Raw genomic sequence first — 72,089 nt, 5'->3', positions numbered from 1 at the left:
TGACAGGAGATCGTGTTTCCCACTAATGACAGCAGAACACCTTCCTTCCTGACCTGAGAATGTGTAACCAATCAGGAGCCCTCCTTGACTTGTATTCCAGAGACCACCTCCCCCTCATCACTCCCCCAGACCCCTGTCTTCTTGCTGTATGTTCCAGGACCATCTGATGTTAACCCTGGAGCCTGAAGCCATCGTGTCACTATACCCTCCCTAAGTCACCTTTGACCTTTCATTCAACAGCTTTGACCCCTGTCTCCACCATCCTCTCCCTCCATCCAATCTCAACGCATCAATTCCTCCTCTCCCATTGCTCCACAAAACTCCATACGAAGGAGAGCAGTCCCTCCTCAGTCCACATCTGCCGGGTATTCTGCCTCATCTGATGTATTCTAACGTTATCCAGTTGTGAATCCGTAGGCAAATTTTGTAGAGTTAATTCCAATGGTACCAGTTACTCTGGTGAAATAGTGTGGTGCAGAACATTACAAATAGGTTTCCACAACTTGCCATCAGGAATCACAATCTGTCTTCAATCTAACCAATCCGAATACCTCCATTTCATGCTGCTGTTGGGAAGCGAATGTTTATTGTCCTGCAATAATATGTAAACTAGAACACCTCATTTCCCACAGCTGGTAGCAACATCACATTGTAGCTAATTGGTGTAATGGTGACATTGTGCTCTATTGTAAAATAGCTGATAGTGCTCTCCTTTCCATTGAAATCAATAGTTCTCCAGCGGCAATACAACTATATTCAATCTGAATGGCACTACTTCAAAAATAATGTGAGAAATTGGAGAGGGGAGAAAAGAATTAAAAGCCCAATTGCAGGTAAAATAGGGCTTGTAAATAATGCATTTGCACAAAAATAAACACATCTAGATATCAGTATTCAAAATAATCTCAGGCAAAAATTGCACACAAAACATTACGTATCTGAGGGACTTTGGTAATATTAATCTTGAAAGCTGCAAGGCCATTACAAAACTACAGTGCATGCCAGTTATTCCTGAACTGTTAAGCAATTGAATACAACAACTTTGTCCTGTGACACAATAGCAATGAAATCTCAAGTACTTTCAAGGAAGCAACACATTTTCATTATAAGTTAACATTTTCTTGCTTTTAAGCCCACAGAATAGCACAGGGTCCTAGCTTCACATGACAGTAGAACACAGACTTTTCCTTATGTCTGCATAATTCCCTTGCTTCTCCTTTCCTAAATGAGTTAATTCTTCCCTGGGATGTGATTCCACAGTTGACATTGACTCGCCAGTGCATTAGAGACCAGGATGTTACGTGCAGCCTGGTGATAAAACAGCAGTTGAAAGGGGCAGATAACTTTAGGCATATGCCATCTACTCTGGTTACCAGTGGTTAGCACTGCTGCCTCATAGTGCCAGGGACCTGGGTTATTCCAGCCTTGGGTGACTGTCTGTATGGAATTTGCGCATTCTCCCTGTATCTGCGTGGCTTTCCTCCAGGTGCTTTAATTTCCTCCCACAGTCCAATGATGTGCAGGTTAGAAGGATTGGTCATGGTAAACTGCCCCATAGAGTTCAGGGTTGTGCAGGTTAGGTGAGTTAGCCATGGGAAATGCAGGAATATGTGGATAGGGTTGGGGAGGGTTGGTGGGATGCAATACTCTTCGAAGGATCAGTGCGGATGTGATGGGCCAAATGGCCTCTATTTGCCCTGTAGAAATTTTATGATTTTCTGAAAGTTGCCCCCCGTCCATGTCCACTTCAATTTTAGCAGCCGCAAGCACAATAATGGGTAGCTCACTCACTCGTGGGCAAATTGAGGATGTTATGTGGTCAATTAATGGCCATGTAAGGACCTCTTCCAACAAGCACTAGGACTTTGCTCTGGACTCAGGAATCCTGCAGCAAATATCCAGTCCACCAAGTGGATGCTTCCTTTTCAGGTAGTTCCTGTCTAGCAGAGGAGCCCTCCAAAGCAATTATCACCCCCCCCCCATCCCAGGTTACGCCTTTCACCCTAACTCTGATGATCACAGTCCCCCACCCCATTCACTGGGGCCCGGTTTTAGCCTTGTTGAGACCCTCTTCTCACCTTTAAGTCTGGGTTCCATCAGTATCCCCACTTCAGGACAGCCTGCAATCCCAGCAGTGGTCTCTGCTCCTGATGGCACTTCTGGGATAAGAGCTTCCAAGCCTCTGAATAACCAATAGTTAAGAGGAAGGATTCCTCTTGGAAGTTGCTGGGGTGGGGGGGACGATGCGGTGTGTGGAAGGCCTCTCTTGCACCATTTCATGGTCCCCTCACCTTAAGTAACTTCAGGCAAGCTTACCAGGCTCCCCACTGATATCTACTTTTGTGGGGCAGGAACCAAACCCTCAGAGCACTGTACAGCCCAGAAATAATGGCATAGGTCATTGGTGAATTGTGCTGGTGAGTGTCACAAGTTACTAATCACTTACAGACTGAACCTAATACTGTCCTCACGCATTTGCAAGTTCATCCAGAGAAGCTGGTAATGACCATGAGCAGAAGAGCTGACTCTCCTCCAGAACCCAAGGATGCTGAGGCCAACTGTAGCTCTTAAACAGGCTGAAGTGGGTATTGCAGATGCTGGAGATTAGAATTAAGATTAGAATGGTGCTGGAAGAGCACAACAGGTCAGGCAGCATCTGCGGAGCAGAAAATTGATTCCTGATTAAAGGCTTTTGCCCTAAACATCAATTTTCCTGCTCCTCAGATGCTGCCTGATCTGCTGTGCTCTTCCAGTACCACTCTAATCTTGACTGTAACTCTTAAACAGTTGACCTTGCTGAGATGAGCCAGTTAGTCTGCTGCAGAGCTCATTTTACTGACATGGACATCTCACCCAACAAATATCCCAATCACATTTGTCTTTAGAAGTTACAACATGCACCGCTGCATCTAATGTTAATGAGAAAAGAACTGGAACCCTCTGCAAATCTGTTAGAAATGCTAAAATGCATCCCACATTATTTATACATCATTTTCTCAGAAATGGGACAATTTGAACAGAACAAATGAGGTCAGCGTGGATTATTTTAAAATAAAATAAGCATTTTCAGCCAAATAATTGTGGGACGGAGCAGCTTTAATCAGGCTTAATCCTATGCGAAAAGAGAAAGCAGATCAAATTTTCCTTGGATATTGTTACTGAACATCTAATAATGGAGTGTTGCCAACCATTGTGATTTCATTAACAATTTATTTATTTAGTGTTATTGTTTAATGTGAACAATTCACAGGGATAGAGAGGAGAGAAAATTATATCTTTCTGTTTCGTTCTTCTATTCCAGTGAATCTTTTGCATGAAAACAATAGTGCAGAATTGATATATTGTGAACAAAATTGTGAGTGTTGGCAACCTAGTAATAACAACTCTCCTTAAACAGAAGCTTTATGCAAAATAGGGATCAGTTGATGTTAACACTGACAGAACTGAAAGACTGCCTTATCGTAGATGATCTAGAGAGTGTATAAAAATAGGTGAGCCTTTTGCAAATGTGAAATATCTCTCCTCACAGAAAGAAAAAATGTCATTTAGGTGACACTGGAGAGGGTGCAGAGAAGATTTACAAGGATGATATCAGAAGTGTGTGGGTATATGCATCAGGAAAACATTGACAGCCTGTCTGACTTCTCTCTTGAAAAAGTATGTTGAGGCGTGACCTAGTACAGGGCTTTAAAATTATGTAAGGATTTGATGGAATGAATAAAGAGAGATAATTATGTTTCCTCTTCTGGAGAAGAGCATAAGTACAGGCCATCATATTAGTCACCAAAAAATGCAAGAGGGAATTCTTAAGAAACTTCCATATCGAGAGTGGTGACAATGTGGCACTCACGAACATAGGGACTTGAAGCCGCAGTATTGATGTATTAAAGGTGAGGTTTGACAGGTATGTGGGAGGTAGAAGGGAGTAGATGGTTATGTTGGTAGATTTAGATAAAACTTTAAGAACAGTTTTGAGTGCAGTACAAACACTGGCATTATTTAGGCTGAATGACTTGTTTCTATGCCCCACGTACTATGTTTTCTATCATATTAGTGATAACACCCTATGGATTTGGCTCACAGTAGACTGGTTAGGAGAAGGCCACATCATACTGTCTTCAGGCTTAGAATTTGACCATGTAATAATACTGAATATTGCTATACATGATAATCGTAGTTTTATGCCAGGCTCTATTCTTACCATTACATTTCAGTGTTTATATTACCAGCAATGCATCAGAGACAATCGTATACACTGATCAGAACCCATTGACATTTGTGGAAAGATTTAAAGACAGAAATGTCGGACTGTTTAAATGGAGCTTGTTGTTGCAGCCAAACCATAACTTTGCAATTTTTTTCAGAAAGTGTACAGTGAAAATTACCCAGAGTAAATTAGCTAGGTTGACTACTAGATTCTAAAACAGACAAAACTTTATTCACAAAATTACACAATGAAACACAAAGAACAGAGTAAAGAACCCCAGAATTGAATCTATCCAAACTAATCTTAATTATGCTGTTCCAAATATACAGAACAGTCCCAATAAGCAAACCTCTTTAAAACACAGTACAAATGGGCACATATTTACAGTTTGAAGTAGAAGGGCAGAGAGAGAGCTTGTTTCCACACAGCTCACTGTTGAACTCCCAACCAGTTCTGAACTGAACTAAACTGCTCAGCAAGAGAGCTGACCACTCCCCTTTCATTATACAGGTCACTTCTAAAACATGATCACTTTGGCCTGAAGTCTCATCTGTTTACATATAAACATAAAGGCCTCCCAATACCCTTTAATCTCTGTACAAAACCAGACTAATTGGAACAGAGAGTCCTCTGAAAGAAACCAAGGACTTAGTAACCCTGAGAAAAGGAACAGCTTTTAGAAAAAAGAAACCAGCTTTGTGACACCACCCCCCCCTTAACAAATAATAAGCTATCAACACTAAAAGATGGCTTCATTTTTAAACACATATATATACTATACCAACTATAAACATACAAGCATGCACAATCACATGCGAATTCAGGCTACGGCACACTCACCACTGAATGCCCCGTATCTCATTCGAGTCGCGATAACGCATGGACAGTCATGGTTTTCTGACCTGCCACTGCCACGTGCCCAATTGTCAAACTGAATGGCTGCAACAACAAGCTCTACTTAAACAGTCTGACATTTTTGTCCTTAAATCTTTCCACAAATGTCAATGGCTTCTGATCAGTATATACGATTGTCTCTGATGCATTGCTGGTAATATAAACACTGAAATGTTGTAATGCCCATACCAAGCTTAAAGTCTCTTTCTCCACTGTTGAATATTTCTGGTTATGAATGTTCAACTTCCTGGAAAAATACGCATTGGGTCTTTCCATTCCCTCGTCATCCTCCTGCAGGAGCACAGCACCAGCACCCACATCCCTGGCATCAATAGCCACTTTGAAAGGCTTTGTGTAATCCAGTGTGGCTAATACTGGGACAGTAGCTAACACAGTTTTTAGGCTGTCAAATAACGTTTGACAGTTCGCTGTCCACTGAAACCTCTTGCCCTTTTTTAACAATTTGGTGGGTGAAGCAGCCACATCTCTAAAGTTCAGCACAAACTTTTGGTAAACTCCACTCCATCCCAGAAACTGTCGTACTGCTTTTTTCATTGACGGTGTGGAAAATTCCCCAATTACTTTCGTTTTTGCATCTCATGTGGCCATTTGTCCTTGCCCAATGACATGGCCCAGGAAGGTGACCTGGGCTTTGGCAAATTCACTTTTAGCTAGGTTTACCACCAAGCCTGCTTTCTGAAGTCAATCGAACAAGTCTGATAAATGCTGTAAATGTTCCTTCCATGAGTAAATAATAATCACCAGGTCATCAATATACACCACACAGTTGGGTAATCCGTTAATGACCTCATTAGTAAGTCTCTAAAAAGGGACTGGAGCATTTTTCATACCAAATGGCATGACTTTGAACTAATATAGCCCATTTGGTGTTACAAAAGCCAAAATTGCCTTTGCTCTCTCTGACAGAGGTACTTGCCTGTAGCCTCTGATCAAGTCCAACTTAGAAATGTAAGTTGCTTGGCCCACCTTTTCAACACAGTCCTCCAACCATGGAATTGGATATGCATCAATCTTTGTAATAGTGTTGACTTTGCAAAAGTCCACATAAAACCGTTGGGTACCATCTGGCTTTGGCACCATGACTATGAGTGAGCTCCAGTCACTGTAACTCACTTCGATTATGCGATCTTGGAGCATGCGCTCTAACTCCTTCCGAACAAGTGCCAACTTTAGAGGGTTATGCCAATAAGGATGTTGCTTAATCAGAACAGCATCTCCTATATCTGCATCATGCACAATTAGGTTAGTACTTCCCAGTTTATTTCCACATATCTCTCCATGTGATAGTAATAACTCTTTCAGGTCATGTCAACTTTTTTGTGGAGGGTAACTCAATAATTTATCCCAGTTTTTGACAACTTCTTCACTGTCCAATTTGATTTGAGGAATGTCCAATTCAGAATCCTCTGAACTTGGTTCTTCCTTCTGTGCTGTAATCATTAATACCTTCTCCTCTTGCTTTCCTTCCCTATCAAAATACTTTTTGAGCATATTCACATGACACACTCTGTGAGATTTCTTCCTGCCTGGAGTCCTTATCAAGTAGTTCACCTCACTCAATTTCTTCTCAATTTGATAAGGTCCACTAAACCTTGCTTTTAAAGGCATCCCCAATTGCAAAATTGTGAATTTGTGATTTCTTACCCGCTTCCTGTTTCATTGTATGCTGTGATACTTTTAAACGCTGTCTAGCCAACTCTCCATCTCTATTTCCACACTGTCGGGATTCTTATCTAATCTAATCTAATCTAAACTATTTAATTATTCTCTAAAATTTGACACATAATTCAAATGGATGGTCTCTGAATTCTGACTTATTAATTTCTCCTTAATCAATTTTAACGGTCTCCTTACTTCATGCCCAAAAATTAATTCAAATGAAGGAATGGACTGAATTTGATCGATTCATTCGGTGCATTTCTGATCGCAAAAAGTACAAACAGAACACCCTGATCCTAATCATCTGGATAATCTTGACCATAAGCCTGCAACATGGTCTTAAGTGTTTGATGCCATCTCTCTCATGCTCCCTGGGATTCCAAATAGTACGCAGTAGATTTGAATTGCTTTATTCCCAAATTATCCCTAATCTCCTTGAATAGTTTATCCTTGATCTGACTGGATCTCTATTGGCAGTCCATATCTAGCAAAAACTTTAAGTAATTCTTCTTTAGCTGTGATGTTGAAAATGGGATTGCCTCTGAAAATCTAGTCGACACATCCATTATTGTTAATAAATACTTATTCCCACTTTTTGTTTGAGGTAGAGGACCTACACAATCAATCAAGAAGCTTGTGAATAGTTCCTTTAATGCTGGAATAGGTATTGAAGGTGCAGGTTTTACTACTGTCTGTGGCTTTCCGATTAGCTGACATGTATGACACATCTGGCAAAATTCAACTACATCCTTGTGTAGTCTAGGCCAGTAAAAATGTCTTTGTATTTTAGCCTGTGTTTTCCTCACCCCAAAATGACTTCCAAGTGATAGCTCATGTGCCACTTGCAGCATCTCCTTTCTATACCCCACTGGCAAAACAATTTGATGATTCCCTGACCATTTCTCATCTGCTTAAATGTGTGATGGTCTCTATTTCCTCATTAAGACATCATTTCTTAAGTAATAACACACAGGAATGCATTCACTTTCCTTCTCTGTAAATGCCTTTTGATACAACTGTTTTAAGTTCTCATCTTTCTGCTGTAATTCAATCAGCTTAGTAGAGCTAAATAAAATTGCATGTTTACCTATTTGCTCCTTCTCTGATCCACTTATCTGATCAAAACGTCTTGGATAACACTATGTCAGCTTCCTTATCTGTGCCTTTTGATCCCTCCTGCTTTAACTTGTGCCTCTGTGATTTTGTGATCACACAATCAGGGAAAACTCCTGGAAAAATCATTCTTCATTTGTTCAATTGCCTGCGTCTCCACTGGCTTTTCGATTAGAGTCGGCAACATGCCTACTGGTGAATCAGCTATATAATTTGCAAGGACAAATTGTGTTCCTGGGGCTGAGCGTTTGTCCAGTACTCCTTCCACAAATTCCCCCCTCTTCTCTGGACTCTCTAGCCTCATTTTACATAATTAAGCACTTTTTGTCTCACCATGAATTCCTGTTACCTTTTCTGGCAATAGTCCCGCAGGAGTACATGTCTCCTCATTCTTCAGCATTACAGACTGAGAGGATCCTGTTCCCTTAATATTGAAACTTCTTTACCTACTACTCCTGGCCTATGTGAATAAACATTACCCTTGCATATATATTTTTTAAGCAGTTTTGGCACTTCTTCCATAATCAACTTCTGATCATTTTGTACACTCTGAGGCAGCTGTCTGACTTCCCTTGTGCTTTTTGTTACTAGTCCAACAAAACTTCCAGGCTTGTCTGGTTTACCTACATTTGGCTTTCTCCTAGCCCACCAACACTGTGATTTCACATGGCCCGCTTTATTATAGTGAAAACACCGGTGCTTTTTAACTTCTTTGACCCCCCCCAATGGTTTCTTTTTTTTCCCTATGGTAAATCATCCTTATGGTCTTCACTGAGATTACCTTTCCCTTTCCACGTGAGGATTTCGCTTTGCCCCAATTTCTATCCCTCATGGACTGAAATTGATTCTGGAAGCCAAATTACGTTTTATGGACCAACTCATATCCATAAGCCACTTCAGCTGCTAACCTTGCTGTTTTAACTCTCTGCTCTTCCACATGAGTTCGCTAAGGTTTCCTTCAGCCTTTATGGACAGTCTTTTCAGCTGACTTTCCTTTTAAAGTGTCAGTTTTTGAAGTTCAAAACCGCTCTCTTTTTTCCTCTGCTCTCTCTTTTACCCTCTTTTCTGTTGCTCTCTCTTTTTCTCTCTGTTCTGCTGCTCTCTTTTTCCCTCTCTTCTGCTTTTAATCGTAACTCAAACTGTTACATTTCTGCTGTCCTTTCCTTATCTCTCACCTCCAGCTCAAGCTGCTTCATTTGCAATTGAATTCTTGCCACCTTTATAGATTCTGCTGGTTTCTCCAGCAAGTTTAAACGCTGAACTACTGCTCCAATTATCTCTCCTTTCCTCACAGAAGCAGACAGTTCCAACTCCAGCTTCTCTGCTAATTCCTGCAGCTTGGTCTTATTTACTTTTTGCAAAACTTCCAAAGTGACTACATCCACTTCCAGAAAACCTTTGGCGACTGAAAGAGCCATTACTATCCCAAGCTTTGTCTACCCAACCAAACCAACACCCAAAACAAAGACACTAGCACCTACCACTCATTGTTTAAAATCCCACAAACAGCCCCCAAGTCTGTTATGGACTAGGCCAGACCATAACTTTGCAATTTGTTTCGGTAATTAGATTAGATTACTTAGTGTGGAAACAGGCCCTTCATTCCTGAAGAAGAGCTTATGCCCGAAACGTCGATTCTCCTGTTCCTTGGATGTTGCCTGACCTGCTGCGCTTTACACAGACACGGGGAGAATGTACAAACTCCACACAGACAGTTGCCTGAGGCGGGAAATGAACCCAGGTCTCAGGCGCTGTGAGGCAGCAGTGCTAACCACTGTGCCACCGTGCCATTACGTGGAGTAAGTTAGCTAGGTTGACTACTAGATTTTAAAACAGACAAAAATATATTCACAAAATTACACAATGAAACACAAAGAACAGAACAAAGAACCCCTACAAAACTCAGTCTATCCAAACTAGACTTAAGTATGCTGTTTTGAGTATACACAACCGTCCCAATAAACAAACCCCCTTAAAAACTAGTACAAATGGAACACATGCTTACAGGTTGAAGTTAGAAGGGCAGAAAGAAAGAAAGTTTGTTTCCACACAATTCACTGTTGAACTCGAACCAGTTCTGAACTGAAATAAACTGCTCAGCTAGAGAACTGACTACTCACCTTTCATTATACAGGTCACTTCTAAAACGTGACCACTTCGGCCTGAAGTCTTATCCATTTACATATAAACAAAAAGGCCTATCAATATCCTTTAAGCTCTGTACCAAACCAGACTAATCGGAACCAAGACCAATCTATTACCCCTCTGAAAAAAAAACAAGGACCTCGTATCCTTGAGAAAAGGAACAGCTTTTAGAAAAAAGAAATCAGTTTTGTGATACATCGGAAAGGACTAATCTACCTCTGTTCATGTCAATACGTTCTTAACACTCTCTAAAGTTGTAGTCTACTGTAGTACAATCTATTCTTCTCGAGAGTTCTAACTCTGCCCACACTGTACTATTTATGTTCAGTATTATGCAGATCCATTATATCATTATACATTTGCTGGGTCCTGAAACACTTACCAAACACCTCTCCTGAACTTTTCTCCCTTTATCATTAACATTGACCAACAGGTCTTTACATTTTCAAAAGAGTTATGTCCATTTTCATTTGCTATATACTTTAGTTCCCTGTTTATACTGCCCCTGCTATGTCTTTGACTTGCTTCATTTATTTTGATTGGTATATCAGCAAAGTCTTTGTCCAGGTATAGAAACACTTGAGGTAAAGTTGGTAATTCCTGCCAGCTTCTGTGAGGCCAGACATTCAATCAATTTGCTGAAGGAACATGCCGTAATGTGCAGCAGATAACAAGATATATGGGGATTTCATAGTAGTTCTATTTCTACTCCACATATTGTGTACTCCATTATTAACATCTGATATAGTTGTGGGTTCTCCAAAGAAGAAATGAAGTAGACCATCCATGCTTTATCGTTCTTCATGTAAAGGAGCTTGTTCAAAATTCTATTCCAAGACACGAATACACATTGAGTTGGGACGGGTTTGAGTTGTTGCTTAGTATGTTCTTCAGAGTTCAGCAAGTCTTTGAGAAATGATCTGTTTTGCTCCAGTGAGTATGTTATTTATCAGACAGCAGGATAGTTTTGTCATCATTCATGTGGAATATAGAAACCACACCTATGACAAGATTGCTTAGATTTCAGGTGAATGTTGTCACATGTACATTCTTCATATAAGAGGTCTGTCTCCTCTAATCAGGTCATTTATTTTGTTTTATATGGCTAACATGTCTAATATAATGTTCTGGATGAAATGAAACTTTTACTGTACATTGCCTCTTGAACAGTTTTCTAGACTCTCGATTGAGGTTGTTTTTGAACTGCTCCTTTAGGACTGCTCTTTCTGGAGTTAGATGCTGTTTTGATTGAAGAGACCAATGAAGAACCTGTCACAAGTGAGCTATTATCGTAAGTTTCCATATCTGCATGTTTCACATAGTACAGAACATTAATGAAGCTATCTGCTGGGAGTTGATATCTGATCTTTGAGCATGATTTCTCTAGTATTGCATATGTTCTTGAAGTGAAAGATTGAATCTAAAGCTGGCATAAGATTGCCAAACATTTTTTTTTAAGAAATTCATTCACAGGATGTGGGCATTGTTAGCCAAGCCAGCAATAATTGCCTCTCCCTAACTGTTAAGGGACAACCACAAGGATGTGGGTCTGGTGTCACATAGAGGCCAAACAAGGTAAGGATGGCAGATTTCCTTCCCTGAAGGATATTAGTGAACCATAGGTGTTTTTCTCAGCAATTGACAATGATTACATGATCATCATTAGACTCTTAATTCCAGAATTTTTTATTATCGAATTCAAATTTGTGCCTCATTGATTTGTTGCTCTGATGTATTTCCCTTGTGGTATGCTAGACTGTTCTGCATTTGATTTGGTGTTCAGTCCAGAAACTGTTCAAGCTGTTAGGAATTGTGTTTTTCATCTCTGCAGATTCAGTGATTCATCAAATGGACACAAAAGATGGACTTTGCGAACTTTGCTGACTTTGATTCTTTAAATTGCAATAAAGATTCCTATTTCCATTGTTTTTCATTTACAATCGACATTCTTTGAGAATTATTTTAACTTGCTATTGTTAACTTTGGTTGTTGCATGAATAGTTTAGAAATTTGTTAACTCAATGTGAAAAACTTAAACTTTTGTGGTGAAAAGATTGGTGCTGATGAATTCTATTGCTTTGATTGATTGTTGATAAGTACTTGAAGTTGTTGATTATTTTCTTTGATTTGAAAGAATAATGTTCGGATTGTGAACTGCTCCTACTCTATTCAGTTTATTGGTCTTCTTAAATAATTAAAGTTGTTGTTGTACCTTTGATGTGGTCAAGATTTTGCTTGTGAACTAATATTGAAAGCTGTAAGTTTATACTGTTTCAGAAGTCTGCTAATGAGGTTTTTTGTGGGTACTTGATTTGGATTTGTCTCCTACACTGCTCATGGGCTGTTACTGCTCTCGTGCCTTTTTTAAAAGCTTGTTTCCCCTATTACTGGCCGTAAAAAACTTTTTGAAACTTACACAGTTCCGATGGTTTCTCTGGGGGAACTTTTCTGCTCTGTGTCAACTGTGCATCAATCAGTTGTGCAGTTATTCCTGAGCCGGGAAGTTGCTGTCTCTAATGCTCTTCCTCCAGCTTGAAAAATCAAGAATGATATTCCAAGGCATTAATATCAACTGTTGCACTGTTCAGTTAACTTGAAGCCTTATCTGGTCTCTAAGTGGAAGACACATGAGACGATGTTGAAGAAGAGCAAGGGAGTTATCTCTGGCATTTTTGTCAATACATATCTTCAGTTAACACTACAAAAAAAAATTATCTGGTCATTACAGTGTGTGAAAGCCTGCCAAGAGAAAACTGACCACAATGTTTCCGACACTGCAACAGTAGCTACACGTCCAGAGCATTTTATTTGTTGTGAAGTGCTTTGGAATGCCCTCAAGTCGTGAAAATAACTGTGTAAATGCAAGGTTTTTTTTTTGCTTTCATAGTCACAACTTTCCATGTCTTCCTGCTCCAGCTGACTGTGGAAATTACATGGAGAAATGTGTGGCAGGGTGACATAGAACATGGAACAGAGAACATTACAGCACAGTACAGGCCCTTTGGCCCTCGATGTTGCACCGACTTGGGAAACCATTCCAAAGCCTATCTAACCTACACAATTCCATTAATCACCCATATGTCTATCCATTTCAATGCTCTTAATGTTGGCGAGTCCCCTACTGTTGCAGGCAGGGCATTCCATGCCCTTACTACTCTCTGAGTAAAGAACCTACCTCTGATATCTGTCCTATATCTATCATCCCTCAATTTAAAGCTATGTTCCCTCATGCTAGCCATCACCATCCAAGGTAAAGGGCTATCACTGTCCACTCTATCTAATCCTCTGATCATCTTGTATGCCTCTATTAAGTCACCTCTTAACTTTCTTTTCTCTACCAAAAACAGCCTCAAGCCCCTCAGCCATTCCTCATGAGACCTTTCCTCCATACCAGGTAACATCTTGGTAAGTCTCTTCTGCACCCTCTGCATCCAATAATGTGGCGACCAGAACAGTATGCAATATTCCAAGTGCGGCCGCACCAGAGGTTTGTATAGCTACAACATGATCTCATGCCTCCGAAACTCAATCCCTCTACCAATAAAAGCTAACACACAATATGCCTGCTTAAGAACCCTATCAACCTGGGTGGCAACTTTCAGGGATCTATGCACATGGACACCGAGATCTCTCTGCTCATCCACACTTCCAAGAATCTTACCAATAGCCCAGTACTCTGTATTCCTGTTACTCCTTCCAAAGTCAATCACCTCACACTTTTCCACATTAAACTCCATTTGCTACCTCTCAACCCAGCTCTGCAACTTACCTATGTCCCTCTGTAACCTGCAACATCCTTCCACACTGTCCACAACTCCAACTACTTTAGTGTCATCCGCAAATTTAGAAGCCCATCTTTCTATAGCCTCATCCAGGTCATTTATAAAAATGACAAACAGCAATGGCCCCAAACAGATCCTTGCAGAACTGAACTCCAGAATGAACATTTCCCATCAATCATCACCCTCTTTCAGCTAGCTAATTTCTGATCCAAACCGCTAAATCACCCTCAATCCCATGCCTCTGTATTTCCTGCAATAGCCTACCTTGGGGAACATTTTCAAACGCCTTACTGAAATCCATATACACCACGTCAACTGCTTTACCCTCGTACACCAGTTTGGACACCTTCTCAAAGAACTCAATAAGGTTTGTGAGGCATGAACCTATCTTTCACATAACTGTGTGAGCTGAGCGCCAGATCTCCAAGGTGTAGATTGTGATCGAATTGTTGAGTGCAGAGTCTCTGACAGTTGATCTCACCGTGCATCCACGATTCCTCATCATACTTGCATCAGTTATCATGTTGCAGCAGTTCCACTTTCAGTAGCCACACGGCAAGAGCTAAATACATCCTTTTAACAGGCTTTGCCAGCTTCTTGCATTGTGTTTCAGTTTGGCTCAGATTGACTATCATTGCAGGACAAAGTAAATTTTGTGGTGTTATTACAAACAAACAAATTAGAAACAGACTTGAAGCTGATATACGAAGCCACTGTATTACAGTACCAGAAATATAGAAGGCTATTCAGCTCATCATGTCCATGCCAGACTGCTTCAGCTAGTCCTGTTCCTTTGCTCATTTTCTATAGACCTGCAATTTTCCTTTCTTCAGCTGCTTATCTAATAGGCCTGAGCAGGACAAAAGAATATTATACTGGCATTGCCACACCCACGTCTGATACCCAAGCAACTCAAGCTGAGCAGGGTCCTGTCCAGAGCAGTCACATCACAGCCTTTTCCACACAGGAAAGCAGCAGGCAATATTCTGATGTTCAAGGGGCGCAGACCAGGGATCAACCTGCTGTGGCCAGCAGCAGGGTGATGTCACAAACTACAAAGTGATGAGGCCAGACCATCTGAAAAGAAACTAAAAATGTACACGTTCCACACTGAATGGGAAGATGTATTTCTATTTACAACTATAAAAGATAAGTACTTGCTTTATATGTTAGCAATTTTTATTGTAAATAAAAAGGGAAATTTTGAACAACATCACACAACGATGCACAGTAAACTCAAGGACACTTTTCTCTTGAAAGGCATGCTTTGGACAAAGAACATTGCTGAACTGAAGGGCGTTCAGAAAGCTTAACAATTTTTTTAGATCAATAAAATTTAAACCCACACAGAAGCATCATTTCATCCTTGCCATCTTCCAATAAAAGGTAAGAAATCTTTCACAGTTGCAAATGGCTCATCCTTTCTTTACTGGGTTTCCAAACAAACATTATGATTTACTGTGCTTCTTTGCATTCTTACACATTGCTTCTGTCCAAATAATCATCTAATGAATGCATCAATTGAGTTTGCTTTCACCACACTGCTAAACAGTGCACTCCAAACCCAAAACATTTATTGTGCAAGTAAGTTTTCTTCTCACATCACATTTGCTACTTCAAATCTGCACCGGTTCATTCTCATTTCGTTTACAAGCGGGAACAGTTATGCCCTAGCTGCTCTCTTTAGGCCACTCATGGTTCTGAAAACTTTTATCAGATCTCCTCCTAGCCTTTATTCTCTTTATGGATGACAATCACAAACTTTAATCCACACTGTAAGTAATCTAATCTAATCTAAAGATGGAGGATGGTAAAAATTTCTGCCTGTAACAGCTGCTCCTTTTTTGAGGTATTTTGGGTGTTGAAGGTGATTTCCTTGAATTCCAGGAGCAGCAATTACTGTTTTATATGCTGTTGCATTGTTTTGGAACGTTGGAGAAAAAAATGTCAAAACAACAGCAGTCTTAAAAGGGAGAGGAACAGACAAAGGCAGCACATGGTGGGGTCAGTGCAGGAGAGAGACAGAGAGAGAGAGAGAAAGAAACTGACACAGCAGTGAATCTGCACAGTTACTACCTTTGCTGTTTGAATTCATGTATCACTTCTGTGCAGGTTTAAATTTTATTGATCTAAAAAAGTTGTTAAGCTTTCTGAATGGCCTTCAGTTCAGCAATGCTCTTTGTCCAAAGCATGCCTTTCAAGAGAAAAGTGTCCTTGAGTTTACTGTGCATCGTTGTGTGATGTTGTTCAAAATTTCCCTTTTTATTTACAATAAAAATTGCTAACATATAAAGCAAGTACTTATCTTTTATAGTTGTAAATAGAAATATCTGGGAAAATTAACAAACAGTGAAATTCACAACTAATCTTGGAGGAACCTGTTTGGGAGAGGTCACAGCACAGAAACAGAACTGAATATTTAAGCGTAACTTTACAGTAAGTCTGCAGTAGTGAGTAGAGTGGGTTCTTTCTTGATTATATGTTTTATTGAGATATGTCTCTTGATTAAACTTAAAAGTATGTCATAAGCATTAATTTAACCTAGAGCAGTGTTTTGTAGAGGAATAAGACAGTGCTATTTTCTGGTTTGTAGGTTGAAAGAAGCAAAAATGGCCTTCAGTAGAGTGATATGCTCTTCTTGTCAGATGTGAGAGTTTAGGGAGCATTTATGTGTCACTGAGGATTATATCTGCAATAAAAGCCATTGGTTGCAAATCGTATCAGAATGAATAGATTGATTGGAAAGACAGTTAGAGGCAATGAAGAATTTACAAAAGCAAGGGAATGTGATGGATAGCAGTTATACAAAGGGGGAAAGGTCACAGATACAGCCACAGAGATGGGTTAACTCCAGAAAAAGTAAGAGGTAGGCAGTTAGTGCAGGAGTCTTCTGTGGCTATCTCCATTTCTAACAAGTATGCTGTTTTGGAAAATATAGGTGATGATGGACTCTCAGGGGAACGTAGCACTAACAGCCAAGTTTCTGGCATTGAAACTGGCTCTAATATAATGAAGGGTACGTCAGGTTCCAAGAGATCAATTGTGTTAGGGGACTCTCTAGTCTGAGGCATAGGCAGATGTTTCTGTGGCGAGCAGTGAAAAAGCAGAATGGTGTGTTGTTTCCCTGGTGCCAGGATCAAGGATGTCTCAGAGAGGGTGCAGAATGTTCTCAAGGGGGAGAGGGTCCAGCCAGAGGTCATTGTCCACATTGGAACCAATGACACAGGAAGGGAAAAGGTTGAGATTCTGAAGGGAGATTACAGAGAGTTAAGCAGGAATTTAAAAAGGAGGTCCTCGAGTGTAGTAATATCTGGATTACTCCCGATGCTACGAGCTAGTGTGGGCAGGAATAGGAGGATAGAGCAGATGAATGCATGGCTGAGGAGCTGGTGTATGGGAGAAGGATTCACATTTCTGTATCAATCGAATCTCTTTTGGGGTTGAAGTGACCTGTACAAGATGGACAGATTGCACCTAAACTGGAAGGGGACTAGTATACTGATGGAGATTTGCTAGAGCTGCTTGGGAGGATTTAAACTAGTAAAGTGGTGGGGTGGGACCCAGGGAGATAATGAGGAAAGTGATCAATCAGAAGAGTCTTGCAAGAACAGTTACAGGAATCAAATTCATTTATGAGGTTAGACTGGAGAGTTAGAATCATAGAAACATAGAAAATAGGAGCAGGGGTAGGCAATTTGGTCCTTCAAATTGAAAGATCAAGGTGTAGATTCATTTTGGATAAGATAAGTAAAAAGTGGGAGTAACTTATAGCACCCCTCCGCACAAGAACTGGGAGGATAATAATATACTGCAGGACAGACTATGTAGAAATGTACTATGAGGAGGCACAGTGGCTATGTGGTTACCACTGCTGCCTCACAGTGCCAAGGATCCAGATTTGATTACAACCTTGGGCGGCTGTCCATGTGGAGTTTAATGCATTGTTCCTGTGTCTGTGTGGGTTTCCTCTGGGTGCTCCAGTTTCCTCCCACAGTCCAAAGGTACGCAGGTTAGGTGGATTCACCATGAGAAATGTAGGGTTGCAAGGATATAGTAACAGGGTAGTTCTGGGTGGGTGCTGTTCAGAGGGGCAGTGTGGATTCAATGGGCTGAATGACCTGCTTACCACTATAAGGATTCTATGATTAAAGCTGCTCTGCCATCTGATATAATCACAGCTGATCATCCAACTCTGTACCCTGTTGCTGTTTCACCACACTTTGATCTTTTTAGCCCTAATTCATACAAGTCATAGAGTCATAGAGCTGTACAACACAGAAACAGACTCTTCAGTCCAACCTGTCCATGCCAACCAGATATCCCAACCCAATCTAGTCCCACCTGCCAGCACGCAGCATATATCCCTCCAAATCCTTCCTATTCATATACCCATCCAGATGCCTTTTAAATGTTGCAATCATACTAGTTTCCACCACTTCCTCTGACAGCTCATTCCACACTTGCACCACCGTCTGCATGAAAAAGTTGCCCCTCAGGTCTCTTTCATATTTTTCCCCTCTCACCCTAAACCTACGCCCTCTAGTTCCCCATCACAGGGAAAAGACTTTGTCTAGTTATCCTATCCATGTCCCTCTTGATTTTGTAAACCTCTATAAGGTCACCCCTCAGCCTCCGACACTCGAGGGAAAACAGCCCTAGCCTATTCAACCTCTCCCTATATCTCAAATTCTCCAACTCTGGCAACATCCTTGTAAATCTTTTCTGAACCTTTTCAAGTTTCATAGCATCTTTCTGATAGGAAGGAGCCCAGAATTGCATGAAATATTCCAACAGTGGCCAAACCAATGTCCTGTACAGCCACAACATGACCTCTCAACTCCTGTACTCAATACTCTGACCAATAAAGAAAAACATACCAAACGCCTTCTTCACTATCCTACCTAACTGTGACTCCACTTTCAAGGAGCTGTGAACCCCCACTCCAAGGTCTCTTTGTTCAGCAATACTCCCTCGGACCTTACCATTAAGTGAATAAGTCCTGCTAAGATTTGATTTCCCAAAATGCAGCACCTTGCATTTATCTAAATTAAACTCCATCTGCCACTCCTCAGCCCATTGGCCCATCTGATCAAGATCCTGTTGTAATCTGAGGTAACCTCCTTCAATGTCCACTACACCTCCGATTTTGGTGTCATCTGCAAACCTACCAACTATACCTCCAATGTTCATATCCAAATCATTAACATAAATGATGAAAAGTAGTGGACCTAGCACTGATTCCTGTGGCAGTCCACTGGTCACAGGCCTCCAGTCTGAAAAACATCCCACCACCTCCACCCTCTGTCTTCTACACTTGAGCCCATTCTGATTCGAAATGGCTAGTTCTCCCTGTATTCCATAAGATCTAACCTTACTAACCAGTCTCCCATGGAGAACTTTGTTAAATGCCTTACTGAAGTCCATATAGATCACATCTACTGCTTTGCCCTCATCAATTCCCTTTGTTACTTCTGCAAAAAACTCAATCAAGTTTGTGAGACACGATTTCCCACGCACAAAGCCATGTTGACCATCCCTAATCAGTCCTTGCCTTTCCAAATACATCCTGTACATCCTGTCCCTCAGGATTCCCTCCAACAACTTGCCCACCACTGACATCACACTCTCTGGTCTATAGATCCCTTGCTTGTCCTTACCACCTTTCTTAAATAGTGGCACCATGTCAGCCAATCTCCAGTCTTCCAGCACCTCACCTGTGACTATGAGTGATACAAATATTTCAGCAAGAAGCCCAGCAATCACTTACCTAGCTTCACACAGAGTTCTAGGTTACACCCGATCAGGCCCTGGGAAGTTATCCACTTTTATGCGTTTCAAGACATCCAGTACTACTTCTTCTGTCACCATCTATTTTTTCAAGATGTCACCATCTATTTCCCTACATTCTATATCTTCCTCGCCCTTTTCCACAGTAAACACTGATGCAAAATACTTGTTCAGTATCTCCCCCATCTCCTGCAGCTCCATACAAAGGCCGTCTTGCTGATCTTTGAGGGGCCCTATTCTCTCCCTAGTTACCCTTTTGTCCTTAATGTATTTGTAAAAACCCTTTGGATTCTCCTTAATTCTATTTGCCAAAGCTATCTCATATCCCCTTTTTGCCCTCCTGATTTCCCTCTTAAGTATACTCCTACTTTCTTTATACTCTAAGGATTCACTCGATCTATTCTGTCTGCACCTGACATATGCTTCCTTCTTTTTCTTAACCAAATGCTCAATTTCTCTAATCATCCAGCTTTCCCTACAACTACCAGCCTTTCCTATCACCCTAATGGAATATACTGTCTCTGAACTCACATTATCCCATTTCTGAAAGCTTCCCATTTTCCAGCCATCCCTTTACCTGTAAACATCTGCCCCCAATCTGCTTTTGAGAGTTCTTGCCTGATACCATCAAAATTAGCCTTCCTCTAATATAGAACTTCAACTTTTAGATCTGGTCTATTCTTTTCCATCACTATTTTAAAACTAACAGAATTATGGTCACTGGCCCCAAAGTTCTCGCCCACTGACACCTCAGTTACTTGCCCTGCCTTATTTCCCATGAGTAGGTCAAGTTTTGCACCTTGTCTAGTCGGTACATTTACATACTGAATCAGAAAAATGCTCTTGTACACACTTAAATTCCTCTCCATCTAAACCCTTAACACTATGGCAGGCCCAGTTTATGTTTGGAAAGTTAAAATCCTCTACCATAACCACCCTATTATTCTTAAAGATAACTGAAATCTCCTTTCAAAATTGCTTCCTAATTTCCCGCTGACTATTACGGGGTTTATAATACAATCCGAATAAGGTGATCATCCCTTTCTTATTTCTCTGTTCCACCCAAATAACTTCTCTGGATGTATTTCCGGGAATATCCTCCCTCAGTACAGGTGTAATGCTATCCTTTATCAAAAAGAAACCCCTCCTTCTCTCTTGCCTCCTTTCCTGTCCTTCCTGTAGCATTTGCATCCTTCAACATTTAGCTGCCCATCCTGTCCATTCCCGAGCCACGTTTCAGTAATTGCAATGATATCCCAGTCCCATGTTCCTAACCATGCTCTGAGTTCATCTGCCTTCCCTGTTAGGCCTCTTGGATTGAAATAAATGCATTTTAATTTATCAGTCCTACCTTGTTCTTTGCTTGGTCCCTGCCTGCCCTGACTGTTTGACCCACATCTTTTCTCAACTGTACCAGTCTCAGATTGATCACTTTTTTCACTATCTTCCTGGGTCCCACCCCCACACCTCATTAGTTTAAATCCTCCCAAGCAGCTCTAGCAAATCTCCCTGCCAATATATTAGTCCCCTTCCAATTCAGGTGCAATCTGTCCTTCTTGTACAGGTCACTTCTACCTCAGAAGAGATTCCAATGATACAAAAATGCGAATCCTTCTCCCATACACCAGCTCCTCAGCCATGCATTCATCTGCTCTATCCTCCTATTCCTATCCTCACTAGCTCGTAGCAGCAGGGGTAATCCAAATATTACTACTCTCGAAGACCTCCTTTTAAAATTCCTGCCTAATTCTCTATTTTCTCTCTTCAGAATCTCATTCTTTTCCCTTCCTATGTCGTTGGTTCCAATGTGTACAATGTCCTCCGGCTGGGCCCTCTCCCTTTTGAGAGCATTCTGCACCCTCTCGGAGATATCCTTGATCCTGGCACCAGGGATCTTGCAGCATTTAATAACTATAAGGCTTTTTTTTTCGCCAGAATTTGCCTTCTGTCAATATTGTTATTTGCTATTAGTTTATACAAACCATGAGAGGTGTATTGTGCACTTTTGTTTCTGGATCTGCTGTGGTATCTACAAGGTATCTACTTTTCACAAAACTAACAGCTCTGGCAGGGGTAATGGAAACGTTCTCTCAGCGTTTTGAGAAACAAAGAGTGGGTCTTGATTAGTAGAAGTCCCCTTTTGATTGGTAGCTCAGAGGTTAGCACATCCCCTTTGTCTGTTTTCAGCCATCAGCATATGTGGCTGATAGCCAAAAGCAGCAAATTTGCTTTTAAAGTTAGTGCCAATTAGCTGAACAGAAAGGTTAGTAAACATTTGTTCTAACTAGGCTTCCACGTAACATAAAAAGCCAAAAAAAAAAATCTGTGGTTGCTGGAAACCTGAAATAAAAACAAACAAAGAACATTAGACATGCTTAACAGATCAGGGAGATTCCATGAAGTAAAAAAGAGTTTAGAGGCAGAATTTTCCCAAGAGCTTTGGGGCCTCCAATATTCAGGTCAAATAGGGCCACTAAGTCCATAATTGCTGCACATCAGACAGAGAAGAAGTACTTTCCCAGAGACACCTTCCTAGCGGTTGCCTCCACACTTGCTATCCTGTTACAGACAGTGATTGGGTTCCCATGCTGCTGGGAGACAGGGAGGTCTGCAGATGCTGGAGATCAGAATTGAGATTGTGTTGCTGGAAAAGCACAGCAAGTCAGACAGCATCTGAGGAGCAGGAAAATCGATGTTGCAGGCCAGAGCCCTTCATCAGGAATGAGGCCCATGCTGCTGGCCCAACTAAAGGGCTTGGTAGACCTAAACCCTCAGTAGTCTTACCAAAACAAGTAGACAGTGCTCAGCAACACAAAGGTGTCTCAGTCTTTAATTGGGTAGTGTATGTAGAACTATTCTATTGACCTTCATTGAATGGTGGGGGCTACCTGCAGGAAGATGGTTACAACAATCCAGTTACCTGCTACACGGGTTTGGGACCTCCTTGTAGATCCGAACTGGAACTTAACCCCGTCTAAGATAAACCCGCAGGTTGTGCACTCGGCTATTCAGGGAAAGGAGAATTCACATGGCAGTACCCCAGTGGTTGGTACTTATACAGTTCACAATATCTTTTTGCCCAATTATTGGGTTGGGAAAGGTAGGATTTTCAGGGTATTGGGTTATAAGGCACACTAATAAGAATAATTGGAAACATAAAACCTTGGAAAACACCTGTTATTGTAACGCAAAAACATTACAGCTTAATAGTCAGCGGCAGTCATGATCAGTTGAGACCTCAAAGTTGCCTTATTCAGTTTCCAGGCATGCTGCTACACTGATATTGGTGATTGGTGTTGCAGAGTCACATAAGATCTCGAAACATATCACTTGCTAATATCGAGAGATCTGAAGCTAAGGGGAACAATGCAGCAATGTTAAGTAGTGTCAGTCTTGCTAAATTCTATACCACTGCCTAAACTAGGCTCTGCTCATAACAGTGTAATTCTGAAAACGTGGTTTGATTTCAATTGATGAGAAAGCATGCCATTGCATCTTCATTTTTTGTAAAATACACATTAGTTGTGTGAAAGACCTGTGGATGCTTCAGGACCAACAAAAATTTACACTTTTACCATCATCAAAGATAAATAAATGATAGATATGAGAAGGATGCCACTATAGATGGAAAGTTGACTATTTATCGAAAATATGCATAACACTTAACTTAATGTATAGAATCAATACATGTTATGTTGTCTACAAAACATATGGTTTTGGTTGCCATGGATACTGAAAGCTAAGAACAAAGTTTATCACAAAGCCACATAATGAGTATTCAATGAACCAGAATAGCATATCTTCCTCAACTATATATTTAAAGCTTCAGAGATACTGCTGTTTATATTCCACGATTAGCCTCAGTAACAATAAAAATTATAAGCTATGTCATTAATGTTTGTTATGTTGTCCACAGCGTCCCTGATGCCAGTGCTTTAGAAGCCCTGTGGTGATAAAATGGCGTACCACAGTCAGCCACTTTTGACATAGCCCTTACGGCTCTCCTTGCAGGGCCGCACATGCCATGACTGTTCCATATACTTTCACAGTCAGCAGATGGTAAGATCATGCAGCTGTAATGCAATATTCCAACAGTGGCCTAACCAATGTCCTGTACAGCCGCAACATGACATTCCTGTAGTCAATACACTGATCAATAAAGGAAAGTATACCAAACGCCTTCTTCACTATCCTATCTACCTGCAACTCCACTTTCAAGGAGCTATGAACCTGCACTCCAAGGTCTCTTTGTTCAGCAATACTCCCTAGGACCTTACCATTAAGTGTATAAGTCCTGCTAAGATTTGCTTTCCCAAGATTTGCAGCACCTTGCATTTTTCTGAATTAAACTCCATCTGTCACTTCTCGGCCCATTGGCCTATCTGATCAAGATCCCATTGTAATCTGAGGTAACCTTCTTCGCTGTCCACTACACCTCCAATTTTGGTGTCATCTGCAAACTGACTAACTATACTTCTTATGCTCACATTCAAATTATTTATATAAATGATGAAAAGTAGTGGACCCAGCACTGATCCTTTGTGACACTCCACTGTTCACAGGTCTCCAGTCTGAAAAACAACCCTCCACCACCACCCTCTGTCTTCTACCTTTGAGCCAGTTCTGTATCCAAATGGCTAGTTCTCCCTGTACCTCTGGATATATAAGAGCAAAATGAAACAAACTTAAAAAAACCAAAACAAAGAAGATAATTTTTTTTTAAAAAGCAGACACCTTCAAAAGGAATAGAGAACTTTATTTCCCCCTCCAAGTCTATTTTGTTCTTGACCCCTCCCACTTTCCCTACCTCCCCCTCACCTTTTGATGGTTTCCATTGTCCATATTGAGAATTGCATGTAAATATCCAACTGGCCACAAGGGATTTACTGGTGGTGGTTAATAGATGGAGAAAAAGAAATGCCATGGTGATTTGGTGTTGGAAAATAAAACAATCAGTTGTGTATAAGAGCACTTCAAGATATCAAAAACAATAAAGCAGAGCTGTCTGTCCTGGGCTGGGACTAGCTTGTATATGCCATGAGTAGAGGCTCTGTTTTAGTGGTCAACAGTGAGTGATGTTCCTTTCCAGTCAGGCTTCCTGTGTTATTACTGTGTACAAGCTGGCCTTGTCCAAACTACCTCACAGGTATTTTTAACTTGATGATGAGCCATACAGATACCTCCCATAGCAGCAGCTCTACCTGTATCTCTTCATGTAAAAAGTGTAATGGAACTTATCTGAAAGATGTACTTATCTGGATAACCTTGAACTTTGTAGATCAACATGGCTTTATTTCAAAACAAAATGGTCCAACTTATTTCAGATATTGAAACTTTGCTGAAGTTATTTGTGCACAGCTTGTTCCTATTTCTTGGAACAAGATTTCCTCAGGAAATCTAGCAATGTTTTTGTTTCCCAGAGAAGGAAGAAGTGCAACAAAGGAGCAAGGCCCAGTGGGTGACGTAGCACCACATACACATTTATTTAACCATCAACTATTTTCCAGGTTTAAAACATAGTCATATCTCAGTTTTTCTGAGGAAGGGCATCACAAAATGCCAGAACACTTACTTGGTGTTCCACCAGAGCTTTGGAAGTTCCAGTGACACTGAAGATAATTACAGCTTCTAATTGCCACTGATCACAATCCTTCCTGGCATCCCAAGTGAAGATAATATGCATCTATCAATATACTCTTCAAAGGCGTTGATTGTGTCTGGGGAATAATCAATAACTTATTCCATCTAAAGTCATGCTATCTAAACCCAATACTAACAACATTCTGTATTTCAATTGGTGCTGTCTGAGAAATGATTACAGAACACATTAGAAACATACACCATTAGAAGACCTTCTGAATGAAGAACTTTACGTCTGTTATTTTGTTCACCATTTTTCCCTTTAAATGAAACTACATAATTTGTGTCCTGAAACCTTATCTACCATTCCTTGTAAGTGCTTTCCGAGAATTAAAATCAGTGGGTTGCCCGAGCTTTAGTTGGAGTTTGCTGCAATTAAGATGTCTCTCTACCTTCTGAAGCAGAGTTTAATAAACATTCAAAATGTTATCTTTCAGTGAGGATTTCCTCATTTCGATAAATTCAGAAGCCAGATTTGGCCAATCTAAACTTTATGTTGCTGTTTCTCTTTTGTATTAGATTGCAAATGAACTTGGAACCAATCCCATTCCCCAAAACCTGATGCAACCATTTCTTAAACTGATGTGGTAGGGGACTGCAAAAGCAGACCAAATTAAAACAAAAAGGAAGAATACAGACATGCTCAACTTACTCTATTCCAGCTGTAATCAGACAAAGCCAGCCTGTCACAGACACCAGCCATACAATGGAGGAGTATAATTTTGCATGCCAATTTGTTAATGATATCACACATGCACAAGAATGAAAGAAATAAACAATTAACTTCCTAAACATCTAAGACACAATTTCTTAATGGGATTGATCAATCCAGAGACTGTGGATTTGGTGGAAGTTGTAATGTATTGATTTGCCCTTATTCAAGGTTAGAATTTATTATGTGGTTTATTCCTCAAGCTATATAAAATTAAATAAAAAACAAAAAGAGCACTATTGAAGCAATTTTGACAAAATATCACAAACTGTGGCCCTAAAATTGTGAGCAATCGATGCTACTGCACAATCACCTAATGAATTGATGTATTTTTTTTCTATTACTTCAAATGTGGTTGTTAGCTCATTTATTAATTATTTCTTACAGGGCTCCATCAATCCATCAGACAAATTCCAAATTAGTGAAACGTTAAAAAAAGAAGTTTTCTTTGATTCAAATTGCTATACATGGAGGATAAATTTGGAAAGTTTGATTTATGGAAACTGATTTTCCTTTTCTTTCCATGGAAAATAAGACAGACATGCATTTGTTTTTACATTTCTATAATGGGCAGTATTAACTTAGCCTATTTATGAGTAAGTGAGAAGGACACCCATCAGAAAGCAGCTTGTCTTATTCTTTAGAAATGCAGATCAGTCATCAACATCTGATGTTTCTTGTTCAGGAATCAGTTTCACTGAAGTAACCCATATAACTTAGCGAAGTTGAAGATTTTGTCTACATTGAAGATTGTTGTCAGAGCTGATAGAATACAAATAAGCTAACATCTTGAGCACGACTCTCGACTAGAACAAGCTTGATTGAATGTTTTCGGGCATGCTGCATATCCCAGGAATCTTTGCTGAATTTTTGGGTTGCTCAATGCCTAGTACTCATAGGTAAAGAAATGTCATTAACGTGATGAAACATGAAGATGGGAAGAAGTTGCAGGTGAAGTGAGGAAATTTCAACTCCAGCCCAAAAAAGATCTGGCTGAAGAATGTTCTCCTGAAAAGTCACAGTTGGACATATTAACTCTGATCTTATCTCCATAGATGCTGCCAGAGATGTCAAGTATTTCCTGTTATTTTCTGTTTTTGTTTCAGATTTCCAATATCTGTGGAATTTTGCTTTTAGGTGGCTGAAGTCAACTCAGACTGTATGCAGGTATTGCCTTTCAGAGCAGCCCGGTAGTTCGGTGGTTAGCACTGCTGCCTCACAGTGCTAGGGATCTGGGTTCGATCCCACCTCAGGCAACTGCCTGCGTGAAGTTAGCATATTATCCTCCTGTGTGCATGGGTTTCCTCTGGGTGCTCTGGTTTCCTCCCATGGTCCAAATATGTGCAGGTTAGGTGAATTGGCCATGCTACATTGTCCACAGTGTCTAGAGATGTGTAGACCAGATGGACTAACCATGGGCATTGCAGGGTTACAGGGATAGGTCTGTGTGAGATGCTCTTCAGAAAGTTGGTGTAGACTCAATGAGCTCAATGGCCTACTTCCACCGTGTAGGGATTCTATGCTTCATTTGCAAAGTTCAGGCAAGCTGCTGAGCACTCAGAGATCTGACCATTAATTCATGCGATGTTAGGGTGGGCAGTGGTGTAGCACATAAATCACATTCTGTGTCTTGGTAATCCCAAAAGATTCCACTTCCTCTCCTCTCCCCCAAAAACATGCCACCCAAACAAACAAGTTCCTTGGCCTTTACTGGGGGACTGCAGTCTTTCGTTCCAAGATTGAGGAGGCAATCTTATAAAGCAATTTAACAAATTCCTTCAATTGTTGAAACCTCACATGCAAGGAGAAATGTACTAAATCAATGTGGGAACTAAGACTTGGACTATGTGTCCAGCTTCATGGAACAATGGTTTGCCAAAGATTTTCTCATTTTGTATGATCAGAGCAAGCTAAAATACTTATGACAGCATCAAATTGCCCAAGCTCTGGCTTTGCAAGGAATAAGCAAATCCAGACTTCAAGACATGGGCAACATATAACTTAAATGGCTCATCATCTCACCACTGGATCATTGTTCACCATGTAGCAAACAAAGGAGATATATTCTACTTAATGCAACCTGTTCATGAGAACATAAATAATGGGAGTAGGAGTTACAAATATAGCCCTCAAACATGCTCCATCATTCAACAAGATTGTGATTGATCTTTCATGTCAATGTCTCTTTTCCACACTATGTCTACATACTTGTTTTTCTTAGACTTCAAAAATGTGTTGATTTCTAACTTGATTATTCTCAATCACTACACATTCACTGGCCTCTGTGGTAGACAATTCCAAAACATCACAACCCTTTGAGCAAAGGAATTTCACTTCATCTCAATTCTAAATGACCCACCCATTATTCAGAGAATTTTTACCTTCAAGGAGTAGACTGCTAAATTGGCTTGTTCAGGAAAATAAAATAATCTGATAGAGGTTACAACTTTTAAAAGAGATTTGGACAGGGACACGAATGGAAAAAGTTTAGTGGGATATGGGCCCAACACAGGCAAATGTGATTAGTTTAGTTTGGGAAACCTGTTCGGCATGGACAAGTTGGACCGATGGGTTTGTTTCCTTGCTGTATGACTCTATGACATTGCCTCCTCCTTGACCAGCCTATAAAAAAGAAATTAGAGTGGTGCTGGAAAGGCACAGCAGGTCAGGTAGCATCTGAGGAGCAGGAAAATCGACGTTTCGAGCAAAAGCCCTTCATCTGCTGTGCTTTTCCAGCACCACTCTAGTCTTGACTTTAATCGCCAGCACCTGTAGCACCCACCTCCACCCAGTCTATAAAGAAACCAAACTCATTGAGTGGCATCAAAATGCATGGTAGAAAATGGTGACAGCTTTGGGATTCAGTGCCTAGAAAGCATGGCAGTAGTGAAGATCAAGGAGTAGACCTGAAATCATTTGGAGAAGAGAACAGTGCAAAAATCATTTCATTATTGGTACAGCTTTAAGATTAGATACCAGCCGGAAAAGCCTCAGAGCTGAATAGATATTGTAAAGGAAAGGTCTCTAAACAGAAAACTCCTCCCAAGAAACTACTAGAACACTAAGTCTCAAAAAGCCTTTTACTGTCAGTAATAAGGAAAAACGCCTTTAGAAAAGCAGTGAGATCAGTGAAAGCCCATTAACAGATAAGGCAAGAAATCGGAATCAATGACCCAAGAAAGGCGACTCTAGGGAGTGTTGCTGAACAAAGAGACCTTGGAGTACAGGTTCATAGCTCCTTGAAAGTGGAGTTCCAGCTGGATAGGATAGTGAAGAAGGCGTTTGGTGTGCTTTTGTTTATTGGTCAGAGTATTGAGTACAGGAGTTGGGAAGTCATGTTGCGGCTGTACAGGACATTGGTTAGACCATTGTCGGAAAATTGTATGCGATTCTGGTCTCCTTCCTATTGCAAAGATGTTATGAAACTTGAAAGGGTTCAGAAAAGATTTACAAGGATGTTGCCAGGGTGGGAGGATTTGAGCTACAGGGAGAGGCTGAACAGGCTGGGGCTGTTTTCCCTGAAGCGTCGGAGGCTGAGGGGTGACCTTATAGAGGTTTACAAAATTATGCGGGGCATGGATATGATAAATAGACAAAGTCTTTTCCCTGGGGTTGGGGAGTCCAGAACTAGAGGGCATAGGTTTAAGGTGAGAGGGGAAAGATATAAAAGAGACCTAAGGGGCAACCTTTTCACACAGAGGGTGGTACGTGTAAGGAATGAGCTGCGAGAGGAAGTGGTGGAGGCTGGTACAATTGCAACATTTAAAAGGCATCTGGATGGGTCTCTGAATAGGAAGGGCTGAGAGGAATATGGGCCGGATGCTGGCAGGTGGGACTAGATCGAGTTGGGATATCTGGTCGGCATGGACGGGTTGGACCAAAGGTTCAGTTTCTATGCTGTACATCTCTATGATTCTATGACCCTATATCTAAGTGAGATTCCATCCCTTAAGGGAAGGGCAATAAAAAATCTGTTTTCCTACAAAAAAAAACTAGGTTGAGGAGCAGAGCTGAAATTTCTGAACTGTTTCATTGATAAGAAATTAACAACAGTAAAGCAAGATAGCTATTCCGATACAATCTTAAAGAGAATCAATTGGAAAAGAAAAAATAAATTGTGAATAAAAATCATTATTGAAATTTGTAGTATTTGAGCTCTGTTAGTGAAAGTAATGAAATTTTTGCTATTGTAATGAAAATAAAGAACATCAGATACAGAAAATGCATGCAAGTCTGGTCACATGGATCAAATTTGGTGCACGAGTACTTTTGATTAGATTCCCTACAGTGTGGAAACAGGCCCTTTGGCCCAACAAGTCCACACCGACCCTCTGAAGAGTAACCCACCCAGACCCATTTCCCTCTGACTAATGCACCCAACACTATGGGTGATTTAGCATGGCCAATTCACCTGACCTGCACATCTTTGGACTGTGGGAGCATCCGGAGGCAGACACAGGGAGAATGTGCAAACTCCCCACAGACAGTTGCCCAAGGCTAGAATTGAACCTGGGACCCTGGTGCTGTGAGGCAGCAGTGCTAACCACTGAGCCACCATGCTTCGATACAAAAACAAGTGCCAATGCTGCCATGGCAGATATCTTTGATATAGTCAAAAAATCATTTTGTTGTGGTAAATCATCATCAATACAGTATGAAAAATGATTGAATCATATGGAGTGAAGTCATTTGACTAAAGTTGCTACAATCATTCAGCCATCTTGGAAAAGGAATATCTTCAACTTATCTCTCTCCAGATGCCATATTTGTAAAGGATAACATAACTTTACATTGGAAGCAGCACTTAAAACAAAACAAATTTAACAGCTTTCAACTTGAGCTACAAGAACAAATTTAACCAGAACAAAGGCTCAGCAACAACTTAAATCAAAGAATACAAATCCACAACACAATTAGCTTAATACAAGGAGATAAAAATTCTAATGATCTTTACACAAATCAAGAAGATAATCAATAGTATCAAGTGCTATTGGCAATCCAACAATGTAACAAATTCACTTATAACCATCTTTCAGCCTGATAATTCAAGCTACCAAATCTATTTGACAGATTAGCAAATTTGTAGACAAAGAAAACATGATTTCTTGGGTTTCAAATACCTTCAACCTTAAATCAAATGCAAAACAGGCTATTGCACATCTCTACTGCAACATCAGACTGTGTGTTACCCAGCCAACAGATCAACAGTGTGCTTCATGTCCAAATACAGCAAGATCTAGACAATATGCAGGTTTGTGTGGATAGTTACAAATACCACGCATGCTACATGAGTGCCAGGCAATGACCATCTCTAACAGGATAGAATCCAACCATTGCACCTTGACATTCAATGGCATAACCAATCTGCTTGATTGTTATTAAATTCACAAACACTAACTCTCTTTACTACCGACACACAGTAGCGTCTGTGTGTACCATCTATAAGATTCACCACAGAAATTCACCAAAGGTCCTTAGGCAGCACCTTTCAAACTCACAACTATAACAAGATCATCAAATAAATAGGAATACAATTACCTGCAAGTTCCTCTCCAAGCCACTCGCCATCCTGACTTGGAAATATATCATTGTACCTTTAGAGTCTCTGGATCAAAGTGCTGGAGCCCCCCAAAAGCATTGTGACGGTACCTTCACAAAATGGACTATAGTGGTTCAAGAAGGCAGCTAACCACCATCATCTCAAGTACAACTAAGGATGGACAATAAATGCTGGCCCAACCAGCATTGCCCACACTGGTGAGACCACACTTCAGTGTCAGATATCAACTTCTCTAAAAGTCTCTGGATTGCCCCATTAATGATCTTTATAACTACTTGAACCATGCAGCTATAGACTTTTACAACAGGTCAATTGCTAATGAGATGTTTGAAACATTTGAAAACATGTGGGACTTTTAGCCTGTCACCTAGATATCCTCAGTCCAATAGAAAGGCAAAACAAACAATTCAGACATCAAAAAAATTGCTGAAAGAAATCCAGATTTTCTTACCCTCTGTTCGTTTACCGCTCCATCCCATTTTCTTCAGGGCTGTTCCCCGTCAGAACTGCCAATGGATCAGAACTCAACTCCCTATATACCTAAGTAACTTGGTTCTGAGAGACAATATGAGGGCAATTCTGATTGTTTTCCCTCTGGGAAGCAATCTTGGAGAATGCAGGAGCTGAACTATAATAACCCTTACTGCACCTCATTGCTGTTTACACTGGGACATGGGCAATTGGTCTGGGTGAGGGGCTTTCATAGGAAGGGTACTGTCTGAGAATAACGTCCTGGTCAGCAGTTGAACTTCGCAGCTGAAGGCCTTGTCCATTGCAACTGCCGTCTCCCATCTTATTGGTCCAGTCTCCAGTAATAATCCTTACCACAGAAACCCCTTGCCCAACTAGAACAAAAACAGGCATCTTCAGCAAGATGTCCAAGGAAGGATATGCTGGCATGGGAGGGGATCCAAGGGAAGTTCACAAGAAGGATTCTGGAGTTGAAGGGCTTGTCATATGAAGAGCAGTTGAGGACTCTGGGCCTGTACTCAATGGAGTGTAGAAGGATGAAGGGCATCTGATTGAAGCTTACAGAATACTGAGATGCCTTGTTAGAGTGGATGTGGAGAAGATGTTTCCAATAGTAGGAAAGACTAGGACCCAAGTGCACTGCTTCAGAGTGTAGGGTCCACAATTTAGAGCTGAGATGAAGAGGAATTCCTCTCCCCAGAGAGTGGAACTCATTGCCACAAAAGGCTGTGGAGGCCACGTCATTGAGTGTTTTTAAGACATAGTTAGATGGGTTCTTGATTAGTAAGGGGCCCAAGAGTTATGGGGAGAAGGAAGGAGAATGAGCTGAGAAACATAGCAGCCATGATCAAATGGTAGAGCAGACTTGATGGGCTGAATAGCCTATTTCTGCTCCTACATCTTACAGTCTTTTGGAATTTTCTTCACTCAGAATAGCTCCTTTTAATGGTATTTGAAATGGCATCAGATTCTCTAATACACTATAAATACACTGGTGTGTTATTTTATGTCATTCCAAAAACTCGATCCATTTTCAAGATGGGACATCCCAACGGATGATTTTGAGATGTCATTCATTTTCAATAATGTATTTTTGAAGGATTGGGAATGCAATAAGGTAGCTGAAAATGTGTTGCTGGAAAAGCGCAGCAGGTCAGGCAGCATCCAAGGAACAGGAGAATTGATGTTTCGGGCATAAGCCCTTCTTCAGATTCCTGAATGACTTTAACTGAGGGATAAATGTTGCCAATAATACTCGGGGAACTTTCATAAGACCTACTGAAGATTGGTTTAAAAGTTTTAGCTGAAGAATGGGATTTCTGTCAATGCAGTACTCCCTCAGTACTACACGGAATTTTTAGCCAAGGTTATATGCTTACATTCCTGAAATGGGAGTCTGTGACCTTCTCACTTGGAGACAGGAATGTTACAACTGTGGTTGGCAGCTTGTGATGATGGGAAAGGACACGCTATTATTTTGTACCTACTGCACTCCAAGGTCTTCTGTATTCTCAAAGTTGAAAGTTAGGGAATGTACAGCAAGGAGAACATTATTTGGGGGAAGGTTTGCAATACTTACCCAGAATGGCCTCTTTTTTTAAAAAACAAGTCAATTCTGATCCTTGTCAAGAGTGTAGTACTGGAAAAGCACAGCAGATCAGGCAGCATCCAAGGAGCAAGAAAATTGACGTTTCGGGCATAAGCCCTTCATCAGGAATGATGAAGGGCTTATGCCCAAAATGTCGATTCTCCTGCCCCTCGGATGCTACCTGACCTGCTATGCTTTTCCAGTACTACACTCTCGACTCTGATCTCCAGCATTTACAGTCCTCACTTTCTCCCAATTCTGATCCTTGTGAAGTAACAAAACAACAAGGGGTCTAGCAGCAAGTGGCACAGCCCTAAGAGGAGAAGCTCAGGTAAAACAAGCTGATGCCTTCAAAAAAAAAAATGCCTCCCGTTTGGACTTTTAGCCACTAATGAGGAAGAAGGCCTCCACATCTTTGGAAGAAATCTTGCATCAAGTATAAGGTACCATTCTTCAGATGAGAAATTAATGCTTGGCAACTGCCTGTTGAAAATTTAATCTTCATAATCTGGCCACCACAGTAACTTCCACAACTGTCACTCCACTAAAAACAAATGATAACTGGAAATACCAGCAAATGCACTCAAAACTCGGAGATAGTTCATGGTTTATCATTATTCATAAGGCATTGTTTCCAGTTGCACATGCCAACTGACTACTGGCAACAGTGTATCTGTATTCTGTCTATATCACTGCTTGCTGATGAATTATCCTTGTATCCAGGAATTCAGTTTAAGAGTCACCCCAGAATGCACATGTAAAGTGATGCCTCCTGTGTACATTTCTCCAAGCACTTGTGGTTGAAGGTGTGCATTCCGCAATGGGTCAGTTCTGCATAAATTGGCAAATGACATTTGATTAGAGCTTTGTTTTTGTTTTTAAAGTGTTTTTTGAAGATCAAGGGAAATGGAAAATAAAAGCAGTGCTGAGAAAACTGTCCAAACAAAACAAAGCAAACCCAGGTCAAGCCCATTATTTATTTTTTTGGTTATATTTATATTTTTTTAAAGTTACCCACATGCTGGGTGCACACAATGTGCTCGCACTGTGTCTGTTTTTCTCTTCTAAGCTTCGACAGCCAGCATAGGCATCATTGGCAGCGTCCTCAGTTCAAATCACAGAGTATTGCTCTCAGTGTACGATCGGACTTTGCAAGTGGCTGATTGGTTTGTTCTTCTTGAACGTGCAGTGACACCATATAATGTAGTTCAGACATGTGACTTCTGACCTGCAATTTTTAAATCAATTTTCCAATGAAAATTTGTGAGATAATCCTCTTTCATTTTCAGTCACTCTCACAGGAAATTTCAAAGGGAGAATATTTTGTTCTGTTACCAATCTTCTTCCAGTTTTGCCCAGATGTACATTTATTGCCATGACTTTACCCAAGTGGCTCATTTATTAATAAATGCCCTGCAATTGGAAGTCAGTAGGCACTTCCTGCGTGTTGCTCATACCTTACTGTTTGATGATGGAAATCCATTCCTTTCCTTGCATTTCTTCCAAAGTCAGCCTCAAGTGGCTCAAAATTTGCAAAGCAAATGCAGTTATGGATGACTCAGAATGTGATTCTTCATTTTATTGTGAAATGTTGCTCAGGTGCTTTGGATGTCTGTAATTGTAACCGAAATGAAAAATAAAGTGTGTTAATATTACAAAAAATGCACACAGCTATTGACTTAGCACAAGATCCCAAAAAGTTAGACACTAAAGCGATAGTGTTACCAGGACTAAAACAGTTAAACCTTGATAGCTGCAGGAATCCGCTTGCATATGAACACAAAACAACAAACATTTCACATATCTTAATATTACAAATATAACTTTGAGTATTGCATAGCATTTATTGTAATTGTGGTGAGTATCACCTGAGGCCTGTGTGTCTGGTACTGATGCTAACTATTGTCTTTGTATCAGTTTCAGTAAGGACTTCTCCTTTCAATAAGAGGTAGATTTACATTCTAATGATGAGCAGGTCTGATCAGACACTACCTCAGGCATAACACTGACCAGAGAGGCCTTGTCTTGCCGAAGGGGCTCCAGATGAAACTACATTGCATTTTACAGAGCAGCCAAGCGGTTACAAGCCTTCCTGAGACCACTGTAGATGACATCTTTAATTCCTGTTAAACAGCAGCCAGCATGCCATCGCTAATCTCAGCCAAACCAACAGCCAGAATTGAATATGTTCCAGCTCTTGTGAGTGAAACCAAGGTTCAGTACAGATTTAGTTTCAGCACCTAAGCCACCAAACCCAACAGTGATAGCAGATTGTAAAACAGCCCCATGTTGGTTGTATTAACCTGTGCAGCTGACTGCCAAGTATAAACTACATTGTGGATTGAATTCCTGCCAAACAGGAATTCAATATGCCCACACAAGTCTATTAAGAAGCTTTTCAAGTCTCGTCTACTATTTATATTGAGTAGTCAGCTTTGATTATCTTTAATATATGGCAACAATCCACAGTTAGAGAAAATAAGTATTTTAGAAACTTTTCTTCATAACAATATGAATTATCTTCAGCAACTGCAGAATTGTCACTCCCTTTCTAAGACTTAGATTTTTTAAACTGATTTTCACTTCTTATGAACTCTATTGAAACTTATATGGCCATGCACATCTTTGCAAAGACATATCCCTTGATATCTTTAAGATATAGAAAGTCATACAGCCTAGACAATTTCACTTTTCTTTGATTGCATATTTTGAAAAATTCATTTGTAGGATGTGAGTGCCACTAGCTGGGTCAGTATTTATTGCCCAGACCTAGTTGCCCATGAGAAGGTGCTGGTGAGGTACTACCTTAAACTACTGCAGTATATGCACAGTAGATATACCCACAATGCTGTTATGGAGAGAGAATCCTAGGATTTTGACCCAGTGACACTTAAGGAAGGGCAATATATTGTCCAATCTGAATGGTGAGTGTTTTTAAGGGAAACGTGCTGGTTGTGATGTTCCCATATTTCTGTTGCTCTTGTCCTTCCAGAGTGGTTGTGTTTGTGAAAGGTGCATCTTGCTACTGAGCATTGTTGGGGAGGGAGTGAATATTTTGGATGCGCTGCCAGTTGTGGCCTGCTTTGTCCCAGATGGTGTGAAGCTTCTTGAGTGTTACTGGAGCTGCACTCACCCAGGCAAGTGGGAAATGTTCCATCACACTCCTGACTTGTGCTTTGTAGATGGTAGACAAGCTTTGGAGAATCAGGAAGTGGGTGACTCACTGCAAGATTCCTAGAGTCTGGCCTACCTTTGTAACCACACTATTTATATGGACCTTATGCAGTTTCTGGTCAATGGAATCCCCCAGGATGTTGGTAAGGTGAGATTCGGTATTGGTAATGCCATTAAATATCAAAGAGTGATGGTTAGACCAACTCCTGTTGGAGTTGTTAGTTGCCTTGCATTTATGTGGTGCAAATGATACTTGCTACTTTTCAGCCCAAGCCCGAATATTGTCCAGATCTTGCTGCATTTGGACACAGACTGCTTCACTATCTGAGGAATTACAAATGATGCTAAACATTGTGCAATCATGATTGCACAAGCCCTCTTCTGACCTTGTGTTGGAGGGAAAATTGTTAAAGCAGATGGAAATTTTGGTAAAAGGACATTACTCTGAAGACCTCCTGCAGAAATATCCTGGTGCTGAGATACCTGACCATCAACAACTAAAGCAATCTTCCTTTGTGCTCGGTATAAGTGCAACCAACAAAGACTTTTCCATGATTGCCATTGACTCTGGTATAGCTAGGGCACCTTGACGCAACACCTGGTCAAATGTGGCCTTGATACATTCAAAATGCTGTTAACCATCCAATCGGGATCATTAGACTTACAATTATAGAATTCCTATGTGCAGTAAGAGGCTATTCAGCCCATCAAGCCTGCTCTGACCTGCCAAAGAGCATCCTACCAAGATCCTATCCCCATAACCTCACAATTACTATGGCTAACATGCCCAACCTGCACATCTCTGGACAGTACAGTCAATGCAGCATGATCAATCCACCTAACCTGCACACCTTTGGGCTGTGGGAAGAAACTGGAGCACCCAGTGGAATCATACACAGATACAGGGAGAACGTGCCAACTCCACAGAGTCACCAAAGGCTGGGCACTAACCAAGTCCTGGCATTGTGAAGCAACATTGCTAAACACTGACCTACCCTTGTTGTGACACTAATGCCAAGTTGTCAGGTCCAAAGCGCAGGGGTTAATCTTCCAGTGACCTACTCCCACTTCTTTCTGAATATGATCCTTGAGGGATTTTTGCCCAATCATCTCCTCATGATTGGCAGAAATCTGACATCTTTCCCACTGCTCATATCCATCGCTAATGCCTCAGCTCTATATTTGTTATGCAGATCCCATGTTTTTGACCTGGTAATAAATATGCAAGTATGTACATAATAGCAATCTTTTATGGCAGCTTCACCTTAAGATGCAACTTGGGGCATTTAAGAAGAACAGGCTGCCTGTATCATGTGATTAACAAACAACATTAGGCTGAAGTTTGTGGCATCAGAGAGTGTCTTGACTGCAGCGCTAGAACTGAGTAGAACTTTGAAGTGGAAAGACAAATGGTGGTCAGCAAATTAACTATGTATAATCAATGTGTCCAGTCAACTGGTCAGGAAATCACTGACCTTGCTGTTACTTCACTGTGATCCAAGGTCTAGATGCTGTGTTTAAATGGCACCCAGAGAGACATTCATGCCCCGCAAGTCAGCAGCAGCATCTGTCTGTCTGAGAGGAGGACAGTGAACTTTGACTGCTTCCATCTCCTTCTCACCAGCCACTCTTGGAGCCCTGGAGCTTCAAGTCGTTGTCATGCACTGCCCCTCAGTCTTCCTTGACCTTTTTTCCATCATTCTGGAGTCTCCCTTTATCCTCTCACCTAGCTTACTGTCACCTTTGAACCATCCACCATTCTCCTTGATCAACTGTCTGTCAACCTGGAATTGTTCCACAATTTTTCAATCTACCAACCTTCTCTCTATTACCCTTGATCTTCCCTCAGTTAGTTTTGACTTTTCCAGCCTTATTACTGACCTACAAATATATGAAATAGGTGCAGGAATAGGTCACTAAGCTCTTCAAACATGCTTTGCTATTTAATAAGATCATAGGTGACCTTATTTTAAACTCATCTCCACAGTCCTGACCATCCTAGATTACCTTTCACCTCTTTGCTAATGAAGAATCTATCTCTTCCTGAACAATATTCAAAGAGTCTGTCTCCACTGTTTTTTTGAGATAGAGAATTCCAAAATCTCACAACCTTTGAGAGGAAAGGTAAAAAGTTTCTCATTACCTGCATCTTAGATGGGCAATCCCTTATGTTTAAACAGTGACCCTGAGTTCTTGATTCTCTCACCAAAGGAAACATCCTTCCCACATCTACATTGTCAAATTCCTCTCAGGATTGTGTATGTTTCAATCAAGTCACTTCTTACTCTTTTATATTCCAATGAATAAAAGACCAACCTGTTTTGTCTTTCCTCATAACACAATCTGCTTGTTCCAGGTATTATCCAAGTAAACCTTTTCTGAAGTGCCTCCAGTTTCATCCTTCCTTAATTAGGGAGCCCAGTGCTGTACAGTACTTCAGATGTAGTGTCACCAGTGGCCTCTATTGAAATAAGAACTTAAAACTGAAGCACAACTTCCCAACTTTTGCATTTAATTCCCCTCTTAATAAATGGATAACGTTTTATTTGCTTTCCTAATTATTCACTTTAGATATCAATTCATCTTTTACGAATCATATATTTGGACAACCAGACTTCTGAGTCTCAAACATCTGCATTCTCTCACTTACGAAGATATTATGCTACTTTTTCAAGATTCCTGCCAGAGTGGACAAATTCACATTTATTCACATTACATCTATTTGCCACACCTTTGCCCACTCATCAAACCATCTATCTTTTTGTAGCTATGTTGTATCTTCTTCACAACTTACTTTCCTACATATCTTTATATGTGATGAGCAAATTTATCTGTCCCTTCTTACAAATCGTTTAAATAAATGGTAATGTGATGAGGTCCCAGTATTCATCCCTGTGGTAAACCATTTGTCACTGTTTCTTCCAAACAGAAATGACCTATTTATGGCTACTCAGTTTTCTGTTAGGTAGCTAATCTCCTTTCCATGCCAATATGATACCCATTGCATGATGAGCTTTTATTTTATGCAATAAGATTTGATGTGGCACTTTATTAAGTGCCTCCTGGAAATCTAAGTACAGTACATCTGTTGGTCCCCCCAACCCAGAATACATGGTACTTCTTCAAAGAAATCAATCAAACTTGATAAATGTTGTTTCCCTTTCACAAAGCTTTATTGACTTTGCCTGATTACTTTGAATTTATCTAAGTGTCCAGTTATGATACTTTTAACAAATGCATGCTTATATTTAAATGTTAGGTTAACTGGTCTAAACCTTCCTGTTTTTGTCTTCCTCCCTTTTTGAACAAGAAGATATAATAGCTACTTTCCATTCTGTTGGAACCTTCCCAAATCTAGTGATTGCCATAAAACTAAAACCAACTATCTCAGTAGCCACTTCTTTTAAAAGTTTGGGTTGAAAACATTCAGAATCTGGGGGCTTGTACAGAGATGCAACAATCATTACTTTGCTGGTAGCTGTAATTTTCTTCTTTTCCTCCCTCCCTTCCAATTCCTGATGATAGCTATTTCTAGGATTTTATTTGTATCCTTTATAGTGAAGACTGAGACAGGTAATGGTTCAGTTTATCTGCCATTTCCTTATTTTCCAATTTTACTTCCCTGCATCATTTTCTGTAAGATCAATGCACACTTTGTAAACTTTTTAAATCGATGAAGAAACTCTTTTTAATTGCCTTTTTTTAAAAGTAGCTTTCCTTTAAACTCTAATTTTTCCTTCCTTATTAATATTTTAGGCATTTGGTTCATTTTATATTCTGTCCAATCCTCTGACCTATCATTGCACAATTATCAGCTTTTTCTTTGATACGTCCACTTTAAGTTAACCGTTGATAGTGGGTCTGCACCTTGCAATTTATTTTCTCTTTTCTCTTTTCTATGCTTTCTGAAATGCCCCCTTAAGTATCTGCACAGTGTTTCTATTAATTCGTTATTTAATCTAAGATGCCAGTTGACCTGACCTCAATCCATCTATCAAGCTTTGTGCTCCCTTGAATGGTGGTTCCTTTCATTGTCCAAATCCCTACCTCCAACTCTTGTAAGGATTGTCACAACCAGACTTCCTTCCCATGCTCAGCTTTGCCCTGGCCTCTCTGAACAGCTGATAGCCAAGTTTCATATCATAGCTCAGCCTATTTCCCTAAGTTTCTGATTTAAGAAAAGCAGTTTCTTTTCACTCCAAATTATAGAATACCTATAGTGTAGAAGCAGGCTATTCGGCCCATCCAGTCCACACCAACTCTCTGAAGAGCATCCCACACAGACCCACCTCCCTACCCTATAATCCTGCAATTCCCATAGTTAATCCACTTATCCTGCACATCCCTGGACACTATGGGCAATTTAGCATAATCAGTCCATGTAATCTGCACATCTTTGGACTGTGGGAGGAAACCAGAGCACCCGAAGGAAACCCGCACAGGGACAATGTGCAAACTCCACACAAACAGTCATCAGAGGGTGGAATTGAACCTGGGTCCCTGGCGCTGTGAGGCAGCAGTGCTAACCATCGAGCACCATTCCACCCCTGAAGAAGGGCCTGTGCCCGAAACGTCGAATCTCCTGTTCCCTGGATGCTGCCTGACCTGCTGTGCTGTCCCAGCAATAAAGTTTCAACTTTGATCTCCAGCATCTGCAGACCTCACTTTCACCCCAGATGATTACCTTGTCTGCTCTACACCAGTGTCCAGTCATTAGTCAGAAACATTTTCCTGTTAACTCAATCATAAATTAAACAGAAATCATGGATTTTAATGAATATGTGTGATAGGCTAGTGCAAAATCCACCTTAAATCCATTACCAACTTACTTTCTAACCATCATCCTGATTTGAGAAAGCTGATATTTTATCATTTGCACAGTTAGGTACTACTGCCTCTCCCATCCCTCCAATGGGAACTTAACTGGACCCTACCATTGCAAGAACCTCCCTTTGTATTCAGCACTCACCAACGGCATAAAATCAAACCAGGGAGCAGTGCTAAAAATGTACAGATGAAATAGTACATACATTTTACAAGTTGGTCACTCTGATCAGATGTTGTTCTGGTTAATTATAATATCCAGGGTACATGAACTTTCAGCCCAACCTATGATATATTTAGTTTTGAACATTGTTTATAAGTATCATAAAATATTTGGCTTGATAAAATCTCTGACCAAAAATAAATTATGTTTTATTGCATTATTATGTCATCTTTCTCGGATTGCAAATTAATATGTACATCCTTAGAACAGAAACGGCCCCTGAGATATAGCAGTTGGTTCAAGGTGCAGGGATTGAGATTTTCAGATCATTGGGATCTGTTCTGGGGAAGAAGTGAGCTGTACAAGAGGGACAGGTTGCACTTGAACTGGAGGGGGACTAATACCCTGGTGGGCAGATTTGCTATTGCTATCCAGGAGGATTAAACTAGTCTGGCTGGGGTGTAGGACTCTAAACAGTGGTGAGACAAAAGAGAAGGTTGAGGCTAGTGCAGAAATTAAAGAGAGTAGGTTAAATAGATAACGCAGACAAGAGCATGGCATAGAACAAGGGAAGTCTGATGAATCAAACTGCAATTATTTCAGTGCAAGAGGCCTGACAGGTAAGTTAACTGAACTCAGGACATGGATGGAAACATGGGAGTGGGATATCATAGGTGTTACAAAAACATGGCTGAGGGAGGGACAGGACTTAATTTTCCACGGAACACATGCTACAGGAAGAATACAAGGGGAGACAAGAGAAGGGGGAATGGTGTTTTTGATTAGTGAAAACATCACAGCAGTGTTTAGAGAGGATTTTCCGGAGGGATTATCCATTGAAGCTATACGGATGGAAGTTAGAAATAGGAAGTGAGTGATCACTTTGATGGGATTAAACTATAGGCACCGGGAAATTGAGAAGCAAATGTATAGGAAAATCACTGTAAGAATAGGAAGGTTGTACTTGTAGGGGATTTTAACATTCCAAATATAGACTGGGACTACAATAGTGTTAAGGGTTTGAATGAGAAAGAATTTGTTAAGTGTGTTCAGGAAACAATTCTCAATTAACATGTAGAGTAGCTACTAGAAAACAGGCAAAACTTGACCTCTTCTTGGGAAATAAGGTAGGGCAAGTAGGTGAAGTGCGTGGGGGAGCATTTTGGAACCAGTGACCATAATTCTAATAGTTTTAAATTAATTATGGAAAAGGATAGGTCTAGTCCACAAGTTAAAATTCTAAATTGGGGCAAGGCCAATTTTGATGGTATTAAACAGGAACTTTCAAAACTTGGTTGGAGGAGCTGCTTGCAGGCAGATGGATGTCGGGCAAATAGATGGCTTTCAAAAGCCAGATATTGAGAGTTCAGGGACAGCATGTTCCTGTTAGAGTGAAAGGCAAGACCGGCAGAAATAAGGAACACTAGATGCCTAGAGATATTGGGGGTTTGGTCAAGAAAAGGCTTGTTTCAGGTATAAACAGCTGGGATCAAGTGAAGCCTTTCAGGAACACAGGAATTGTAGGAGTAAACTTAAGAGGGAAATCAGGAGGTAAAAAGGGGACATGAGATAGCTTTGACAGATAAGGTAAAGAGAATCCAAGACATTCCACAGGTATATTAAAGGCAAAAGCATAACTAGGGAGAGACTGGGGCCCCTAAACGATCAATGAGATCATCAATGTGTGGAGCCACAGGAGATGGGTGAGATCCTAAATGAATATTTCTCATCAGTGTTTACTCGTGGAGAAAGATATGCAAACTGGGAACTCAGGGGAATAAATAGCAATATCTTGAAAATATTCACATTACAGAGCAGGAGGTGCTAGAGATCTTAAGAAAAGGTAAATAAATCCCCAGGACCTGATCAAATGCATCGCAAAATATTGTGGGAAGTTAAGGAAGAAATTTCAGGGCATCCAGCAGAAATATTTGTATAATTGACAGCCACAGGTGAGGTGTCAGAAACTGGAGGGTGGTTAATGATGTGCTAATATTTAAGAAAGGCTGCAAGAAAAAGCCACAGACCAAGGAGCCTGACGTTAGCACTGGGTAAGTTGTTGGAGGGGATTTTAATAGACAGGATCTACATCCATTTGGAAAGATAAGAATTGATTACGGATAGTCAGAATGGCTTTGTGCATGGAAAATCATGCCTCACAAATTTGATTGAGTTTTTTTGAAGAAGTGACCAAGAAGATGGATGAAGCCGGAGCAGTAGACATTGTCTACATGGACTTTAGCAAAGCCTTCAAAGAGGCCCTACGTGCTAGACTGGTTAGTAAAGTTAGATCTCATGGGATCCAGGGAGACCTAGCCAATTGGATACAAAATTGGCTTTCTGTTAGGAAATAGAGGGTTAGTTGTACAGAGCTGCTGTTCAGACTGGAGGCCTGTAACCAGCAGTCTGCCACTAAGATCGGCACTGGGTCTACATATGTTTGCCATTAATGTAAATGATTTGGATGAGAATATAGAAGGTATTGCTAATAAATCTGTGTATGACACCAAAACTGGTGGTACAATGGGCTGTGAAGGTTATCTAAGAGTATAACAGGATGTTGATCAGCCATTTGGATACAGAATTGGCTCAAAGGTAGCAGACAGAGGGGGGTGGTGGAGGGCTGTTTTTCAGACTGGAGGCCTGTGAACAGTGGAGTGCCACAAGGATTGGTGCTGGGTCCTCCACTTTTTGTCATTTACATAAATGATTTGGATGCGAGCATAAGAGGTACAGTTAGTAAGTTTGCAGATGACACCAAAATTGGAGGATCTTAACCAGATGGACCAATGGGCTGAGAAGTGGCAGATGGAGTTGAATTCAGATAAATGTAAAGTGCTGCATTTTGGGAAAGCAAATCTTAGCAGGACTTATACACTTCATGGTAAGGTCCTAGGGAGTGTTGCTGAACAAAGACCTTGGAGTGCAGGTTCATATCTCCTTGAAAGTGGAGTCCTAGGTAGATGGGATAGTGAAGAAGGTGTTTGGTATGCTTTCCTTTATTGGTCAGAGTATTGAGTACAGGAGTTAGGAGGTCATGTTGTAGCTGTACAGGACATTAGTTCAGCCACTGTTGGCATATTGCGTGCAATTCTGGTCTCCTTCCTATCAGAAAGATGTTGTGAAACTTGAAAGGGTTCAGAAAAGATTTACAAGGATGTTGCCAGGGTTGGAGGATTTGAGCTATAAGGAGAGATTTAATAGGCTGTGGCTGTTTTCCATGGAGCATCGGAGGGTCACCCTGGAGGGGTGACCTTATAGAGGACCTTACAAAATTATGAGGGGCATGGATAGGATAAATAGGCAAAGTCTTTTCGCTGGGGTCAGGAAGTCCAGAACTAGAGGGCATAGATTTAGGGTGAGAGGGGAAAGATATAAAAGAGACCATTCGGCCAACTTTTTCATGCAGGGAGTTGTGTGTATGGATTGAGCTGCCAGAGGAAGTGGTGGAGACTGGTACAATTGCAACATTTAAAAGGCATTTGGATGGGTATATGAACAGGAAGGGTTTGGAGCGATATGGGCCAGGTGCTGGCAGGTGGGACTAGATTGGGTTGGGATGTCTGGTTGACATGGACAGGTTGGACTTAAGGGTCTGTTTCCATGCTGTACATCTCTATGACTCTATAACTGTTCAAGTGGGCCAAGGAATAGCAGATGGAGTTTAATTGAGATAAATGCAAATTGTTGGTTAGACAAACCAGGGTGGTGCTTACACGGACAATGGTAGGGCCCTGGGGATAGTTGTCGAACAGACCTAGGGGTGCAGGTATGTGGTTTCTGGAAAGTGGCATCACAGGTAGACTGGATGGTGAAGAAAGTGTTTGGCATGCTTGCCTTCATTGGTCAGAACATTCAGAACAGGAGTTCGGATGTCACATTATGAGTGTACAAGACATTGGTAAGGCCAAGTTTTGAGTGCTGCATACTATTCTGGTATCGGAAGGATGTTATTAAACTGGAAAGGGTGCAAAACAGATTTATAAGGACATTTACTGAGACTGGAAGGTTTGCGTTATAAGGAGAGGCTGGATAGACTGGGGCTGTTTTCCCCAGAACGTAGGAGGCTGAGTGGTGAGCAGAGTCCAAACTTAAGGGCATAGGTTTAAGGTGAGAGGGGAAAGATTTAAAAGAGACCTGAGTGGCAACGTTTTCACACAGAATTATATGGAACAAATTGCCAGAGGAAATGGTAGACATGGGTACAATTACAACATTTAAAAGACATTTGGACAGGTACATGAATAGGAAAGATTTAGAGGGATATGGGCCAAACGCAGGCAAATGGGACTAGTTCAGTTTAGGAAACCTGGTTGGCAGGGACAAGTTGGGCTGAAGGGCCTGTTTCCGTGCTTTATGACTCTATGACATATAAAATCTTCCTATTAGATGGGAGTTGTGTCACTTTAGTTTTTCACCTCCCAATGTCCTCAATCTGAATTACAGATAAACCATCTCTCCTTTATCTACTTCATAAAGTGCTGTAACTTTCACTACAGGTAGTTCTTCTATAGTGCAATGGTTGTGTTCTTGTGCAACCCCACATTACAGAAAAATTGCGCTTTAGAAACCATGCTTAAAGTGTTGGCAATGTAATCACCTTACAGCAACACACAGTTTAAAAATTTGCACTTTAGAAACAGTGTCTCCAATTTGGCAGTTGGGTTACAGCGAATTTGCATTAACAAAACACCTGTTATAGCAAAACGGCCTGTATTAAATTGGAAATAATATAAATAAGACTATAAGAAATTAGAACAGGAGTAGGCCGTTTGGTCTCTCAAGACTATTTGAGTCATTCAATAGGATCATGGCTGATAATATTTAAAAATAACAGCAGAATATAAGACATTCTAAATTCTTAAGAGATCTGACACATGAACCAAGACATACATCGAGATCCCATGTGCCTCCCTCTGAGAGTACTTCCCAGGAAATTGAACCACTGATCGACAATTCTCCTGTTCCTGGGACCCTTGAAGAAAGCTTCCAACTTTATCAGCCAGTTCCGACATATTTTACTGGATAGTTACTCAGGGTAAATATTAAATAGAAAAATCCTGGTATAACTCTTGGGTTACGTCTAACTCCTAAGACTGGCACCTAATCATTCACATTGTCCCTAATCAAACCCTAGCCTGCTACTCTTCTCACTCCCTGACTACTGAAGATCCATTTACCCACCATCAGCTGGCCCAACAGCCACCATATCCACTTTCCATCTGACCCAACTGCCATCGAACTGTCCTGTCCATTTACCATCCTACCAAGTTGCCAACCAGTCACAAAATCCAACTGTGACCTACATCCCTCACCTTTCACTTCACCAACCTGCCATTCTACCCAGCTACCCACTCACCTCACCCACCTACTCCCTTACACATTCATTCAATCACCCATTCGCTCAGCCCACATTCCCGAACACACTGAGTAGCTTTAGGACATTTAAACACTAACTGGAATGTGGAGATAATGTCAGAGAAAGTAAGAGATTTCACCTTTTGCAGAGATTTCTCTGCTTTCTCAGAGGATTCCTGCTCCAAGCGGATTTTTAGGATCCTGCACTGGAAGTTTGACAAGAAAGATCAGATGCAGTAAGAGAGTCGGTTTCTTTATGATCAGCAACGGAAGAACTCCAAAGATTTGTCTACAATAAAGAATGAGGTAAAGAGAGAGAAACCTACAGCTGTCGGAAGAAACAAAAATTGCAAATACTTTGGAGAACCGGGATTCTTGTAAGGAGTTCTTTGTTTGTCCAATAAGAAGGGAACAGAATCAATGTCACTTTTAGAGATTAAAAAAAGAGCAGTGCGCATGTGGGCCTCATTGGTGCACGCTGGTTTCAGAAAATTCAATCTGATTAGAACAACCTTTGAAAAGTACAGGACGTTTTGCAGAAGGAAGTCTGTTAATGAGCTGACAAAAACGTTAGACTTGTTATTGCAATGCAGCACCTTTGCCAGAAATGTGGTGCCTGGTGAAGAGTGTTGTAAGGCATTTCTCAATTTTGTTGCTTAGTTACTTGGAAAATACCTCGTCTTAAGCTTAATATGTTAATTGCCTGTTAAATATTGTCTGATATATTTTGATAATTGTTTGTTGTAATAGGACTTAAAACGTGAATCTTATAATTCAGCTATTGCCATTGGTCATTTGGGATTATTGATTTCCAAGGACTCATAACAGCATTCAAGTGTATCTGTGTTCCCTCATGAACCTCCATTATCCGGCATTCAATTATCCGAATTTCAGATTATCCGAATAAGATCGCAAGGTCCCGATGCTCAGCTAAAGTATGTTATTCGGCATTCGATTACCCAATGTTCGATTAACCAAACAAAATACTCCCCGCAGTGTCCTTCGGATAAGCGAGGGTCCTCTGTATTAGCAGAAATGAGAGAATTGGGTATCCTTGTACCTGAATTACAAAATGTTAGCATTCAGGTACAACAAGTCATTGGGAAGGCAATTGGAATGTTGGTATTTTTTGTGCTAGGTGGATGGAGTACAAATGTTGGGAGGTCTTGTTACAAGTATGCAACGTATTGATGAGCCCACAGAGACCTTATTAAGGAAAGATGTTGTTGCTTTGGAGGAAGTTCAGAGAAGTTTCATTTGGTCGCTTCCTTGGATGAAGGGGTCACCTGTTGAGGAAAGGTTAAGCAAGTTCGGCTGATATATATTCAAGTGTAGAAGAATGAGAGATGACCTTGTTGAAATACATAAGATTCTGAGGGAGCTTACTGAGAGGGTACTTTCTCTTATGGAGCAATACGGAATGAGATGATGACAATTTAAGATGGAGATTAGGAGGAATTTCTTCTGTCAGAAGATGGTTAATCTATGAAATGCTCTACCTCCGATAGTAGGAAAGGTTGAGTCCTTGAATACAATATACATTCAAGGCGGAGCTAGATTTTTGGTCTACAAGGCGGTCATGGGAAATAGGCAGGAAAGTGGAGTTGAGATCATGATCAGACTAGACATTGAATGAAAGCAAGTTCAAGTGGCTAAATCGTCTATTCTTGTTTGTATTTTTCGTGTTCTTATTCAGTCACAGACTACACTGTTTATAAAAAATAGGATTTAGATACAACGTGGAGGACAACATTACGGCCACTCGTTTGCAATGAGTGAAATAGAAAATTTCCATTTTAAAATATATTCTGGAGTTTTACATGAGTGGTTTGCAGGTGATTATTTAATCAATTATTCTGTAAATATCATGAATAAATGATGTATACAGTACCATTTTCAGAAAAGGGAAGATACTGGCTTAGAAAGTTGATGATAACGTGCTCTTGATATATGCACTAAATGAACGGCAGCCCTTCAATTTGGCACTGGTTTTGTATCAGAAATTCCCACCCACTATATTGGATCAGGCTGCTCCTTATGCAGCATAAGCACATACCAGTGCTACTTAACTTCATGAATAATGCATTCAAAGTCAGGTCTTCCACTTCTTGGGCAACATTTTTGCAATTTGGTAAGTGAAGTCCCACCCATGGTAATCTGTCCCTCCATTTGTAATATTAACAAGAGGTAAAGCCTTCAGCAGTTTCATTTCAAGGTGCAACGCGTTGTTTACATGATGGTTGTAGGTTGTCATTCCAGACTGATGATGAACGTTTTGATGCTGTTTCATCATTTGTCTGACCGTAGGAATTTCATTCTCACTGCCTAGAAGACTGTGCTGATGTTACACTGTAATTGGCTATCCTATGCGGTCATAGTTGATCTGAAAGAGCTGCCTTTGGGCTAAAGGAGAAAGAGGAGAAGCAGTAATACCGTAACAAGAGGGATGAGAGATGATACTACACTAGAGGCCATACATACCAAATAGCTTTAGGGACATATCACCATTAATCACAGTTCATCATTGGATCAAAGGCTACTAAGCATTTCTACAAGGAGAACACATAATTTTGTCCTCAGACAAAGAGCACAGGATGAGAAAGGAATATTAGGTTTTCCGCATGTAACAGGCTTCCTCAAGATTCAAGGTACCTTTGTCTATATCTGCATTGCTTTGCACAACACCGGCATAGTATCTCAATCAGAAAGAGATTCCACTCCCTCAACATGTAACTGGCTTGGGACTGCAGGCAATACTTCCTGCAGATTTGATTCTGACATTCAAGCAACAGTCATGGCACATGCATTCTGCATCATTCCTCTGTGCTGCCTTGGTTTCAATTCAGTTGTCAAGTTACAAACTGGATACTGGTTACAAGGAACATGCTCCCTGGACATGGGACATCATTCTTTCAATGAATTCCATGTTGCCAATGAGAACAGCATTGAATGAACAATTTGCAGTTTTTGTGGGTAAGGAAACCCAAGTTCAAGTCCTACCTGTTCCAGATATAACACATTTGAAAAAGTTGATTAAAAACACACAAAAAAAACGAACAATTTGTAACACCTAAAGGATTCCAGAGGGAGTTTTGAGGTACAGCCCTGAGAGGGCATCTGGATTTTGTGTTTGTCATTTTATGCTTCACGACTGCCATTTGAATGAACCAGCCCTCATTACGATCTAAACAGCAAGAAGAGCAGCAGCAACAAGAGGAAGAATGCGCTGATTGCTTTTATTCTTTCACGGGATGAAGGTATCACTGGCTAGGTCAGCATTTATTATAAGAAAAAGAGCTTGCCCAAACAGTTCAAATTCAAGGGTAATAAACAAAGAGACCTCAGTAATCTCATCAATACTTAAACCATCATTGTCAGATACCTTAAGATCTGTGCCCAAATTGTGGGAATACTCATTGAGTCACAATCCAATGTCCCAATGCAATGAGGAAAAAAGTTTAACTCATGCTTAAAGTATAACTTATTTTACAAGAGGTGTAGGTCATTGAAAGCTCCATTTCTTCAACAACTAGGGAGTCTCTTCCTGAAAGTCAAATATGAAATGTAATGTATAAAAACCAATGATAAAACATCGGCTCATTTTAAGGGATGCTCAAATGAGATGGCAGGCAGCTTAGTGTAGTTCCTTATCTACGTTCATGCAAAAGTGTCTATTTAAACAGCAAACTCTACAATTGAAAACCTTTTACAACAACACATCAATTCCACCAGTATCACTAATTTTGAGAGTTGCTGTTTGTAATCCATACTGAAAGGTCACAGGAGCTGAAATGACGAGAAACAGACAATAGGATTGATCAATTCAGCAGCATGGATATCAAACCTAGTCATTGCACAATGAAATTGTGGCAAACTATCATCTAATACCCTAGAAAAATATCCATCTCTTACAATCCAAGAACTGGTCAGCAACATTTCATTTCTTGACATACAATGGAGCTCTCAACAGATGGCTCCAGCAAACCAAAGCCAATATCTTCAGGTTTTTGTCAGACATGAAGTTGTGTTTTAGTACTGCAGAATGCTCTAGCAAGTAGAACATTTCAGAAGATTGTTTATTAATTACTTGTCAGATGTGAAGAGGATCTCAACCTACCTGCTAACTTTGTTGTCCATGGAGTGAAAAGGAGAATACCGTCAATGATCATTAACAGTGCTCACTCAACTTACAAAACACAATTTGCCACTTAACAAGGTCAAATGCCCATTTGCAATGCCTGATGTTGAATTCTAAATTATAGAGTGATAACAGCTGAAGTAAAACCAGTACGCTATATCAAAGTCACTCATGCATTTTTGATTTCAGCTAACATGAATAAAAATTGGCATTGTTCCACAAGACCAAGGATTTTTATCAAAAAATTGGTCCAAAATATGAAGAGAGCATGGATCTTTGGAAATTATGTCCAAAGATGCACAATGAGAATGGACAATTACACAGAGCAAACTCTGTTTGAGATGTTAATGGTGAAGATAGATTCTCTGCCAGTGCTTGCATATTTGAACTGGAGTGCAAAAAATGCTTGTCAGTAACTATGATTTGAGCTGTACTGTCTTAGTACATTGAATGAAATAAATGACCAATCATTTATGCCACACCCACTATCACAAACTGAAAGCAAATATGTTACAGGAAAGTGGAAAGCACTGGCTTCTATCTCCACATTTGAACATTGTCACAAATATCTCAACTGTGCAAAACTCACTCCCGACATAAGCACAAAGCACTAACTGAACTTTTAGTCCAGTGGTGACACCATTAACAGCAGTCGGCCCAAGGCCCCGACTCTTGGGACAGGTCCACAGAGGGCAGGAAAGAAGCTATTTGCCCTTCAAGCCTATACTGATCCTTTGAAGAGCATCCCACCCAGACCCAGACCCCCCACCCTAACCCCGTAACCTTACATTTACCACAGCTAATCCACATAGTTTGCATATCCCTGGCTACTAATGGGGTAAGTTAGCACAGCCAATCCATCTAACCTGTACACCTTTGGATTGTGGGAGGAAACTGGAGCACCCAGAGGGAACCCACACAGATATAGAACATAGAAAAGTACAGCACAGAACAGGCCCCTCAGTCCACAATGTTGTGCCGAGGATTAATCCTAATCTAAAATAAAATAACTTAACCTCCACACCCCTCAATTCACTGCTATCCATGTGCATGTCCCTAATGTCTCAGCTTCCACCACCACTGCTGGCAATGCATTCCATGCATTCATAACTTTCTGCGAAAAGAACCTACCTCAGACATCTCCTCGATACTTTCCTCCTAACACCTTAAAACTATGAACCCTCGTGGAAGTCAATCCTGCCCTGGGGAAAAGTCTCTGGCTATCAACTTTATCCATGCCTCTCATTAGCTTATACACCTCGATCAGGTCACCTCTCTTCCTCCTTCTCTCCAGACAGAAAAGTCCGAGCTTAGTCAAACTTTCTTCGTAAGACAAGCCCTCCAGTCCAGGCAGCATCCTGGTAAACTTTCTTTGCACACTCTCTAAAGCCTCCATATCTTTCCTATAATAGGGCGACCACAATATTCCAAGTGTGGCCTCGCCAGGGACTTGTAGAGCTGCAGAAAAACCTCACAGCTCTTAAACTTGATCCCCTGTTAATGAAAGCCAAAGCACCATATGTTTTCTTAACAACCCAATCCCCTTGGGTGGCAATTTTGAGAGATTTATGCACTTGAACACCAAGATACTGCTGTTCCTCTACACTGCTAAGAATCCCGTCTTTAAACCTATATTCAGCATTCAAGTTCGACCTTCCAAAATGCATCATTTCACATTTATCCAGGTTGACCTCCATCTGCCATTTCTCAGCCCAACTCTGTATCCTGTCTATGTCGCTCTGCAGCCTGCAACAGCCCTCGATACTATCAATGGCACCTCCAACCTTTGTGTAATCAGCAAACTTACTAACCCACCCCTCAACCTCCTCATCCACGTCATTTATAAATACTACAAAGAGCAGAGGCCCAAGAACAGTGTCCTGCGGGACACCACTCACCACATCCTCCAGGCAGAATACTTTCCATTAACAACCCTCTCTGCCTCTGTCAGCCAATCAATTCTAAATCCATACAGCCAAATCTCCCTGTATCCCATACCTCCTGACTTTATGAATGAGCCTACCATGAGGAACCTTACCAAATGCCTTGCTGAAGTCCATATACACCACATCCACTGCCTAACCTTCATCAACCTGTCTTGTCACTATCACCTCCTCAAAAAACTCAATAAGATTTGTGAGGCATGACCCACCCATCACAAAGCCACACTGACTGTTTTTAATCACATTATGCTTTTCCAAATAGTCATAAATACTATCCCTCAGAATTTTTTCCAAAACCTTGCTGATCACAGATGTAAGACTGACTGGTCTGACTGATCCTCTGAAGAGCATCCCATCCAGATCCAGACCCCCCACCCTAACCCCATAACCTTGCATTTACCACAGCTAATCCACATAGTTTGCACATCCCTGGCTACTAATGGGGTAAGTTAGCACAGCCAGGAATTTTCCTATTCCCCTTCTTGAAAAGAGGAACTACAATTGCCTCCCTCCAATCCTCTGATACGACTCCAGTGGAGAGTGAGGAAGCAAATATGTTTGCCAGCAGCTTAGCAACCTCCTTTCTCACTTCCTGGAGCAACCTAGGATAAATTTGGTCTGGCCCTAGGGACTTATCAATCAGTGTTTGCCAAAATTTCCAGCACATCAACTTCTTCAATCTCGATCTGTTCAAGCCTGCTTCCCGGTTCCTCAAAGTTCTCATTCACAACAAGGTCCCTTTCCTTAGTGAAAACTGAAGCAAAAAACTCATTTAGGGCTTCTCCTATCTGTTCAGATTCCACGCACAAGTTCCCTATGCTATCCCTGACCAGCCTTACCTTCTCCCTGATCATTCTGTTATTCCTCACGTATGAGTAAAATACCTTTGGGTTCTCCCTAATCCTTCCCACAAAGCCTTTTTTGTGCTCTCTCCTGGCTCTCTTCAGTCCATTTTTGAGTTCCTTTCTAGTAAGCCTGTAATCCTCTAAAGCTGTGCTATATCCTTGCTTCCTCCACCTTACTTAAGCTGCCTTCTTCCTTTTGACGAGAAGCTCATCTGTTCTCGTCATTCAAGGCTCCTTAATCTTACCCCTTCTTGCCTGTCTCAGAGGAACAAATTTATGCATCACTCATGACAACTGTTCCTTAAACAGTTTCCATTTGTCTGTTGTGCCCTTTCTGTGGAACAATTGATCCCAATTTGTACTTCCCAACTCCTGCCTGATAGCGTCATAATTTCCTTTTCCCCAATTAAATATCTTGCCATGGTAACTGCTCCTTTCCCTCTCCATAGCTTTGGTCAGTTGATGTCACTATCACCAAAGTGTTCTCCCACCGCGAGATCTGATACCTGTCCTGGCTCATTGCCGAGCACCAAATCCAAAATGACCTCTCCCCTCGCCAGCCTGTTATACATACTGAGTAAGGAAACCCTTCTGAACACATCTGACAAAAACGGCTCCATCCAAACCATCTGCACTAAGGAGATTCTAGTCAATATTGGGAAAGTTAAAGTCACCCATAACAACAACCCTGCTATATCTGCACTGTTCCAAAATCTGCCAGCCTATGAGTTCTTCAATCTCCCAACTGCTATTAGGGGATCTGTTAGAAAACCCCCAATGAGGTGGTTGCTCCCTGGACAATATGTGAACTCTACACAGTCACGAAGGGAATGGAACACAGGTCCCTGAAGCAGTGAGGCAACAATGTTAACCACTGAGCCACTGTGCCATTCACACTTAGCGTAATTTGAATGAGTTATTCACCTGGCCCATTCTGCAATGGCCTCCTTCCTCAGATTCAGTCAGCAACCCACACCCTTCTCACCATCTCTGAACCTCCAGAGATGTGTTTTAAATTTATTTTCCCCCAGAGCTGGTCACTTAGTATATATCTTTACTTAGATGTTATGGACTAGGTCAGACCCCCTTAAAATATTTTAAGGTAACCTTGACCCTACCTTCTTATTTTAAGGATAGGTGTAATCCAGCTAGTCAAACCATTTAGCTTTAAGAAAAATAGAATTTATTTAAACACTACAGTTGAAGCATGAACAAAAGAAAGCAGAATTTAGAATAACCTAACTATTAGAAAACTTAACTGACCTCTAAGTAACTCTTACTGATTAACTGTCCCAATACAGTAACATCCCATAAACACACCCCTTGGCAGAAAGATAAATTCAAACACAGATTCTCACAGACAGGAGGGAACGACATCTAGAGAGATTTCAGAGAAAGTCAGAGGAATTCTTTACTGAAACTTGCTACTCTTCTGGACTCACATATCTTGTAACTGCTACAGCTAAAACAAACTGGGATAAGCTTGAACTGGGAAAACTGGCCACTCCCCTTCTGTTATTAAACTAGACACTTCGGTACCAAAGTTTATAGAATCATGAGGGGCATGGATAGGGTAAATAGACAAGGTCTTTTCATTGGGGTGGAGAAGTCTAGAACTAGAGGGCATAGGTTAAGGGTGAGAGGGAAAAGATGTAAAAGGGACCTAAGGGGCAACTTCTTCAAGCAGAGAGTGATGCATGCATGAAATGAGCTGCTAGGGAAGTGGTTGAGGCTGGTAACAATTACAACATTTGAAAGGCATCTGGATGGGTATATGAATAGGAAGGGTTTAAAGGGATATGAGCTAAGTGTTGGCAAATGGGTCGAGATTAGGTTAGGATATTTGGTTGGCATGGACGAGTTGGTTCAAAAGGATCGGTTTCCTTGCTGGACATCTCTATGACTCTATGACAATAAATAAACCCGTTGCAGACACAGAACTAGCATCATCTCTGCACTGCAGGGAGGGAAATCAATATTTAAAAGAATGCTAAAAACTGGTGAATACACAACAAATCCTGGTAATATTGCAAATACTCCTGAGATGAGATAACACCAAGCAATGCCCATGGTGGCTCAGTGGTTGGCACAGTTACCTCATGGTACCAAGGTCCCAGGTTTGATTCCAGCCTCGGGTGACTGTCTGTGTGGAGTTTGCACATTCTCCTTGTGTCTGCATGGGTTTCCTCCCACAGTCCAAAGATGTGCAGGTCAGGTGAATTGGCCATGCTAAATTGCCCATAGTGCTAGGTGCATTAGTCAGAGGGAAATGAGTGGGTTACTCTTTGGAGGGTCAGTGTGGACTGGTTGGGCCGAAGGGCCTGTTTCCACACTATAGGGAATCTAATCTAATCTTTTAGCAGAATGAGAGTGAGGTTGGTGACTACATAGTCTAAGACAACAATTATGAGCCTAAGAGAGAGAAGTTGGCCGCATGGGAGGATGTTTGCTGCAGCTTTCCTATGGAATGGAGGATGCATTTTGGCTGAAGGGATTGCAGTGTGAGGCTTGGCTTACTGTGACACTCTGATGCCATTAGTATATGCAGAACATGGGCCTCATAGCACCAAGGACAGTCTGCACTGATTGCAATTTTCTCAGAGATCTCTAACATTAAATTTGGTGTTTATGTTAGGTTCTTGGACATGTATCACTATGTTTCTCTTTCTCTTTCATTTCTGTGCCAAACATTCACCACTGTAACTATTATTAATAAATGACATTGATTATTTTTCTTCAAAAAAGATGGACATTTTTGTCATGGCCTCACATTCATATTATACACAGCCAAAACATGAATTGACAATAGGCACCTGGCAGTTATTATGTTCAGCAGCATACAGTATGCTGTGTGCAAAGGCAAAGCTCATTGCTTCACATTCTAAAGAATATAATATTTATGTATAAAAGCTCATGCTAGAATGGTGTGAATGTCATTTATGTGTTAAATTATTGTGAACAGAAATTATATAGAGTGTAATTTGATTAAGAATAGCAAATACTGTGGAGGCAGGAATCTGAAACAAGACAGAATGCTGGAGAAGCTCAGCAGGTCTGGCTGCACCTGTGGAGAAAGAAACAGTGCTAATGTTGCAAATCTGATATGACATCTTTAGAACATGAATTCTGTTTCTCTCTTCACAGATTTGCCAGATCTGCTGTGTTTCTTCAGCATTCTCTGTGTTTGTTACTGTAAATTGGTTAGGTGTTGGATTCAAGGGGTGCACAATTGCCTGGTTCATTTGACAAAAATGAGACATCAGGAAAAAACAATGTGGATTCTGACGGTTGATACAATGTGTTGCATCCCAGGTAAATACACCATTAAGTCTGTACGCACAGAGCTGTCGCTTTTGATACTGCAATGAATATGATTGACGACTGTCCATCATCAGTCCATTATCTTTACATTGTTAACTTGTATACTTGTTCAACACCTGCTCTTTAGAACACATTAACTGTATAATGAGACATACTGCATCACCAGTTTAACCAGTTTAAAATCCAAATGTTGTATTTCCCTTCTTATGGATTTTTTGCATCAAATTTGTTTCTTTGTACCTAAGGCAGTAATATAGAAAACAGATTTTTAAAAAATCTGGCCCACTTTCACTGCAAATAGAGTTCAGAACATTCTCTTACTTTTTTCAATTAATTTTAAATGAATATTCAAACTCTTTTTGCACTGTGTGTTTCTAACATTGATAATTGCTCCAATGGCACTATTTCAACTGGGCAAATATATTTGTATTCTATAAAAATGCATTTACAATATAATCAGCCTCCCTTCAGCAGTCACAAGGGGTTTGTATTGCATTGAAACTGGCTTCTCATTAAAGTGCTCGGTCTAACGGGGCGATGAAAGAATTTGTCTTAGGAAAAGTTCACATTACCGTCCTCTGCAGCAAAGGCAAGCTAGTGTGTTGACATTTTCCACTTCCCTCTAATTATCCTTACATTAAACATTAGTCAAAACTGAAGGATGTATTTTCAGTAAGACCTGCAAACTAAGTGAAAACTAAATATTATACACATGGAAAATTATATTCCACATTATGCGACAATTCATGGCTTCAACCTTCCGAAACTTACTTGCTCTCTCATTATTTCCACAGCATCAAGAAGAACAATAGTTTCTGTTCCAGTGCATTTCTACTCCCTTTCAGCAAGTGTCTGTTTTCCTTTGATTCTCCAGGTACTGAACAAAGAAACCAAAGTAGGTTGCCTTGTCTTCCTCTAAGCTTCAATGCCTTTTGTCTGATAATTATTTTGTATTCATCAGTCAGCCACCGTCTTACCCTGAAGAAACAAATAGGGTCAACACATAGATCTCTTAACAACAGAAGGAAGTTATATCCTTTAAAATATTCATGATGATGGGCATCTAAATCTCTTTTACCTTTTGACCTCTAACTTGAATAAAGAAGTTTTAGAATATTGCAGTGTATGGTTTTAAATATGAATGCTCTTCAGTAATACCAATTTTCTTTTACCATACTTTTACATTTTTTAATGGATTGTACCATTTAATTTAGCATACTAACTTCTCACTTCTGAGGTCCATAGTCAAATCCAGCGTTCTGCATTTATTTGAGTCTGTTGAAAAATGAATATGAGTCATATCAACTTAGTGGCTGGCAGACATCAAATTATGTTTACTTTGCAAATATATTAACTTGGTATACTAATATATCAAAACATCTGACAACTCGAGAGACCTGAATTAAACACTTTGAGTATGTGGCTAAAATCGCATTTGAGTGCTTTTTACTGCATTCCACACATACTTGTGTCTGCCACCAAAATACTGGCCTTTTGATAGCAATAGAGCCACCCATCACAGGACATCAAGCACTTCATTAATACTTTAATGTCAGGGTCTGAAGAAGTCACTTAAATATCAACCAAATTGGTAGCAGGGCTGCACAGGGTCAGATTTTAGCAACTTGACACAGGTCAAAACAATAGGAACCAAATTATCGAGAAAAAGTGGTGGTTGTGCAGCTGGATATCCCACTTCCATCTGCCAACAATATTTATGAAGGTAGAGTTATGTAGGTCTCTGGTCTCCAGTCTCCCCTCACTAACAGGCCATTTATGTTGCAGTAAAAGCATGTGAAATAGGAACTGGAGGAAGATGCTCAAACCTGCTATGCCATTCAAATAGATTGTGGCTGACCTTCTGCCTCCAAGGCACCTTCCTGCACTATCCCTTTCTTAAATATCAACCAATCTAACAATTTTTGGCTTAAAAATACCAAACAATGGAGCAAACTTTCTGAGGTAGAGAATTCTAAGGATTCACCACCCCTTAAGTGAATATAATCCTCCTCATTTTCATGTTAACTGTCCTATCGCTTATTCTGAGATTGTCTCCTGGTCCTAGTTCTCTCAACAAAGGAGTAAATCCTTATTGCATCTACCTTGTTCAGTATTGTAAGAATTTTTGTATACGTCAATGACATCACTTCTCATTGTTCTAAACTTGACAGAATACGAGCACAGTCTTTCAATCTCTCCTCATAGGACAATCATGACATAGGAAATAGTCTCTCAAACTCTTGTTATGTTCCCTTTGGGTGCAGCATTCTTGTTGCACAGCTGCAGCAAGAGTTCTTTTCTCCTGTACTCAAATCCTCTTGCAGTAAAGGACAGTATATTTACCTTCCCAATTTTGTTTGCCCCAATAGCATGTTAGCCTTCAATGATTTATAAACAAGACATCCAAGTGCCTTTGGACATCAACACTTCCCAACCTTTCACCATTTTAAAACTGACCTGCATTTCCGTTTTTCCTTCATGTTTTCTATATTATATCCCATCTGCCTTGACCTTGCCCACTCACTCAGCATGTTTAAATTGATTCGTCATCACTTTGTTTGAACTTATAACCAGCAGCCACAGAAATGGCTGTCAAACTGCAATTTATGTGACCCATTTCTGAGGTTGGCTGCCTCTGATCTAACAGTAGACCCTTCATTAGCCAATTAAGGTCCTAATTAGCTGCTTATTGTTCCCACCAGGGATCGGTTCTCCATTCAAAATTTTTCAATTCGTGCCTCCTCTAGGAAAGTCTGACTCCCAGTGTCAGGCCAGTTCTGAAACCTGCCTTCCAGCGAGAGTTGATCAGGGAAGGCCAAAAAACATTATGAAATATGGAAGAATTAGGATTACTTATCCTTCTGGAGGGAACCTCAAGCAAATCCCTATGGCCCCCGCATTAAAGTAATGCAAGATCTGGAAAAATTATTTACTGACTTATTCTTGGTTCTTCAATGAAACCTTAACTAATAAAAATAATTACTTTGATAAGCAAGCAACCAAATTTCTCACAATCTTTTCAATTACTTCATTTAGCTGCCACTTCAGGTACAACAACAAAGTTAAGCTGTTACTCATCAAAATGGGTCTTGTGCTTATCAAGAGCTTAACAAAAATATATGATTTATAGGAATGATTATGAAAATTAGGCAAAAATGATTTCTCATTCATCCTAGGAAGCTATCATAAGCTATTGGTTAAAACTTTGCTTCTTTGAAATACCAATATGCATGATCAATGATCCTTTAGAAAATCAATATCAATCCCAAAAATTAAGAAATAGTTACATTATCAAAATGTTGAAGAAATAGTTGTTCCCATTAAATAATAGCCCAATAGTTTGCAAATAATAAAAATGCAATTTATATTTTGGTAAAAGTTGCAGACCTGGAATATCATAACCAGTGTGTTCTCATTGAATTAATGTTGATATTCTCTGCAGACAAAGTTGGATAAAGGAAGAAGCCAAACATTAATAACTTCACGCAACAATGTTTTAGTCTGGGTCATAAGTGCTGATTTCAGTATCACAGTGACATTTTTTTTTGCTTTCATTACAACAGTGAATTGTAATATATGGAAAGTATGAACATTATAGAGCTTTATCCATTCTGACCTTCGACAGATTTTATTCATAAGAGGTTTTCGTTGTTTCAGAATAATCCTCAAGTGAAGAGTCCTCCAAGGTGCTCAGGAGACCAATAATTCCATCTTTCTGAAAGTAAAATGAAGACTGTCTACAAGATCAGGTGCTGCTCCTTGTTGACTGAGCCTGTGCTATGTTACAATTTTGCTTCTTGTTGAATGAAGCCACTTCTCTATAATATACTTGTCTAAATATTGACATATGTCACTTGCCAGGAATGGGAGCCGAGTACAGCAAGAGGAACTAGAACATAGGAATTCTATAGCATGCCTGTAACATTACTACTGTTTCCTGAGCTAACTGATCAGATTAGCTAGGCAAAAGTGAGTACTGCAGATGCTGGACATTAGTGCCAAGAGAGTGGTGCTGGAAAAGCGCAGCCGGCCAGGCAGCATATGAGGAGCAGGAAAATCGATGTTTTGGGCAAAAGCCCCTCATCAGGAATGAGGCTGGGACCCTTGGGAGTGGAGAGATAAATGGGAGGAAGGGTGGGGCTGGGGGAGGTAGCTGAGAATGCAATAGGTGGAGTAAAGGTGATAAGTCAGAGAGGAGGGTGGAGCGGATAGATGGGACGGGTGATGAGGGCGGTGCTGAGCTGGAAGGTTGGAACTGGGGTAAGGTGGGTGGAAGGGAAATGAGGAAACTGGTAAAATCCACATTGGTGCCATGGGGTTGGAGGATCCTTAGGTGGAAGATGAAACATTCTTCCTTCAGGTGTCGGGTGGTAAGGGAATGGCGGTGGAGGAGGCCCAGGACCTGCATGCCCTTGGCAGAGTTGAAATGTTCGGCCATGGAGTGGTGAGGTTGATTGGTGCGGATGTCCAGGAGTTGTTCGCTGAACTGCTCTGCAAGTAGGCGTCCTGTCTCCCCAATATAGAGGACACTGCAACAGATACAGTAAATTTGTGGAAATGTAGGTGAAACTTTGATGGATGTGGAAGGCTCTTTTGGGGCCTTGGACAGAGATAGGGAGCAGGTGTTGGTGCAGGTTTTGCAATTCCTGCAGTGGCAGGGCAAGGTTCCAGGAGTTAAGGGTGGGCTGTTATAGGGCATGGACCTGACGAGGTATTCACGGAGGTAATGGTCTTTGGTGAAAGCAGATAGGGGTGGGGAGGGAAATATATCTCTGGTGGTGGGGTCTGTTTGTAGGTAGCAGAAATAGCGGAGGATGATACGATGTATATGGAGGTTGGTGGGGTGGAAGGTGAGGACTGGGGGGGGGGGGGGGTTGTGTCCTTGTTGCAATTGGAGGGGTGGCGTTCAAGGACAGAGGTGCGGGAAGTGGATGAGATGCACTGGAGGGCATCATCAACCACATGGGAGGGGAATTTGCAGTCTTTCAAGGAGGCGGCCATCTGGTGTGTTCTACGGTGGGAATGGTCGTCCTGGGAACAGATCAGATTAGCTTCCAGTCAGATGAGGAGCAATCGAGAGAAAGCTGCAAGCCCACACCCAGATGGAGTGTGAAGTGAGGAAAAAAAAGCAAAGAACGCAGATGCTGGAAATCAGAAACAAAGACAGAAATTGTAAGAGAAAATCAGTAGGTCTGGTAACATCTGTCGAGAGAAAACAGTATTAATGTTTCTGAAAAAGGATCACTAGACCTGAACTGATTGTAGCTAGGAAAGGATTAGTATCAAGGTGGGAAGTAAATGATAGGTGGAGATGGAGCCCAAAAGAGAGAACAACAGTTGGACAGACAAAGGAATGGGTAAAGGTCAGCCTGGGAGAATTAATTGCTGCTAACTGGGACCATAAGTAGCTGATAAAGGGTTGTTTATGGTAGCAGCCCATCTGATGAGAAGGCCTAGTGTGCTCTAAAATTATTGAACTTGATATTGACTCCTGAAGGCTGCAGGGTCCTGAACAGAAAATGAGGTGCTGTTTTTCCAGCATATGCTGAGCTTCGCTGGAGCACTGCAGCAAGCTTGAGACAGAGATGTTGACCATGGAACACAGTGGAAAATGACAGGTAACTCACAGCTCAATGTCATTTTAGTGAACAGAACATAAGTATTCTACAAAGTGATCGCCCGCTCTGCGCTTCATCTACCCAATGTGGAGGAGACCACACTGTGAGCAGCGAATGCCACAGAGTAGCTGGAGTGAAGTACAGGTAAATGGCTTGGTGGGTTGGTGAAGGCTGGGGCCACCACGCAAAGTTGTGTCTGGGGTCTTGGGTAGTGAGGATGGAGGAAGTAAACACAGGAGTTACATCTTCTGTTATTGCATCCAGAGGTGCTGTGGAAGTGTCATGACTGGAGAAGGAGAGGACCAAGGTGTCCTGGAGGGAACATCCCTGCAGAATGGGAAGGGAATGGGAATAGGTGTCTAGTGGTTGCATCCTGTTGGAGCTTGCATCATTGGAATAAGAGAAATTGGGAGAATGGAATGCAGGCTTTAGGGAGTGAAGTGAGTCCACCTTACCATCGGAGAGGAATGGTTTGCCCAAACCAAGAGGAAAGCATTGATTGGAATTGGACAGTTGATCCAGGGCCTCTGTTTGGAATTCAATCTTGGGATCCAGAGAGAGTTGAAAGCAAATAGGAGATGCAAGGGGTGGACAGGAAGATAGCAGGTTGAGGCAAGAGGTAAGAAGCCTGGAGATTTGGCAGGGGTGTTGGCTTGGTGAAAGCTGGGGGCATCATGGGAAGGATAGGGAGACCTCAGAGGGATGAGTAGGCTGACTGTCTGAACACAGGTTTGTCTAGGTACACATACCTGATCATAAGATTATAAGGAACAGGAGCAGGCCATTCAGCCTGCTCCCCAATTGATAGCACAAAAAACTGCAGATGCTAGAATCCAAAGTAAACAAGCAAGAGGCTGAAAGAACACAGCCAGCCAGGCTGCATCAGGAGATGGAAAAGTCAACATTTCACATGTAAGCCTTCTGGAGGACTAGGGGTGGGTGTAAAAGGACCTGCAGATAATGGTGTGGGGTGGGGGGGGTGGTGAGGTAGGAATAGGGGCAGGCCAGACCTGCCAGTCACTACCCATTTTAATTCCTCTTCCCACTCCCTTTCCAACATGGCCATCCTTGGCCTCCTCCATTGCCACAGCAGATCAGACTGCAAATTGAAGGAACACCTTACCTTCCACCTAGGCAGCCTACAGCCCAGAGGACTCAACATTGAGTATCCAATTTTAAATAACCTCCCTTCCCAGCCCCTCCCCCTCACTTCCATTCCTCTGATTAACCCTTCCTTCCAGCTACCAACCAGATTCATTACTCCTATCGACCAGCCAGGTCATACCCTCTACCTGTGATCATCTATGCCAAACTCATCATTGCACCCCTCCCCTTTATCTACAGCTCCCTTTATTACACCCACCCCCAGTCCTGAAGAAAGATTACACCCAAAACATCAACTTCTCCACCTCCTGATGCTGTGTTCTTCCAGCCTCCTGCTTGTCTACGCCTGGTTGATAGGGTCAGGCTGATCTGATTATAGTCTTAACTGCACTTAATTGCCTTATCCCAATCACCCTTAACTCATTTGTTGATCAAAAGCCATCTAACTCAGCCTTGAACATACTCAATTATTTAACCTCCACTGCTTTCCATGGAAACAAATTCCAAAGAGTAATGACTCTCTGATGAGACAAAATTCATCCTCATCTCAAATGGGAGACCTTGAAACTGTGACTGCTAATCTAGGTAGTCCCATGAGAGGAAACCTCCTCTTAGAATCTACCCTGTCAAGATCCTTCAGAACACTAAAAGTTTCAATAAGATCACCTCTCATTCTTCTTATCTCCAATGAGCAAAGACCCAAACCTGCTCAATGTTTCTTCACTAGTAACTCATTTATTCCAAAAATCAGCTGATTGAATTGCCTTCTTTGGACAGCTTCCAATGTTCTAACATGTTTATTTAAGTAAGGAGATAAAAATCAATACACACTATTCTCTGTGTAGTCACTCCAATGTTGTGTACAAATGTATCAAGACTTTCCTCTTTTTATAATCAATTACTCCTTCAATAAAGGTCAGAATTGCATTAACTTCTTAAGTGATTGTTGTTTTTGCATGCTAACTTTTTATGATTTGTATATAACAACAGCCAGATTCCTCTATATTGCAGCATTCTGAAGTTTCACTCCATTGAAATAATATTCCATTTTTCTATTCTTTATGCCAAAGGAAACAATATCTACTTTATCTGCCAATATTTTGCCCACTCACAACTTATCTAAATCCCTTTGCAGATTATTTGTTTCCTCCCAAATTGCCTTCTTACCTCTCTTTGCATCATCATCATTGTTTATAGTACTCTGTTCCTCATTGTGAGATTTAAAATGTCAACATGCATCCTTGAAGTAGGTTAGCTGCCTGACTCTTGTCCCATGTCTGTGCATCTACATGATGATGATGGTTCTCTATCACTCCTGGAACTATTGCACTATCTGCAAATTGTATTTTGTTGTAATAAAATTGTTTCTGTTCCACATCCTATGTCAAATACACTGGCTCTTGCTTCATGACTTGAGTGAAATAACTGTCTGCGTATTTCTCCTGAATTATCCTTTAAGTGTGTAAACCATATAAAACCTTGGTTATTGTGATCTTCTGAAGACCTTTCCCTTTGCTTGTCTGTTCTTTAACTGGATTTTCTGCTCTACTATCAGCGTTCTTGTTCCATACCACTTCTCTTGCTTTCTTTTCATGTTTTTTTTTCCCATTTCTTTGGTTTACTCATGATCTGAGGTATCTTGTTTCATTTGAGATTTCACTTTAATAAGGATATTTCTGTTTTTTAATCTTCTTCCCCTAAGTAGATCTGCCTGTGAATATCCATTGTTAAATGGTGTAGAGCTATGAATTAATAATGCCAATTTCCAGGCTGCACTCATGCCATTACCAATTTTATGGTTTTGATCACGCTTTCTGCTTCTCCATTTGCCTGAGAATGTGTTGCAGACCTGGTTCATACCTGCCTCTGTGACAAATGTTTTTTTAAATTCCTCATTCACAAATTGATGTCCATTATCCCAAACTACTATTCTGGTAAATCATGCTTTATGAAAATTCATTTCAGTTCTCTGATCACTAACTCTGCTATAGATGTATGAAATCTCAAACTTTGATCCATCTGGAGTGGTAATCCACCAGTATTAAATATCTCTCCTCTTTTGTTAGCCTCAGCCAATACCTATCTGGAGTTCTTGAAGACCTCAAGGGCTCAATTGGTCCTGGTCGACATAATACCACTTGTGTGACAAGACAATATAAGATTCTTTGTTTCATTATGGACTGTTGAGATTATTGAATCTGAAGTCTCCACCATAGAGTTATTTTAGCATTTTCTTCCCTCATGATATTGGCAAAATCAGTCCATGGTTATTTCCAGTAGGTGATCTACAACTGATAAAAAGTTGTTTCAGTTCAAAGTACAGCTTCAGAACATGATCTCTTGGAAATTATCTTGACTGCTCTTCCAAGCAAAGTTGTCTGATCATTGCCTGTTCCTCATCTGCTTTTCTGAACTGGTTAGATTTATCTCAGATTAGATTAGATTACTTACAGTGTGGAAACAGGTCCTTCAGCCTAACAAGTCCACACCGACCCGCCGAAGCGCACCCACCCAGACCCATTCCCCTACATTTACCCCTTCACCTGACACTATGGGCGATTTAGCACAGCTAATTTACCTAATCTGCACATTTTTGGACTGTGGGAGGAAACCGGAGCACCCGGACACGGGGAGAATGTGCAAACTCTACACAGAGATTCGCCTAAGGTGGGAATTGAACCTGGGTCTCTGGCGCTGTGAGGCAGCAGTGCTAACCACTGTGCCACCGTGCCACCCACCTTAATTCATCCTAAGGTCTCATTGTAAATGCAGCTTCTGCATTGCTTCAACTCTTGTCTGAGGCTTTTACTTGTGATTTCCAAGTTCTTATCATTGCCTTTGTTTTTAGGAAGAATCACCATGATCACTATATTATATTCTTGTGATCTTTTAATTAACACAGTTACCACTCTCATACTGGATTGATAAAAAGTGTAACTTCAATTCATTTGAAAATCTCGAACAAGATTCTTAACAGACAAACAATTGACTTACAGCTGCAGACCAATTTATATACACATCCTTGGTCTAACATCTGCTGCTTGGGGTCCTCAGAGGTGCTGATCATGCAGTGTCATCTTGGTGCGAGGATTAGTAGCATGCATAATTCTTAAGGCAATAATACAGCATCCCTTATCACTGGACTATTTGTTAAATCTTGCCTGTTCTATTAACTAGATTCTTCTCTGGACTAAAATTAGTTTAAAAATGTTTCTCGTACAGGTTTGAAGTTTGAAGTTGGTAGCACTTTTTCCTACACCATTCCTCATGAGGATGTCCTTAGCTTTTGGCCCAACTGCATACAGAACTGTACTGACCTGGTGCATCTGTTCTTTCGTGTGCAGCCCTGATACTGTCTTGATTGGCTGAACCTGTCACTTCCTGAGCTCCCAATTTTGGCCTTGTTGTGCATCCTCAGCATGGTCAAACTACTGTGGCAATGGCAGTGCACTGACTGGAGCTCCCATCCTGTTCAGATATTGCACCACATTGACCAGCATAACATCAGTAATATTTTTACCTTGTGTGTTAAAAATCTTCTGATTATTTCTGTTTGTTTTTCTGAGTCCTCCCTTTTCACTGCTTTGCTTTCAAAATCTTCCAACTTTCTGTTCTGTCTTTCCTCTACTCTAATTTTCTTCTGCCTGATAGACTGTGATCTAGCTTTAATTAGACATTGGTGAAGTCTGTCTTGTTGCCACCATATTTTGAGACAACTCCCCTGCAAGCATCTCTTGGATTTGTGCAGCTAGATCTCTGGATTGTAATTCTCCCAGACACTCATGCCTGCTGTCTGTCCCATTGTGCACTCTGTATTCAGTTCTCTAGCGTGTTGTGTATGTAAGCCTTCACTTTTACAGGCTGTACTTCTTGCTAGGCATTTTTAAAAATTCAAAAGTATATACTTTATTCATCTTTATATATGCCCAGCCACAAACACTGTTTGGTTCTATACAGTATCATATCAAAGAAACAAACAAACCTTGGAGTTTGATTCCGTCCAAACAAACCAAAGGCATCTCTTGCTTGAACTAGCCTATACTTACATGGGTTTGAGGCATCAGGAAGATCCAATAACTAAACGGACCCCCATTTAACTTCAGCAGAAAGACCTCAGTCAGTCATGCTACACTACTATTAATCTGATCTCTTGCATTCCTAATTTATTGTTAGCTTAGAGTCATGCTTTTTCATTTTCTGTTAAACTACACACTTTTTAGTTACACTAAGGTATGCATTTTATTAAATATTGCTCTCTAGTTCAGCATTCAAGCCATGACCACCGATTACTCTTTGTTGTGCTGATATCAGAGTAGCATTATTTGCATCATTATCATCATTAATTTATTCGTATCCCATTACACCACAGTTCCCGAAAACAATTCTGCACTGTCAACTGATACACAAAGAAATGAATGATTTTGCCTAAATTTCTTTTATGTAGAATGCTTGTACATGACCAATTGAGAAGACTTTCATCTGATTTGTATCTAAACACAGTCTAAGAAGTTAAAGACAAATGCTCCAACCAATGAGACATCTAATCATGCCTGTAATTTTAAAAGTTCACTAAACACAAAATCGGAGATAAAATGATGAATACTTTGCATTTTACAGTATTATCTTGAGGTTGTTATTCCTTAAAGAACATAAATCACACCAGAGGAAGATTTACTCTTTTAGACTATCAGTGACAATGGTAAAACTGAAATCCCTTCTTCCTAGGCTTCTGATGTTGTTCACAAATGCAGAGCAAATGCAATATCTTCTTGCCGGTAAAATAACATGAGATTCCATTCGCATTACAGTGACACTTGTATTTAGAACATTTTTTTTCCATATAGAACTAACAACAAGTTGTTTAGTTGGTATTTATCTTGCATTCACAACAGAGTTACACACTTTAGAAATGCAGAATATGTCTTGTTTATACATCAATGTAACTCATACCACACACATCATATATTTATAACATGTGCTTCACAAAGTGTAAAATCAGCTGGCCAAGTTGTTGCACATTTTAATCTGTCTGAGAAGAAAATCAACATTACCAGGTGAATTGCAAAAAGTATTGTGTCTTCTTTAATTGAGATACAGGAAGCAACTGTACACATTGCAACTAGCGCATTAATAAATATAAAGGTGCTTATTACGATGACAGCTTTGGAAGTGTAAAGGAATAACATTTATCACTTGGCAGATACAGATCTCACCCCATCTGCTGAGATTTTGCATATATTTTCAGCTTACTGAGCAATGATTAGGGCTGTCAGAACCTCTTTAACCTCCTAACTGCTGGTCCCAACTGGCCCTAATTAAGGATTAATGAATTCAGAAGGCGCTAGCTGCAAAGTCAACTGCCTCAACATTTTGTGTATAATTAAAAGAATGAATTAAATCACAAATACTTCACTGAAACAGTGTGAACAATGCTGACAGAAAAATTACTAATAAGTACTTGATTTAATTAGTGTTAACAATCGATCATTAATTTGTGATTGGAAATTATAATATCATGAGAATTAATTAACATAAACTGATGACAAGAGTGATGTAAGGTTCCATGTGTGACTATTTTACTTTCATTGACTTTTTCTTATGAAGAAATTACCTTAATTGTCTTATGAAAAATATTTTATCAGTAATCTAACTGTATATTTTACTGAAATGATTTTTAAAAAGTTATTGCATCGTCTCTTAGCATGTAATCACAATAGAAACAAATAGTTTACAGTACAGATATTCTTCAATGCATCAATAACCAACAAGAAATGCGGCAACTGCCAATTTGAAGAAAAATAAGCACTTTGGGGTTTTGGCTCCAGAAATGAATACAACTTCTACAGGTCGTTCTGCTATAATGTGACAGTTGCATTCCTCCGCAACCTCGCTCTATAGAAAATGGTGTTATAGAAGATCACAATAAAAAATCATTATACCTGTTCAGCAGAAGGTTCCGTATTATCCAAACAGCGTGCACAATTCATCAATCGCGTTATAGCCAATTTGTGTTGGCGAAGCGTGCATTATAGCAGAAAGACCTGGACTGGAGTTTTCAATGGAAATCCTAGAAATCCAAATAAAGGCTATTAATACAAAGGCTGTTTTGCACTTGCAGAAAGTAATTAGTGCCTATATTAATAGCAGTAGCAAATGCCTTTAATTGATGACAAACAATGCATGACAAATTGATGTAGGCAATACAATATTCACGAGCAACAAAATTTATCAAAACTTCATTTAAACCTTTTTTGTAGTTTTCAAAGTACATATTTTTGTTTTATCATGTAGCATCTTCACAACTATTTTGTAGTTATATCTATAGCATAAGGATATGGAAGAGAATTATAGATATTTAGAAAGCCATGAATTGTTTAAAATAGTGATGCTTCAGAAAGCAGTAATTGATAACATTGGTAGGTTTATATTTTTCCTCCTGCCTCATATACAAATAAAACAGAAAATATTTTCTAAAACAAGTAATTTTACAGTTAAATTGTCAAGTTCAGATGTACAAAAGCACATGCAAACAAAACAGTGGGTACTTCAGAATTAACTGGTTAAAATGGCTAATCACTGAGAAGAATGAATAACCAATTCCTGTAGGGAATCTCTGGTTAACCATGTTATGCGCACACAGACAATTTATTTACAAAAGCGTCCTTTGAGACTGTACGAGTGTGCAAATTCATCTGAAAGATAATACATTTGCATATTTACTACACTAGAACAGCTTCAGTTGCTGACTTTAAATAAACAACATTGAGATCTCCAATATTCCTCAGTAGGATCATGATTTTTAAATGCTTATATGGATTTCTTTATGTTCATTTGTCTTAATTGAAAATTAAGATGAATACCTATGGTTTGTAAACTTCTATTGTCTATCCCTTTTTACAGTGACAGCATTGATTCTACTTTTAAGGGATTATGTCTGAATATTCCAAAGCTAACAGATGCTAACTTATAGACTGCAATGGTGCAAGAAGGTAGCTCACCATCACCTTCTCAAGGGCAACGAGGGACAGGAAATAAAGGTTGGTCAGCCAGTGACACCCATTTCCCACAAGTGAACAGAAAAAAGTAAAACGTGTTCATATCTAAGGCATCATTCAACAAAGTGCACAACCATTTCAAAATATACATGCAAATAAACAAAGAAAACAAACAAAATCAAAATGAAAGAAAGTAAAATAGACTTTGAAAACAACCTATGTTTTAAAATATTGCTTAACTCAACATTCCAACACGCAATACACTATTTCAAAAAAGCTTCACACAATACATTGTAGGAGCAAAAATTACATTTGAAATTAATGGAAAAGAATGTCACTGCAAAGTATCTCAGCTTCACTATCTATTATATAGTCCTAAAATGCCTCCACATGATTCCAGCTGTATATTCCACAATTCACCTGACCTCACGCTATAAGAACCTGTTGTACTTAGCACAACAGGAATTTAACTACAGCCCCAGATTCATTAGCAATGTCTCTACAGGATATTTTCACACCCTCAAGGTACAACATCAATTGATCCAGACTCTTTCCAAATTGTATAGTGGTTGATTCCCTATGTACCAGTGTATTTAATCCTGCTTAGTGGTCTTATTTCATCTAAATACAAATAAACTGTAAATATTGCTTGGAATTCTATTCAAAGTAAAATATTAGGCATGAGCAGAATGCTCCCCGGGTCTCAGGTGGGATGCTGTTACTCATGTTACACAGATATGTCCATTAGCTGCATGAAAGAGTATCACATCTGATCATATACGGTGCCCTTAAATCAAGGTGTGCACATTCATCTACCTGTGATTGGCATTACTCCTGCTTTTCTTGTTCTCTATGCTGCTTCTCCTGTTGCATTTCTTGCAGCCTCACCTGATTGCAGGCCTCTGGATGGCAAAGTTAGGTAGCATGTGATTGCAAATACCACAGAGTTATACTTGTTAGTTTCCCCAGAATCTAGTGGAAACCTTTAGGAATTCCATCATTTTTTCAATGATGTTTCACATTGTAG

At 40.5% G+C, this 72,089-nt stretch overlaps 1 long non-coding RNA gene across 3 annotated transcripts; it reads right to left on the bottom strand.

Annotated features, from left to right (window-relative positions):
- Positions 1-34,099: 34,099 nt before the first annotated feature.
- On the bottom strand, positions 34,100-64,106 carry LOC122553220. Of its 3 annotated transcripts, XR_006312640.1 has the most exons (7): positions 64,087-64,106; positions 60,962-61,060; positions 60,733-60,781; positions 58,569-58,620; positions 58,117-58,323; positions 39,070-39,214; positions 34,100-35,191 (listed from the first exon to the last, which is right to left on the bottom strand). It is a non-coding gene; the product is annotated as an uncharacterized LOC122553220 (long non-coding RNA). The 3 variants fall into 3 exon arrangements; XR_006312638.1 differs by lacking the exon at positions 60,733-60,781; XR_006312639.1 differs by lacking the exons at positions 39,070-39,214; positions 60,733-60,781.
- Between the last annotated feature and the right edge of the window lie 7,983 nt (positions 64,107-72,089).

Source organism: Chiloscyllium plagiosum, chromosome 9 (genome assembly GCF_004010195.1).
Source record: "Chiloscyllium plagiosum isolate BGI_BamShark_2017 chromosome 9, ASM401019v2, whole genome shotgun sequence".
Classification (NCBI taxonomy): Eukaryota; Metazoa; Chordata; class Chondrichthyes; order Orectolobiformes; family Hemiscylliidae; genus Chiloscyllium; species Chiloscyllium plagiosum.
Note: the sequence above shows the minus strand (reverse complement) of the source record. Positions and strands in the feature narration are given on the sequence as shown.